Source organism: Olea europaea, chromosome 12, assembly GCF_002742605.1.
Source record: "Olea europaea var. sylvestris chromosome 12, O_europaea_v1, whole genome shotgun sequence".
Taxonomy (NCBI): domain Eukaryota; kingdom Viridiplantae; phylum Streptophyta; class Magnoliopsida; order Lamiales; family Oleaceae; genus Olea; species Olea europaea.
In genome coordinates this window covers 10,788,767-10,847,513 of record NC_036248.1, presented here as the reverse complement: position 1 = coordinate 10,847,513, position 58,747 = coordinate 10,788,767, and the positions used below count along the sequence as shown (strand labels likewise).

At 33.1% G+C, this 58,747-nt stretch overlaps 4 protein-coding genes and 1 non-coding gene across 29 annotated transcripts; 4 read left to right on the top strand and 1 right to left on the bottom strand.

The window, feature by feature from the left end:
- Positions 1-87: 87 nt before the first annotated feature.
- On the bottom strand, positions 88-11,849 carry LOC111405594. Of its 21 annotated transcripts, none has more exons than XR_002704830.1 (9): positions 11,693-11,847; positions 9,625-9,687; positions 7,156-7,266; positions 6,985-7,062; positions 3,658-6,848; positions 2,446-2,533; positions 1,468-2,316; positions 1,173-1,302; positions 713-1,000 (listed from the first exon to the last, which is right to left on the bottom strand). XR_002704830.1 is itself a non-coding variant. In XM_023034550.1 (8 exons), coding segments are annotated over exons 3-8 (327 nt in total). In that variant the 5' UTR covers positions 7,157-7,266; positions 9,625-9,687; positions 11,693-11,831; the 3' UTR covers positions 88-568. The 21 variants fall into 21 exon arrangements, 7 of the variants coding, with proteins under 7 accessions (XP_022890318.1, XP_022890317.1, XP_022890314.1 ...); XR_002704832.1 differs by having other exon boundaries at positions 1,468-1,543; XR_002704827.1 differs by lacking the exon at positions 713-1,000 and adding an exon at positions 88-577 and having other exon boundaries at positions 1,468-2,533.
- A 6,472-nt stretch (positions 11,850-18,321) lies between these two features.
- On the top strand, positions 18,322-24,629 carry LOC111406581. Its single transcript, XM_023035975.1, has 11 exons — positions 18,322-18,774; positions 19,102-19,364; positions 20,452-20,455; positions 20,569-20,619; positions 21,435-21,461; positions 23,088-23,243; positions 23,391-23,407; positions 23,903-23,946; positions 24,022-24,100; positions 24,193-24,328; positions 24,570-24,629. Exons 1-11 carry the CDS (start codon positions 18,322-18,324, stop codon positions 24,627-24,629), a joined length of 1,290 nt encoding a protein of 429 aa, XP_022891743.1.
- Positions 24,630-34,852: 10,223 nt separating this feature from the next.
- LOC111405592 (protein FAR1-RELATED SEQUENCE 5-like) lies at positions 34,853-40,002 on the top strand. 5 transcript variants are annotated; one of them, XR_002704824.1, is made up of 7 exons: positions 34,853-35,027; positions 36,156-38,519; positions 38,609-38,761; positions 38,863-38,922; positions 39,023-39,327; positions 39,519-39,643; positions 39,747-40,002. XR_002704824.1 is itself a non-coding variant. In XM_023034542.1 (5 exons), the coding sequence occupies exons 2-5, from the start codon at positions 36,165-36,167 to the stop codon at positions 39,101-39,103; spliced, it is 2,649 nt and encodes an 882-aa protein (XP_022890310.1). In that variant the 5' UTR covers positions 34,853-35,027; positions 36,156-36,164; the 3' UTR covers positions 39,104-40,002. The 5 variants fall into 5 exon arrangements, 1 of the variants encoding a protein (XP_022890310.1); XR_002704821.1 differs by having other exon boundaries at positions 39,519-40,002; XR_002704822.1 differs by having other exon boundaries at positions 39,414-40,002.
- Positions 40,003-41,251: 1,249 nt separating this feature from the next.
- LOC111405593 (protein IQ-DOMAIN 14-like) lies at positions 41,252-45,534 on the top strand. Its single transcript, XM_023034544.1, has 4 exons — positions 41,252-42,082; positions 43,717-43,917; positions 44,340-44,408; positions 44,530-45,534. The coding sequence occupies exons 1-4, from the start codon at positions 41,711-41,713 to the stop codon at positions 45,274-45,276; spliced, it is 1,389 nt and encodes a 462-aa protein (XP_022890312.1). The 5' UTR covers positions 41,252-41,710; the 3' UTR covers positions 45,277-45,534.
- A 3,074-nt stretch (positions 45,535-48,608) lies between these two features.
- TRNAV-AAC lies at positions 48,609-48,682 on the top strand. Its single transcript has one exon. It is a non-coding gene; the product is annotated as a tRNA-Val (tRNA).
- The last annotated feature ends 10,065 nt before the right edge of the window (positions 48,683-58,747 follow it).

Sequence of the window (58,747 nt, the reverse complement as noted above, 5' to 3'; positions counted from 1 at the left end):
CCGTGCAATACACGAGCTATGTTATTTTTAAGATAATGTTAACGTATCAAAATATTGCGTTGCATTTTTCATATTGATACACTTAAGTGTCCGAAAAAATTTGTAAGCAATTCAAACCTTCAAAGAAAGTTGAGATAGTTGATTTCATAAAAATGTTGTTCAAAAATGAAGAAATTGGCACCGTGGTCTCGATAATGAAATTTAAATAATCCTGCATGATGCATAGAGATCCACAGTGACATAGGCCATCCCCTCACAATTAAAGCCTATTACTATTTGCTTTTCAGGCGAAGGCTCCAGATATTCAGCAGGACGTCGACATGCACTGATTGGAATAGAGACAGTTGTTCTTCATTGTTGCATTTTTTTTTTTTTTTTTTTTACGTACGGGAATCCTGTAAACTAACGAAGGAAGTGCGAGGTAGAAGAGCCTTCCAAACAATCTTTTTGAACTATTTTTTGGTGCTTCACGCTCAGATATTGTTTTATTCAATGTCAAAAATCCCTCCTCAGCATCATTAAAGTCACATAAACATTTAATCTACATGAGCCACAACAATCAGCATATTTACATCATCTGTCAAAAGTTAAAAAATATGAAATTATAAGTTGAGGTCATGTACTAACCAATTGAAGAAATAACACACGTTATAGACAGAATGATGATGCTCTGTAGAGTTTAGATACACATATGTACACACACATGACATGGTGAAGTACAATTTTAGCTAATTGAGGCACTCGATTGCTAGTTTCAACAACGTTGTACAAAATACAAAAACGTACATCAATATCCTACTATTTTTTGCCACATGCACCTAACAGAGCAAACCCATATTATTGTACCAACGAAGCTGATATGTAGTAGTGTCAAAAAACTTCTGTTGGTCCTAATGATAAAAGACGATAACGAAAAAAAAAAAAAAAAAAAAAAAAAAAAAAAAAAGACGTGACATTAAAAAACAGGAGGAAGCATGGTGAAGTGATCACAATCATCCAACTGCACAAGTATTAACAAGAGCTTCTTGTAAGCATAGATAGTAAAATAATCTTTCAAAAAGTCACTGATACAAAATGAATAAACAAGATAATAGAAAGAGCAACTGAAGATACAAGTTACAACACTATGGAGGATATAATGAATATGTGTAAATTGTAAATATAATACTCACATAGTTCTCTTGAAAGCAATTGAGGTGCATTAGTTTAAGAAAGCTAGGCCCGTAAAGCTCTTTCAACCAACCAGAGAATAAGCACATGTGCCCCTAATAAGCATAATGGGAAAATGTCAGTATTTGCTCCCTGCATGATGAACATGTAAAGTCTTTAGATATATCAGAATTGATATGCTAAAATGATGGTAAGAGGAAAAAAAAATACTTCTATAGTGCGAATGATTTGTCACTGAAACATCATGACCTAAATTATGGAGAAAACATTTAATAGACAAAAATTGTACACACTTACATGTGAAAGAAGCAACTTTACAGTTTGGTCAAGGCCTCTTTTTGTATCATGATGCAAAGGAAGCCCATTATGGTAGCTTTTCAAAAAGGAGGAAAAAATAAAAGATAACTTATGAAGCAGGTTATAGCAGAAATGAAGAACATTTAGCGAACATTGATTAGGAAAATGCTTAAACTGATGATTAGATTTAACACATACGAAATGAGAGGGGATACAGCAAAAATTTGAATGTCTCAAGAAAGAAACGCTCTTAATAATCAAGAATTTTACTCAGAGGAGCAATCTAAAAAGAATTGGCTATATAAGGCATAGCGATGAATTCTATCTCTATAGTCTAATGAGTAAGAAGATTTTAGATAATAATAAGAAAATATTTTAATAGAATTCTCGTGTGAAGACAAGTATAATTAGGAAACAACAATAATAGAAAATTTTACCAAAATAATAAATCACAGTTGGCAAAACTGGTTGCCTATTTAAAATTAAAATAGAAAGATGCAGATTTATTTGCTGAGGATGTGCATCAACATATATAAAGTAAAAAAGAGCATATGAAACTAAGTTTGCAAATTGAAGTGATCGAAAGACCTAGTATTTTTTACCTAAGGCTCGTAGAGCTTTTAGTACGCAAAGGTTCATTATTCACTTCTGTTCAGTTTTATTTAATCACAAGAAATCATAAATAATCACAATGGTATCTCTACACCATTCGAAAAATTTTATTACAAGAAATCATAAATAATTATTCAGTTTTATTTGCAATTGTTCATTAGTCAATGGCAATTAGCACCATGCCGCTGCTTTAATAGCCAGAGCAGAAGGACCACAAGGTATCGTAAAACACTTCTCCTAGAATATTAGAATGCAAAGGGAAAAGGTCAGTACAACATCTTTTTTCTTCCATAAAAGGAAAATTTATTGAAATGGAGATTCTAAAGTAAAAGATACAGCTGATATGTATAAATCAAAACAACAAACCATTTTGCAAAACATGCCCTTGCATAGTATTGAGCAGATCTAGAAGCCAATCTATCTAGCCCTTAGCACCAAGATTCATTTTTGGACCCTGGTGATGAAACTAAACCGTGTAAATAATAATAATAATAAATAAACTAAGATATGATATGGAACATATTTTTCAAAAGAAATTCAAACAATCCAAATCGTGCATGAACACAATTAACCCAAAACTGAACGCTTTAGTTTGACTTGGTGATGAACAAAAAATGACAGAAGAAAGTATTCACAAAAAGTTGGCAACTTTATAAAATGATACAATTGAATCTGAAATATAACTCTTTGAACTAATGAACAACATATTTGATGACAAATCAACAAAGTCAAACCATAACATTAAATTCAATAAATGAAAAGGTAGATAAATATATAGGTGCATATAACACATGCATCTATGAAACAATATGTATTTGCTCCCCTTAAACGCTACTGGCTATTTCAGCTGTAGGCCATCAAATTGAGATGATAATAGTACATAGGCAAAGTAAAACTTTAAAAGCTGGCCCAAATTATTTTGTTTAGAAATAAGAAGATATTAGTTTGATGACAATGTATAAATATTACAAGCAAGTGTAAGTTGAATGTTGCAGGATGCACCTCGAAATACAATAACATATATAAGGAAAGTGTATTATCCAAAGACTCAAAATTATTCCAAATATCCCAATAGTAATTATAATACATGAATAAGAATAATTTGATATTTTAAGCAAAGAAATGAAAAATACTTCGTGAAACGAATATCTTATTCCACAATAAAACATTTCCAGTGTCATGCACCAAGAAATGATAAGAAAGAAGAATGGTAATAATTTTAGCATACTATAAAGTAATAAACACACTTCTACGCGGTCAATAGGACTTGTCTGTTGTAACAAACATCGTTAACTAGACTTTCTAGTATTTAACCTAAGTGAATGGAAGAAATTCATGAAATACAAAAAATACAAGTTTGCAAAATCAATCGGTGTGATGAAAACTTAAAGTTACAGTTGATATGAACATATATATTACAATAAAAGGTTATAAGAAAATATGAAAAATTGTTTAACAAAACAGGAAAATCATTTGTAGCAAAAACAAATATACCTAGTCTGAATGCTAAACATTAGATAAATCCAAATAAACATAAGGAAATCAGGAAAAAAAAAAAAGTGGGGAATTGATACAAACCTTTGATAAAGCCAAGATTTAGAAGGCCGTTGAAGTAAGACAAGAATTGTATGAAGTTCCACAAAGAAACCTAAAACGCATGTGGGGGTCAATGTCTTATTTTTCAGATCTTTCTGACATATTTATGAACGGAAAAATTTCTTTGTAGACAACATTTTTGGTACATGTTTTGTGAAAATTTTCTGCTTTTAATGGTTTAAGTAGAACTTTGATAGATGTGCTTGTTTTTGTCCTTGATAATGCTACATAAAGTTGATCATGACAGAAAATTGTCTCTGGAAGATACAAACCCACAAAATTAAGCGTTTGACCCTGTGCTTTGTTTATCGTCATTGCGAAGCACAGTCTGATTGGAAATTGAGTTCTTTTGAATTGAATTGAGTTTTGATCATTTTTTAGAGGTATAGAAGGGTTCTTGACAAGAAAACATATTTTCCACAAGACTCGTCAGTTGTGATTTTAGCAAGAATTACGTTCTTTTGAAACTTTCGACAAGTTAAGCGTGTCCCATTGTACAATCCTTCAGAAGGATTGATATTTCGCAATAACATGACACGACAATTTATCTTAAGTTCCAATTTATGTGGTGGAATACCATTTGGGGTTAGACTATTCAAAAAAATCTTCTTGCAAGTTTTGTTTTGATTTATCAATTGCTTCATTGAAACTGTAATATGCGAACATTTCACTTGGAATCTGTTCGAGCAAAATTTGGTTAATATGATCAACACCTTCATTTGAGGCGTAAGAATAACTTGATTTACCATCGCATAGAGATTATCAACATATGCTTCTATATCTGGAAAAACATGATGTATCAAATTTTTTAAAGATGTAATTTCATCTTCAAATGGCAAAACTATATTGTTTGGAAGTTTAATGCATTTACAACTATGTTCTTTCTCCGTTTCATCTCCAATTCTTATCAAGTAATCAAAAAATGTGGGATCCAACTTCGCCATCATATTCTCGATCAATGGTAGATGCAAATACGAAGGCCATAAGTTTGAGAAAATTAAGCTAACTTTCATTATGTCGGCACCTCTGGTAGAACTTGACGAAAATTTCCTCCAAGAACAACTACTTTTCCACCAAAAAGCAAGTTATAATCTGTAATATCCCTAAACATCTTATCTACAGCTTCAACAGCAAAACGATTTACCATCGGTGTTTCATCCCAAATGATCAACCTAGACATTTTCAACAAACTTCTTAAAGTTGATTGCCTGCTAACAGAACATTTTATTTCACCAACTGTTTTTAAAGGAATTTTAAATCTTGAATGAGCCGTTCGACCTCCAGATAAAAGAGATGCAGATACTCCAAATGATGCAGTTGCCAAAACAATTAAATTTTGTGACCTTACACCAGTTAGGAGTGCTTTATATAAAAATGTTTTTCCTGTCCCACCTAGACCCTCGATGAAGAAAGCACCACTCGATTCAGATTTTACTTTTTCCATAATTATATCATATGCAAACTCTTGTTCTTTATTTAATATTGCAGCACAAGCAAGACCCCCTTCAATATCAAAATTAGTTGTCTCCTCTTCAACCATTCTTCTCAACCTTTCAGTTTCATATATATTTACATTGAATGGCACCATGACATAATCATTTATGTTCTTACCTAATGATTCCAAAATAGAACTAATGTCTTCTAAAGCCCGTAGTTCCACAATCTCCTTAGGTATATTTTGACGTACATAGTCGTCAAACATATAAACCTTAAACTTGTCCCACAAGAACTTTGGATGGTTAGGATTGCAAAGTGTAAGAAGTATAGCAAAGAGACGTTTTAAAAAAGTAGGCATTTCATAAACAATAACTTCAAATATACATTCTTCAAAATGATTGTCTCCGCTTAATAAATCATATAAAAGTGTTGCTTCTCGATATGTAGCAACAGTTACCCCATTTAAAGTTCGTAAATCACGAAATGATACTGATCCTCTAATATGATTAAGAAGAATGCGAAGGAAATATCGTTCTCCTTCAGAAGAATTAGCTATTACAATTCGTCCTATAACAATTTGCTTCTTTCTAGGAGTCCAAATTTTGTTATTTGCATTCCAAACAAAATATTTTGGGAAATCTCGATACAACAATGTATGAACAAGTTCATTTTCTTCATTCATTAGAAAGAATTCAGTTAACATAGTTCTTCTCGTATTTTCTTTTTCAATAATAGTTGATAAATCATCATGATCAATATATGTTATTTATTGATGATCCTCAATATGAAAGTGTAAAGAATAAACATATGGATAAATATCTGACAAATTGAAAGAAAAAATTCTCCACATAACCTCGGGTGGAGATATCCATCTAGCAGATTGATAAGCAAAAATTTCATCGATTTCCTCATTTGTTTCATTTGTGTCAACGAAGAAATTAATACGATCATATTCTTTGTACACATATTTATACAAATATTTTACAGTTTTGATAGAAGAACATACTTCAACATTGATGTGGCAGTCAAATTTCGCACTTAAATAAGGATCGTATGGTGCGACCCAACGATTGTTAAACATTTGACCCATAACTTTAATAGAAATTCCATTATTACGTTGCCTATACAATGGATATGAGTTATCGCAAAATATAGTAGTATTACAATAATCCCTCAGATATTTATTTTTACAACCATTATTTGTTTCCATACATACATTTTTAGGATTTAAATTTCCACAAGGACCATGCATATTATGTTTAAAAATAATTGAATGAAGATGGGGTGTTTTGGTTTGTTAGGAATTTCACAAGATACTATCTTATCAACTTCTTCAGAACAACAAATTTTGTAGCCGCATTTAAAAATCAACAATAGATGTGTATGAGGAAGCCCTCTTTTTTGAAATTCAAAGCAGCAACGGGGCCTAATACATTTTCCTTACATAAATCGTTTTTCAACTCTTCTAATTTTGCTCTAAATATACGCGTGATTAGATCTGGTCGATTCAGAACCTCTTCATTGTGTCTTAGTTCTCGCTTGATTTCTGGCCAATTTATATTACATGTTATAGTAAAAAATACTTCTGATTTTCCATAACGTTGTACAATAGCCATCGCATCCATGTATCTCCTTAGCAGATCTCTAGAGCCACATGTAAAAGATTGTGGTAAAACAAGCTTCCTTCTAATTTTGCACCCTCTTGTCTTTCCATTTTGAACACTATCTACAATGCCCTGATAAAGTTCAGCACAATTTTTTTTTTTTTTTGGTTGTTACGGAAATAATCTAATCTAGTAATTTCAATCTTAACATACATATCTACAATATATAGTTGAAATAGCCTACCAGTGTGAAGTAACATGAACGTACCAAAAAGTCCAATTTGTAATTTGTACGAATAGTATTCTCGGCAAGAAACCTGAGACCGTTTTTTGGTTCCATTGAGCACTGCATGATGTAACAAAGAATCAATTTCAGTATTCATTTGCGACATTTACATTACGGAAGGTGTAAAATTTACTAAAAGGTGCATTCACTAACTTGTATCCTCTTTTTCGAGAATTTCAGCTGCAGAATTAATTGTGCTAGGAAAAGCAATAGAGTCGGGCAAATGTTGAGGCTAAAAGTATGTGCTTCTACATCTCTCAATACCTTCATGCCAACCAGATTCACCATATAGAAAAATCAAAGGATATTGCAAAGGATTATAACAACAATAGTAATAGTGAAACCTGTGTGAATCACCATAATGACCATATATAGTAATATCACGAATGTGAACATTTGCATTTTCATCTTCTTCAACCCAAACAATAGCTACTTGAAATGTTGTAGGAGTATTGAAGACTCTTTGATCAACTCTTGGATCACATCTTATATGTATTCGATGATCATGTAAATTAGTCATATCACTTAAAGACCTAAAAAATCTACTATATGAATTTACTTTAAGAATTTCAATTAAGGTAATTAAAGTAGATTCAATGAAATTCTCTGAAATTTTCATACGATTTTGAAGCTCATTATTTGTATCATAAAAATATAATTGCATGTAAGAAAGCGTATTATTCTAAGGCATAAGTTGATTTATATAATGATATACTTGTCCCTGAACCCTAAATATGTAAATAGCTCTATATGTTTTCAAAAGTTCTCTATCTGCTTTACATCGAACGATGTGAACGCAAAATGATTTTTATATCCTCTTGCATTTTTTTTTGAATTCCATATACATAGGATCTTTAGAAGTAAACAAGTCGTACAATTCAATTGGTGATTCTGGCATAAAGAGCTTAACTTTTCCATCAGAACAACAAAAACCTTTATTTTCTCTATAAAATTTTCGTGCACCACAATGCTTACAGTCAATGCATGTTGGTAATACATATGCAGTACTTGATATATTCAATATCTTAGAACTTTCTTCTACTTCAGAATTGGAAATATAAGTTGTTCCTTTATTTGAAGTAGAAGCTTTACAATGATCATTTATAGTAGATTCATGCATTTGGACAGTACTTGAATTATTATTTCCACATAACATAGGGTCAGTAATCCTTTTGTGACGATCAATGCATCCAATTTTAACTTGATTTCGCCAATCCCTTTCTCTTTGATTATGTTGTTGGCGAATGAAGGCACGGTATGACTCGTTTGTACTTTCAGAAATAATTTGAGGGTTAATTAAATCAGGCTCTCCATCAGCACGTGTTTCGAAAATATCCATTAGAACACTAAGATAAATTGTTGGACAATTGGAATCCAACTTGAGCAACAGGATCTAAAAATACTGAAAAAAATACCACATGTTAAATTATATATAAGCTAAATGTAAACTTTACAAAATAAAAAAATGATCTAAACCATGACTAAAAATTTACTTTACAAGGCTTCTAAACGTTTATTATAAATGTGAAATGTAATTTTGGCTATCTTTATACGAATGAAGGCACGGTATGACTCGTTTGTACTTTCAGAAATAATTTGAGGGTTAATTAAATCAGGCTCTCCATCAGCACATGTTTCGAAAATATCCATTAGATCACTAAGATAAATTGTTGGACAATTGGAATCCAACTTGAGCAACAGGATCTAAAAATACTGAAAAAAATACCACATGTTAAATTATATATAAGCTAAATGTAAACTTTACAAAATAAAAAAATGATCTAAACCATGACTAAAAATTTACTTTACAAGGCTTCTAAACGTTTATTATAAATGTGAAATGTAATTTTGGCTATCTTTATAATACTATGAATAAGATAAGCAATTACGCTCATTACATGAGGAGGACCATTCTTATTGACTAGAAATAAAATCTTCGATGAAATTAAAAAAAAATAAAAAATCTAATCATTATAATCTATGAAGAAATAAGATTGAAATTTTTCAACGGCGTAATAAATCATAAAATGCAAAGAAAAATAAGAATGTCATAATTGACTTTTCAATGGACCTCTTATATTAGGCTCTCATAAATTGCACAGAATCTTAGGAAAATTTATTAGAGTCTGCAAGCCTATTTTTCATCGTACAAAGAAACCAACTAAATGGAGGATTCATACAGTGCACAAACAAAGCATAACAACTAATAACCTTATTAGAAATTTAAAAATACAACTTACTATAACAAGTGATCAAAATAAACCTACTACACAAACCTATGAAGAATCAATTATAAGAAAAAAAATTATTTAGAAAAAAGTTACCTAACAAAGACCGTACTATTGCAATCGCGAATTCCACGATTAAAAAAAATACAATTGTTTGAAAGAAAAAAATTTAAAAAATTTAAAAAGTTACACGACAAAGACTATACTGCTGCAGTTGTAAATTTCACCAACTAAAAATACAATCAAATATCATACACATAATTACTCAAAGTACAATGATTAGTTCAAACATATAGAAGATTAGAAGCTCAAATTAAGAATAATCTACAGCTAAAACGAATTATTCTGAAAACATAAATGACCCTCAACCAAAGCAAATATAGAATCTACCTACCTAAAAATAATATTCTTCAATTTCAATGTTAATCTTCTGCTATATTCTGTAACTTTCACAAAGCTACAAACAAAGACAGTAGGAAAAATTAAAAGTTGAAAGTAGACATTAACAAAATCGAACAAAAAATGCATAAGAAAAAATACAAAGGAACATACTCAAGATTACCAAATAACACCCAACATGCCATTATTGTTCGACAAAAAGCAAATCCATGTTTTCAAATCTCGTCATTATAATTCCTAGCCACACCAAATCTCTTTTGCAAAGAAACCTTAAACCAAACTCCATACCAATACTGTATCAACCTTAAAGTTTTTCACACTGTTTCAAGTGCTCATTCAACTTTTATATTTGAGTAATTTATTTAAACCATACACCATTTAAAAAATTATTCTTAATCATATAAGAAAGCCTTTGGTTAATTCAACTTTCATGTATTCTGATATTACTCAACATAGTGTAATTAGGAAAATTACATCTCTGATCCAACATACAACACTTCTTGAACCAAAAGCTCTTATTCACGAAGCTATAAGATCTTCACTTACCAAAGTCCAACAACCCACTCAAACCCAACCACCACCATCTCATCAATACAAATCAAAACACCTGGAAAGGTTGAGCCAGCGATCTGAAAAATGACGAGTCCTTATAATCATAAAAAATGTAGGTCCACTTCAACTACATTTCTCATTTTTCCTGTCCCTAACAAATACAAATCCCACTTTATTCTTCCTATTTTGCAATACAATTTACTAATACACAGCGTCATTTTTCCAAAATTGCTTCAATTACACTTATACAAACAGTTGACCTGATTCTTCATTCATCACCTTCGTATGCTTAACTGTGAATATAAGTCAAGCCCACAAATTATTCTGCAATAATTTGCTGCCAAATTAAGTACTTATGGTTGATTTTTGAGGTGCGTTTTAAAATTGTGAACGAGATTATGAGTGGGTTTAGGAATTTGGAGTGGATGTGGATAATCGGTAAATTGACTCACAGGTTTTTCTTCTTTAATCATATTATGTTCTATTGATAAATTATATTTCATAGTGCTTAAACACCCCTTGACGTCTATCTAGGCCCGAATTCAATTTTCGTGTCAAAGCCCTAAAACATATATCATATTTATAAAGCTTGCTTCAAGCTTCATCATTAAAAAGACGATAATCCATAAACTATGCTACATATTTATTTCTTTAATCATATTCTATTCTATTGATAAACTTTGTTTGATATTGTTTAAACATCCTTGACGCTGTTCGGGCCATATTCAGTTTTTTTCTATGAAAACCTAAAACATACATGATTTTCAAAAGTTGATAAAGAGACAACACATGAACTTAAAATACTTGTATGCTCTAATATTGCCCCTATTTTGTGTAAATAAAATCAAAAATTTAATTAATGTCAAATAGGGACATGTCTAAACAATTAAACGTCTTGTTTAGAAACTTAAAAAGTTCAAAAAAAGTGATATATTTTTTTAACATAAATATGGCATGAAATGAAAACCAACATAATTTTCTTCCATTATTGCCTTGAAAGTAGAGGAATTCTGCTGGCAAGTGGAATCCAATACAAAGAAGACAATTTTCTTTTGTTTAAATTCTTCTCCATTATCCTTATCTCTCATCGCTTCTACTCTTCAATTATATCTTCCATTAGTACTATCTCCATTTCATCTTCAGGAGGATTTACTTCTCTTTTTCTTCAAACCCATCTTTCCTAATTCAAGAAAAACACTTGTAAATCATAACCCATCTCGATCCAATAATTTCGTTTGCATTCCTTTTATCAACAAACTATAAAAATTGAAATCAACTTCAGACCCACCCCATTTGTGCCAATCTATAAAAACCCAAATCAATTAAAAAACAAATAAAATCAAACACTTGATTTGTCAGTGTCACACATGGAGAAACCCACAAAATTAAATTGATGAGAACTCATGCTCATATATAAACCATTCAAATCAATCGATGATCGAAAATCAGTTTCAAGAGTGGAAAAATTTGGAGGAGACTAAAGTTTTGAGATGGGCTAAGAGACACGATACCTGGTGGTGGTAGGCGACGAAGGTGCGACGAAAAGATGGCTGCCAAATTTTGCAATGAAATTATGAAACGAAAGTGTTGGAGAGAGGAAATGTATAAGGTCAATCTTCTTTCTGGGTCCTTTTATTTAATTTATATACTAGGAGATATTTCTGGGTCCTTTTGCTTTATTTATATATTAGGAGATATTTATGAAAGGCTAATTAGCACAAAACATCCCTATCTTTTCATGTTTTTGTGGAAAACGTTCTTATCTTTCATTTTTTGGCGGATTACACCCTTACCTTTACCTTTTTTTGCGCAAAACATCATTCTGTTAACTCTCCGTTAAAATGCTCCGTTAAATCAAAAAGGTAATTAGCACAAAAGGTCCCTACCTTTCAAAATTATTGTGCAAAACGTCCCTACCTTTTATTTTTTAGCATAATTAGCAGAAAAGGTCCATACCTTTCAATATTATTGTGCAAAACGTCCCTACCTTTCATTTTTAGCATTTTTACCCCTACATTTCACATTTCATTTCGCAAAAGGTCCTTTTCATCCATTTTTTCAATAAAATGACGATTTTACCCTCCTATTGAAATAAAACAAAAAGAAAAGAAAAAAATAATTAATTAATTGCAATCATAATCTAAATCTTTCAAAATATTACAGATAAATCCTAAATTCTCCACTACCACCACTTTCACAACCCCACCAAGCCACCACCTATAAATCCATATAGCACCACTTTTCGACCACAACACTTATCGGACTCCACCACCACCAGCATCGCCTCACTCTCCCCAATATCCTCCTCCATAGTATTGGTCATCAATCTATCCGAAACAACCACATTTACGATGGTGGAGTCCGGTGAACATGGTGGCCGAAAGGTGGTATTATGTGGATTTGTAGTTGACAGCTTGATAGGTTATGAAAATGGTAGTGGTTGAGAATTTATGATTTTTTTGTAATTTTTTAAAAATTTAAGGACTATGGTTGCAGTTGATAATTCATCTTTTCTTTTTGTTTTATTTGAATAGGAGAGTAAAATCGTCATTTTATTGAAAAAATGGATGAAAAGGACCTTTTGCGCAATGAAATGTGAAATGTAGGGGTAAAAATGCTAAAAATGAAAAGTAGGGACGTTTTGTACAATAATATTGAAAAGTAGGGACCTTTTCTGCTAATTATGCTAAAAAATAAAAGGTAGGGACGTTTTGCACAATAACTTTAAAAGGTAGGGACCTTTTGTGCTAATTACCTTTTTTATTTAACGGTGCATTTTAACGGAGAGTTAACAGAAGGACGTTTTGCTCAAAAAAAGGTAAAAGTAAGGGTGTAATCCGCCAAAAAATGAAAGGTAGGGACGTTTTCCACAAAAACATCGAAAGGTAGGGACGTTTTGTGCTAATTACCCTTTATGAAATAACCAGTTCTTGAACGGTAGTATCCAGTTACACTGTGAAATGGAGCACCGTAGAAATGAATAGTGCAGAAGTGCAATGATATATATACACACACACTAAAAGATTCTGATTGCATTTCGATTTATAGAATTCAATGATAGCATTGCACATCAATCGTAGGAATAAAATTTGTTTTCTTTTCCATTTCCTAATAGGTTGCTAAGCAATAATTTGTAATGTAATAATAATAGATGATGATGCAGAGTGTGTATCATATATGAAGATTACATTTCCAATTATCATTTTAAACAATTAATCAAATTTGTAGATTTATTGAAAGAAATGAATAGATATTTATGACACGTTAATATTTCTTAAAAAATGATATAACCCATGCATTGCATACTTGGAAGTTGGAAAACTAGTTTTCCTCCTTTACATTAAAAGAGATGATGGCTGCATCACTATTCACCTTGAGGCAAAGGTTTCACACTAATCTCATTTTGTACTGTAGGTGAACATGTTATGCACTATTCATGCAAAAAAAATCCTTGGAGAGAATGATGAAATTTGATTACATTAATTGTTGCTGCCTTTGTTAAATATTCATGCAAAATAAAAAATTCATGGGGACAATGATGAAATTTGATTGCATTAATTGTTGCTACTTTTGTTGACTTTATTCAACCATCTAATGACGGTTACTGTAGCTTAGTTTCAAAAATATCTTCTGACTTCGTTGAATGATATACCTTCCAGAAATGAAATAATATAAATGTGAAAAATTCTTTTGTATTATTACTTTCTCGTAAATCTTCTTCCAACAAAGCTAAGCCACTATTTCGCTCTCTCAAACGGAAGGACAAGAAATCTGCAAGTAAATTAAATAGTTGGAACGTAAAGTATCGTAACGAGCTTTCTTAGGTTAGTTGTTATTGTTGTTGTTTTTCCGTGTTACGATATTATGTATTATTTCTTCTTTTTCTTCGAAAAAAGGGGATTCTTTATGCCGTTTTTGATTTTTTATTTCATAATAGAAGTTCTCCAAGCTGTAACTTGTTTTTGGATGTTATATTTTTGGACAGTTGTTGCAGCAAAAACTAATCATTCTTGTAGAATCATTGGCGTTGTTGTGGAGGTAATTTTTGGGTAAGTTTTATTGCAAAATTTATTATTTTAATTGATTTTTTATAAGTTGTTGTATATATTTTACACTCTCTTCATTAAATGCTATTTAAATAATTTTTTACTTCATGGTTATGTATTCTTTGGGCACAAATGCTTCTCTGTGTTTTTTTTTTTTTTTGTCTTCTTAGTCACTTCTTTATAATCAGTTTGGGTTTCACACATGTAATAGGTTATTTTTTCTTAATTGTGTTTATTCAGTATACTAACAATTTATCTTAGTTTTCTGATGTCACTTTAACAATATTTTGGCACGTACTAATGAGGCCGATATGCATGTCCTGAAGAAGAAAAATTATGAAATATCTACGATTAATCACAATTTCCTCAAAATAAATAATAGAGATATAAATTAAAAGGTTATATATCAAATTCATTATACATTGTTTGAATTTTAATTATATAAATTTATTTATTTTGTTCGAAAGTATTGGAAAGATTATTATATAATTTTGTTCTTGTATGTCGACACATAAATTTTTTTTATTCATTTATGTAATTGACTTTACTTATTTTTATAGTTATTTTTTTATATTATTTTTTATATTATTTTTCTCCATTGTTGAAAGCTTTTCCACATATGCTTCATTATCATTAATATTTAAATCTTTATGTAATTGATGTTATATAATTATTATATTGTTAGAAAATTTGAACAGTTTAATGTCTCTAAGAGTTTATTGTAACTAATTAATTTAGCTAATTAATTTAGTCATCGTTTGTGAATGGTTTAATACATTTGCTAATAATGTTCTTCAATTTTTTTACAACATGCTCTTTCCATTGCAGTTGAAATCTACAACAATTATTTTGCTATTATAATGAATATTTTGGAAACGTTTGTTGATGAAGACCGTGTTATTGTTAACTTTGACATTGCGTCCGAAAGTGGAAATGAGTCACATAGAGCGTTTATTCGTCAACAACAAGTTCAAAAAGAGAAAGAGAGTCGAAAAAAACTTAGAAATAATTGAAGTGATTATCATAAAAGGAGAAGTGATCATAGGTTATATGAAAAGAATGATTTTATCGATCGCCACTTAGATGAATCTATAATGCATTAACATCCTTAAGCTTCAACTTTAGATCAAGAAATGCACAATATTGTCAGTTTTGAATTAGGAGAAACTTTCAAATGATTGAACATACAATCTACTACATACGTATTACCAACATTCAGCTACTGTAAACATTGTAATGCACGCAAATCTTATAGAGAAAGTAAGGGTTTTTGTTGTTCTGATGGAAAAGTTAAACTCTTTATATGTGACTCACCGGTTGAATTATATAATTTATTTACTTCTAAAGAACTACATTGTACGAAATTTAAAAAAATTGTAAGGGGATATAATAATCATTTTGCTTTCACTTTATTTAGTGTGAAGTACGATAAGGAACTTTTTACAACATATAAAGGTATTTATACATTTAGAGTTCTAGAACAAGTACATCATTATGTTAGTGACCTTATGCCGAAAAATAATACACCTTCTTATATGCAATTATATTTTTACGATATAGAAAATGAAGTTCAAAATCGTATAAACATTTCATCAAACTTTGTTGAATCTACTTTAATTGCTTTAATTGAAATCTTAAAAACAAATCCATAAAGTAATTTTTTTAGTTCGTTAAGTGATGTCACTAACTTGCATGATCATCAAATACAAATACGATGCGATCCAGGACTTGATCAAAGAGTTTTCAATACTCCTACAATATCTCAAGTAGCTGCTATATGGGTCGAAGATAATGAAAATACTAATGTTCGTACTCGTGACATTTCTATATACGGCCATTCTGACGATTCACACAAAGTTCATTACTATTATGGATGTTATGATCCATTGCAATATCCATTACTGTTTCCGTATGTGGAATCTGGTTGACATGAAGGCATTGAGAGATGCAGAAATATATATTTTCAGCCTCAACATATGTTGACATCTGATGTTATTCTTAACACAGCTACTTCTACAACTGAAATTATCGAAAAAGAGAATGAAGGTTTGCAAATATATCTTCTATTACAGTTCTCTATATTTTTTTAGTATCTTATCTTATCAATAAATGTTGAATTTGGTTTGTATTTGGGCTCTGTAGTGCTCAGTGAAGTGAAGAAATGTACTCAGGTATTTTGTTGAGAATACTGTTCATATAAATTACAAATTAGGCCTTCTGGTAAGTCTGTGTTACTTCACACTGGTAGATTATTTCAACAATATGTTGTAGATATGTAGTTAAGATTGAAACTGCCAGGTTAGACTATTTTCGTAATAATTAGAAACAAATTCATGTTTAACTTTACCAAGGTATTGTAAATAGTGTAAAAAATGGGGAAACTAGAGGATGTAAAGATGGAAGAAAATTTGTTTTACCACAATCTTTTACATGTGGGCCTCGTGATATGTTAAGAAGATATATGGATAGAATGGCCATTGTACAACGTTATGAAAAATCGGATATATTTTTAACTATAACATGTAATCCAAATTGGCCAGAGATTAAGCAAGAACTAAAGAATAATGACGAAATTCAAAATCGACCTGATTTAATTGTACGTATATTTAGAGGAAAATTAGAAGAATTAAAACATGATTTATATAAAGCAAGTATTTTAGGGCCTGTTATTGCACATATATATGTGATTGAATTTCAAAAAAGATGACTTCCTCATGCTCATATGTTGTTAATATTTAACTCTAGAAATAAAATCACTTGTGCTGAAGAAGTTGATAGAATTGTGTCATGTGAAATTCCAGACAAAACGAAATACTCTCATCTTCATTCTATTATTGTTAGACACAATATGCATGGTCCTTGTGGAAACTTGAATTTGAAAAATACATGCATGGAGGGAAATAAAGGTTGTAAAAATAAATACCCTAGAGATTTTTGTAATATTACTGTATTTAGTCAGGATTCATATCCGTTGTATAAGCGCCGTGATACTAATATTTCTGTTCGAGTTAGAGGCAAAATGTTAGACAATCGATGGCTTGTACCATACAATCATTATTTAAGTGCAAAATTTGATTGTCATGTTAATGTCGAAGTATGTTCTTCTATCAAAACTGTCAAATATTTGTACAAGTATGTTTACAAAGGACATGATCGTATCAATTTTTTAGTTCACACAAATGAAATAGAGAAAGAAATAGATGAAATTTTTGCTTATCAATCTGATAGATGGATATTTCTACCAGAAACTATGTGGAGGATTTTCTCGTTCAATCTATCAGAAATTTGTCCGACAATCTATTCTTTACAGCTTCATATCGAAAATCATCAGCAAGTAATGTATGACAATGAAGATAATTTATAAACTGTTGTTCAAAATGAAAATACAAGAAAAACAATGCTAGCAGAATTCTTTCGAATGAATGAAGAAAATGAGTTCGCGTGTACACTTTTGTACCGAGATTTTCCAACACATTTCGTTTGGAATACGAACAAGAAAGTTTGGACTCGCAGAAAGAAACAGGTTGTTATAGGACGAATTGTTACAGTAAATCTATTTGAAAGAGAACGATATTATCTTCGTGTTCTTATGAATCATATTCGAGGTCCAACATCATTTTAAGATTTACGAACTTCAAATGGGATTACTGTTGTCACGTATTGAGAAGCAGCACTTCTACATGGTTTATTGAGTGGATATAACTATTGTGAAGAATGTCTATCCGAAGCTATTATTTATGAAATGCTTATTTGTTTAAGACGTCTTTTTGCTACTCTTCCTGTGCTCTGCAACCCTAATGATCCAAAGTTATTGTGGAAATAAATTCAAATCTTATATAATTGATGATTATGTACATAGAAATATAGCTTCACATGTTGCTAAACTACGAGCTCTAGAGGATATTAATTGTATTTTAGAATCCATAGGCAAAAATATAAACTACTATAAAATTGTATCATTCAATGTAGATATAAATGAGAATGAAAGATTAAAAAGAATGGTTGAAGATGAAACAACAAATTTGAATCTCGAAGGAGGCAACGTTTGTGCATCAAGCTTAAATGACAAACAACAATTTGCATAAGATACAATTATGAAAAAAATAACATCGGGATTAAGTGCTACCTTTTTCATTGATGGTCCAGGCGGCACAGGTAAAACCTTTTCATATAAAGCATTACTAACTGTTGTAAGGTCTCAAAATTCTATTTCTTTGGCAATTGCATCTTCTGGGGTATCAGCATCTCTTTTACCTAGAGGTCGAACTGCTCATTCAAGGTTTAAAATTCCTTTAGAAATAATTGGTGAAGTAAGGTTTTCAGTTAGTATGCAACCAGTTTTAGGAATTTTGTTGAAAATGTGTAAGTTAATAATTTGGTATGAAGCACATATGGTAAATCGATGTATTGTTGAAGCTGTAGATAAAATGCTAAGAGATATTAATGATTGCGACTTGCCTTTCGGTGGTAAAGTTATAGTTCTTGGAGGGGATTTTCGACAAATTCTACCAGTAGTACCAAGAGGAAAAAAAGAAGATATAATGAAAGTTGGCTTAGTTTTCTCTTACCTATGGCCCACATTCATACATCTGCCATTAGTTAAAAATATGAGGGCAAAGTTTGATCCTACTTTCTATGATTACTTGTTAAAAATTGGAAACGACAGAGCAACATCATACTTGTAATTGCATTCAGCTTCCAAATGATATTATCGTACCATTCGAAGACAAAATAAAATCTTTAAAAACTTTGATCCATCACTTTTTCCAAATATAGAAGCATATGCTGATAAGTTGCATATGATGGCAAATCGAGTTATTCTTATGTCTAGAAATGAATGTATTGATCATATTAACAAAATTTTATTGGAACAGATTCCTGGTCAAATTTTTATGTACTATAGCTTTGATGAAACAATCGATAAATCAGAACAGAGTTTTGAAGAAGATTTCTTGAATAGTTTGACTTCAAATGGTATTCCGCCATATGAATTGAACCTTAAAATAAACTGTCATGTCATGTTATTGCGAAATATCAATCCTTCCGAAGGTTTATGCAATGGAACACGACTTACTTGTAGAAATTTTGAGAAAAACGTAATTCTTGCTGAAATTAAATCTGGTGAATATTGTGGAAAGTATTTTTTTTTTTACCAAGAATCCCTTTTATTCCACTTCAAAGTGATCAGACTTCAATTCCATTTAAAAGAACTCAATTTTTTATTAGGCCATGCTTCGCAATGACGATAAACAAAGCTCAAGGACAAACACTTGATTTCGTTGGTTTATATCTTCCGAAGCCAGTTTTTTTGTCATGGTCAATTGTATGTAACATTGTCAAGAGCTAAAACAAGCAAATCTTTAAAGGTTCTGCTTAACTTATCAATTGCTCCAACTTCACACATCACATGTACTAAAAACGTAGTGTATAAGAAAATTCTTTCATTCATAAATCAATAAAAGATATCATTGAAGTAATGTAAGTATCTTATACTTTTAATAATACTTATACACTTAATTCTTAATACTGCTCTAAAGGTTATAATCGATATTTTTTTCTACATTTTCTATGAAGCTATTACTACTGATACACAAATTCGTTGAGCACAAGGACAAAGAAAGCTTCAATGGAGTACAAGCTTCTGTATAGTACTATATATACGTTCAAAGAAAGTGACCTTATAATTTCGAGCACTTCTATTTGTACATCGTAAGAAAAAATATGTTTTTATTTTGTTTTTCTTATACTTGTTTTCTACTGTAAGACTTAAGAATATTAAAAATTTCATTGTAGGAAATGAATGAATATAACAATGCAAAACATACCAAAACAAATAAATGATAGTTTCGATCAAGGTATGTGTATGTATTAACTACGATAAAATGTATACTACTTCTGTACGGTTACACTAAAATTAGCTATTACAACATACTTGAAATCTAATGTATAGGTGCAGTTGTCTAACTCACTATCCTTTGTATTTTTATATTGTAAGTGATCAAGCTAAATAAGCAAGGCCATTCAACTAATTGGAGAAATTGTATGTGCACTTCTTTCGAACAAAACTAATGTAAATAGTCTTGCTTGTTTCCTACTAATTATATATTCTTTAACTACTTTCTGTAATCCTTTTTAAATGAATAATTTGGATTTATGGGTAAAGTTTTTATTTCATTAAATTGTGGTATGCATTAAGCTACTTATATGTTTCACAACTGAAGCAGACAAGTAATTAATAGACTTTTAATTTATAGGTGAATTTCCCTCTTTTTCCTTTTCAGATTCAGATTTGCTTTTGTATGCTAAATTGTAATATTTCATTTGGTTTCAATTGTAAATAGTTCCATCTTAACATTATATCAACGACTCCTGTCCTCTTGAAGATGAAAAAGGTAGGTACTAATATAATTATGTAATTTTGAAATCTTTAATTATTTAATCGTTTCCCATTCAATTTCGATATCTTATAGCTGAAAACACTTTTTACTTTTATTTTTATAATAGTCATAAAAATTTATTAGAATAATTAACTTAAGATTACTAAAATAAATATATCAAAGACTTATATAGACCACCTAGATCAAAAATAAGTAAAGTATCCTCCTTCTTCCTTTTGTATTTTTATTTTATACATTTCATTTAGACTAATAATCTGTTTTAGGAACAGTACATGTGGCATACAACTCTCATTAGAAGTTTTGAGTTTGCTACTGAAGCTAAATGATAGTCGAATGTTCTGTAAAAAAATCATGTAAGTAGCTCTTTTCTTTCTTTTTTGGCATTTTAGAATTTTAGAAATTATAGTCATGTCATTAGTGACTTGATGGTTACTAAAATGTAAATGAGCTTTTAGTTGGTGTTTTTCAGTCCTATATGACATGGTATTCAATACTTTTTAATACACTAATCTTTTACTAAAAGATTTTTGGTACTGTTTAATTTGAAACGAATCATTTGTGGACATATTTCTATATTATTATTTCGTGGAGGCACACGATCTTTAAACACAGTACAGGCCTGAGCCTGAAGTTGGGAGAAAATTTTAAAACGGAGTATTTTATCTAACGAGGACATGTTAATAGTAATATCAATTTTGTAACAGTTATAAGTGTTGTAGAGCATCTATTCAATAATTAGGTTATAGATAATTTCTAAAATTTCATTATTAGAGTTGTTTGGTTATAAGTTTTTCTCCATTGTCTTGCAGGTAAATCTTCAAAAAATGGTGCATAAAGTATCTCTATTTTAACGCAGGATATGTTATTATATCGGAATTTTTTGCAAAGAAAATTCTCATTTGATTTCAACGAGCTAAGTACAATCAATTTGATGAGCTATTTTCACCAGTACAAAATATTGTATTAAACCTTCAAAACAAAATTCTTTTTTATGGGAAAGAAATGATAGATACATGACATGGGATTTTTGAAATTTGTATGTGGATCGTGAGGCTGTCTTTCAATATGTGAAATCTAAATAATTAATTGGAATAAAAATACCCCATTCTATCAATATGAGAATGTAATCATCTTACGAAACAGAAAATCGCTTGAATTTTCACAACCCCATGCTCATGCGAGGAGGAAAAAAAATGAATTTTTACATGCTGCTAAAATTTAAAATTCATAACATGTAAAATATTAGTTTTTTGTTATTTCTTTTCCGACAATTGAAAGAAATTTGTATTCTCATTGTTCTTTTTCGTTATATAATTATCTTATAAAATTTCTATCATTTTGTAAATACGCAGTATTTGTTTACCAAAAATCTTTATTATAAATATAGTTCAGAGATAGTTTATTTCACCGTTGACTAAATAGTAGTAACTGGATAACTTAATTAAGTAGTCAAAAGTAAAGTTCTAATGTTTAAGAATGATAATAATTATATTTTTACATATCCATTTACATAAAAATTTAAATTGCACTTTTCAAATGACATAAATAAAATTTTCAAACACTTCATACATTCAATTATATTTAATTACAATTTACAAATATTGATATTTAAAAATTTTATATTAATCAAATATAAAATATAAATAACTAAGAACAAAACAACTATCGTTCCTGTGTAAAAAAATTAACTAAGTTGACAATATTTTTATTTCATTAATATAATTCTTAATTTAAAAATTAGATATATTTTAATAGCGGAGTACACATTTAGGCTCCATTCATTTCCTATTTATGTAAAACTGAGAATGAAAAATATAGTTACTATGAACCCTACACAAAAAATAAAAATTTAAAAATATAGTCGCTTGATGTATTATTTTAATAAGAAAAGAATGAAAAACAAAAAAAGCTTAATTGCAAATATTTTGTATTAAATGAATATACAAGTACAATTATAACTTCCCTCCTCTATTAAACGATGAATAGACAAATATAATTATAATTCATCTTCTATTAAATGATGAATAGACAAGTATGATCATAACTTACGTGAGTATCATAACTTATCTGAACTTATCTTCCTAGCATGGATATTTTTCAAATTGCACGTAGCCACAATTATTTTTAAGTTTATCCTTCTAACAATATAATTAACCTTATATAATTACACACTCACATTACTACTTTTACTTTTATTTATATGTCTTCTGTGCCCAAAGTGTATATTAAAAAATTCAAAATATCCCTAAAATATCTTTCTATCTTGAAGTTCTGGATATTCTATAAATACCATATATACTTGAAGTTCATGTATGCATTTCATTTCTATATCTATCAACTCTTTAAAAGATATTTTTCCTGTTTATCACTGGTATTTTGTCCATTTCCCGAAAAAAAATTGTTTCTTCGTTTTGGTAGCTATATTTAGCCTAACTTCTTGTTCTTCTTCTTGCTATTAACAGATATCAAAGATGGCTGGACCGTATAAATTTATTCGACAGATTGCAATTTTAGAGGTTAATTGGTCTGCAAAAATGGTCATTATAGGGAAGCAATCACCTAAGACTACTCATAATTCGACTACTAGATATCAGAATATTGTCTTCATGGATTTAGAGGTACATAAATAGTAATATTTTTCATCATTTCAAACTTTTATTATGCCTTTATATTTTATAAACACTTCCAACTTCACTGATGTTAAATTGGGTAATCAAGTTACAGCAACACTGTACGACACAAATATTACTGCACTTAATGACCAGTTGAAACTGGGAAAGACGTATATCGTCTCCAATGCAACAGTGAAAGATAACAAAAATTAGTTTAAAAACTCAGCTGATGAAAAAATCTGGACGATCACAGGAAGAACAAAAATTGAAGAATTACACGAGATTAACTTGAATTTTATCTTCTCACGGTATCAACTTACTCCATTTGATAAATTAGAACAACACATGGATACAAATATCAACATTAGTAAGATTTGTACTGCATGGATTAATTATCACGAATTCTACAACCTTCTACATTTTTCTTATGACTCTGTTAAAATTAAATATATACGACATACATAAAATAATTATTTTTTTGTAGATGTTATAAGTGTAGCTGTGGACATTAGACAGAAACGAATTATCCAAACTCATTTTGGTACACAAGCTACTCTCCAGGATGTTATATTGATGGACAAACAGTGCCAGACCGTGATGTTAACCCTATGGGATAGTTTTGTTGAATGAGAATGTATTACAATTCTTGAAAATCTTTCGAAAAGACCCGTCATATGGGTTACTAATCTGAATGTGTCTTCATTCAATGGTATGTACGTATTAATTTAAAACATTTACATAATTACAATTATACATGAAATTATTATTTTTTTTCGTTTTGCAGGCATTATCCTTTCAACCAAAGTCAATAGCACCTTCTTTATCAATTCTGATCTATTAGCTATTGCAAACTATAGAAATTGGTACTCAAAATAATAACTATCTTTTCTTTAATAAATAAAAAAATTAATGAAGCAATTATTTTTATGACTATTTTTATATTTATTTCCTATAGGACGGAGGCTAACAAAGAAAAGCTTGACAACTTTATAGAAAATAAGTCATTTGTTGTTGTAAGTCGGCCGAAGTTATCACCTCCAACTGACGACAAATTCACACTAATTGCAGATTTACTTGGACTTTATCTCACGGTATTTTAATTTCATTCAGCATATGAGTAACATAAATACATTTTTTTTTTTCATATTTTGTATTAAAACATTACCAAACGCCATTGTCTCCTCTTACTATTTCAATCTAATTATAAAATTATTTCCTTTTTCTTTTGGTAGAAAAAAATTTACTGGGTCAAAGCACATTGGAAAATCATTTCCAAAAATAAAAAATTTTGGTACATGGCCTGCAACAACTGCAAGAAAACATCTAATGTAGATTTCAGAGAAGTTTATAAATGTTGATTCTACAAATGCGAACATGCAAAAGCTATTCTAAGGTAGTTTATAATATTAAAGATATTAAATTTTTACGTGATATTAGTGCTTTATTGAAAAGCTACATAATAGATGTTGAGCTTTACAAAAAATTCGTTTGCAAAGTAAATGCTTTCGTTCACCTCGAAGATAAATCTAGATAGTTGGATGTAAGTATTATCGGGAATGTGACAGAAACATTATTAGAAACTACTGCTAATGATATAATAAACCATTTCGAAAAGGTAAAACTAAAATTCTAGCATTGTTTCAAATTATTTGCTTCAGTACTTTAACATTTAGTATTCTAAAAGATTAATTCTATTACAAGAACCACATGCAGAAATGGACAGTATAATGAAAATGGAAAGTCAAAATGAAGCACAATTTTATCTGAAGGTCACACAGAAACGCTAAAACTCTCCAGAATACCACTTTGAAATCATCTTTGCATTGAACTCTTTAACAACAACGACTGCGAACGCCCATTTTGCTACAACAAATGAAACAAATGTTTCAACTATCACAGCAGATGAAAGCAATCCAGCTGAACTGCAAGAAAGTTTAGACAAGAAAAACACAAAAGGCAAAGAGAAGACATATACTGCTGAAGTCTCCCTAACTACAACAAATGTAAAAATGTCTCTTTTTCAAATAACAGACGAAGTTATTCAACCAATTTCAGAAGCGAAAAAGAAGTTTCTTCACAAAACCTATAAAACGAACGACGAACCAACTCCAGAAACTTGAAAATCACTGTATTACTTTTTGTACTTTTTTATCGGTTGACAGTAATAGTGTAAACAAAATCAACGTCGTCTGCTTTTGGAGTGCAATACTAAATAATAGGTTCCCAGCAAAAATACTGTCAACTAAAAATAGTTTGCTATTTTGAAATGAAGAAGTAAGTTGCTTGCAAACTCTTTTTATTCAGTGTAAATATTGTAATTTACCATCTTGTGTTAATATATAACAATCTTTGTAGTTTTATTTTGTTAAACAGCACTTCAACAACTTATTAAATTTTGCAACTTCTTTGTGTTTGAAGACCACACAGATGCTTATCAGTTTTGTTTATCAATTTTTTATTCAATCACTAAATTTATAAAACATTAAATAACCAACAAATATTCAACCATTAAATCGTAATCCACCACATTTTGCTAATCTATAATACTTTTGTATTTTTATCAAACAACACTTCAAATTTAAAAATTACACAGATGCTTTATAAATTTTCCTTAAGATTTTTTTATTCGATAACTAAATTTATACAACATTAAAAATACGTTAAGAATACTTAAGTCTAATGCATAAGTATAATAATAACTAAACTAATTAAAATAAATTATGTTCAAATTAAATTTACATTTACTTATATTACGTTTTTCGTGTGATAGCAAAAAATTCAAGTTAAAACCTAGCCATGTTAACTATAATTTTATTTTAGAGGTGTTCTTTCGTTTAACATTAAAAAATAATCAAACATATAGCAACTTCGCGTTACGCGGAGTGTTCATTGGGACACTCCGCGATGGAGTATTCCACAAAGACACTCCGCACAGATTGCTTCCCAGGGACACTCCGCGCTGGGCGCAGTGCTTTAACAGTGGAGCATTCCGCGCTGCCCAAAGTACCTCAAACAACAATCATTAAAAAAAAAATTTGATTAAATTTTTACAACATTTAAATACATTAAGAACACTTAATTCTTAGTACAATATTAATTATATAAATTCAAAAAAATTATATTAAAATTAAATTTGCATTTACATCCAAACAATCCGCGCTACCCGAAATGCTTCAGACAATAATATATTAAAAAAAAATTGATTAAATTTTTACAACATTAAATATATTAAGAACACTTAATTCTAAATACAATATTAATTATATCAATTTAAATAAAACTCTATTAAAATTAAATTTGCATTTACACGTTACAACTACCAACATTTACTCACCAACATCTATAAAGTATAAAAACTATCTATCCACATTTAACCATTTAACTATTCTCTTTTTAGCAAACACATTAAATACATTAAGACCACATAATTGCAACGTATAAATACAATATAATTTAAATTAATTAAAATGAACTGTATTAAAATTAAATTTACATTTACATTACATTTGTCTCAAATGCCTATTTACCAACATTTATCTACAAATGTCTATCTATCAATATTCAAAAGTATATCAAACTATGTATCTACGTTCAAAAAATTATATAAAATTTATCCATCACATTAAACCAATAATTTTTTTTTTCAATTAATCATATACAACGATACACATTTCAATTACTAACATTTACTCATCAATATTTATTCACTAATGTCCACCTACGAACATTAAAAATGCTATCTACACATTTACTCATTCAATTATTTAAGTATTCTTTTTTTGGCAACTACCACATACAACCACTTAAATACTGCACTACCAACATTTACTTACCAAATATTTATATACTCACGTCTATCCCTGGCATTTAAAATTGTATATAAAACTATCTACCCACGTTCAACCATTTAAGTATTCTGTTTTTCACAAGCATTTTATTTCTAGATTTGTTAAGCGTCCAAAACTGAAGTTCGCCACCGTAGCAGCCGCGTAATCAACAACTGAAAAAGGTAATCTTTACAAAAATGTCTGATGAAAATAAATTTAGAATTTATTTATCATATAAAAAATATGTGCTTTAGCCAATATATTACATTGAAGAAATTATGCAACACGAAAAATGATTTTTATAGAATACTGCTCAAATCTTTTCAAATTGAAACCTCACTAACAAAAAAATGCCTCGCAAAAGCTAAGAAACAAATGATAAGCCAACTTCACAAACTTTAAAAGCAGTGAATTAGTTTTCTACTTTTGAATTAGTTGATTGCTTTTGGAGTGCAATACTGAACAATAAATTTCCTAGCAAGAATATGTCAACTAATAATAGTTTGTTACTTTAGAAACTTAAGAAGTTTCAATGTATAATCTTTCATCTTGTGGGAACCATCTTTATATTTTTGTAAAATTATATTTTGCAGCTTTGACTATAAAAATACTTCTTCACTCAATGACTGAATTTATAAAACATTAAATAAAAAACAAAATAAATTTCAACCATTAAATACGTACTCTACTACTTTTGCTAATGTATAACAATTTATTCAATTTTACAGATTCTTTCTATCTTTATAAATTTTATTTACCAATTAGTAATTTTTTATGCGATGACTAAATATACACAATTTTAAAAACATTAAAAACACTTCGTTCTAATGCATAAATACTTAATTAAATGAATGGAAATAAACTATATTCAAATTCAATTTGCATTTACACATTCGAACTACTAACATTTACTCCTCCCACATTTGAACTACCAACATTTACTCACCCCACATTTCAAATACTAACATTTACTCACCAACATCTATCCTTTGTCCATTTATATAAACATTCGAACTACTACTCACCTTTAACCATTTTCGTTTTAGCAAGCATTTTGCAAACTTCCTGCCTAATCAAGCTTCCCACGTGACCATCTACAGCAAAAAGGTAACCTTCATGTCATAAAAATAAATTTAAAATCTATTTATGAATACTATTATGTTCTTCAAATTTTTTGCAATTCAAGCTTAAATCTGTAGTGTCGAGTTCTTCATGTCATAAAAATAAATTTAAAATCTATTTATGAATACTATTATGTTCTTCAAATTTTTTGCAATTCAAGCTTAAATCTGTAGTGTCGAGTTCTTCATGTCATAAAAATAAATTTAAAATCTATTTATGAATACTATTATGTGCTTCAAATTTTTTGCAATTCAAGCTTAAATCTGTAGTGTCGAGTTCTTCTATGATAGTTTAAGGTAGCACACTAAAATCATGTTTTACAGTAAGACGTGCCCATATTAATTTTTTTTTTTACGTCGAAGTGTAGCACTCTGCGCTGCGCAGAGTTTGTGCGGAGCCAACACTTCGCACAGCACTGAGTGTTGGGGCGAAACCCTCCGCGCTACGCGGAGTGCTAAAAGTTTAGTTTTTGTTTTTTTTGACGTATTTTTGATAATTTGGGCATAAATTTTTGCTACGGTTATCAGAATCCGTTATTTTCCCTTCTAAATCGCAAATTATAGTTATTCTCTTACTTTCTATCGTTCTAAATATTTATCCTACGTCAACGTCATACACTTTTTATAAAAAAAATGATTTAAACTGTATTGAGAAAATTATCTCGCGAAAATAATAAACATTAAGAAAATAATTAATTTTTTAAGAAAAAAGACGAGTTATACGATTTTTGAACATACACGTTTGATATACGTTTAACTATTTTCGATAGTCATTTAAATCATTCGATGTGTCTATGATATAATTTTTGAAATGAGTATTGAGGGAATATAAAACATTTATGGATTCGATTATCGAACAAGCGTCGATAAATTTTTAAAGTTAGCTTGTTATTGAAATTTTTAATTTTTTAAATGACGTCTCCTTTTACACTAAAAATAATTTAAAAGTTTATCAGGAAATTTTCTAAACCACGTAAAAAAAATTATTAGATTCTTTACAAAATTAATTTTGTAGTAGTAGTAATATATTAATTAAGTTGAAAAATTAATTTAGTCCCTTTTGGATATAAAATTTAGATTTTTCCAATTTATCACTTCAAAAAAATAAAAATTCAACAAAATTAACATGATGTATTTTCTGAGATCAACTAACACACCTAATGTGGAAAATTTCATTTGTCTATTAACACTAGAAAAACTTCTTGTTTAACTAATTAATTTTTTACTTAACATAATCCTCAATTACATTATACCATTGTTTTTGTCTGCATAATTCACGCAATTATTAGAAAGCTTTTGACAAGCATACGTATCTTCATTTTAATTTATTAAGATGATACATATTAATTAATGACCATTTTGTCTAAAAATGAAAATAATGAACTCAATCAAAATTCTCGTTTTTCTTTATTTTATACATGTTTATGGTTGAAACTATCATTACTCATCATTATTGACTTATTCCAATTTCATAAATTCTTGTATAATATTTTCTTCAAATATATTGAGTAATTATTAAAGTTCACAAATTTTATTTATTTTAATTGTATATTAATCATAATGCAAATTATATTGTTTCCATCTATATATTGTACTATTAAGTTTCAAATATGAAAATATGATAAATTTTCATAAAATTGTAACTAGTTATCCTTTCCATCACAATACATATACAGTTTCAGATCAACTACAAAAAATAATGCTTCAAGTAGTATAGATATAATCTTAAATTTATTTTTAATAAAGTTGTAGTATGTAAAATATCATTCATCATATTAAAAAAAAAATTGCCAGCTTCTAAAAAATTATGTTAGATTAGTATATGAATAAATTTGTTGACTAATGAATAATTTTTTTAATAATTTTTACAGATGTCGTTAGAATACATATTATCTCCAAATCAATGGTTCTCTGCTACGATTACTCAATTTGCAAATAATCAATATCTTAAAAATTTTGTAGAACTTATAGATGCAGACGATCAAGCTTCTTTATTGTGCAGTCAATTCCATGGATTCATTTGCGAAAATATGTATAAAAAGAAAAATGAAAAATTTAGTTGCAAATTAATACATGAGTTCATAATGAGACTTATAAATTGCGGTAAAAATAACAAAGCTTGGGTACAATTACACGATCATGTAGCCAGTTTTGGCCTGTAAGAATTTTGTCTAATAACTGGAATACCATGCCATGAAGTTACTGTTAATCTCCATTTTAGTGATACTCGACTTAGGGATGATACTTCAATAGTTCAAAGATAATTACAATGATAAGACTTTCTGAAGTATTTCATATGTGTCAAGATCAAGAAGATAAATTTAAGTTGGGATTAGTTATGTTCGTCGAATGCGTTTTACAACCAACTGGAAGACACATCGATTTCAGAACTCTTGGAATGGTCGAACAACTTAATGAGTTCCTTATGTATCCATGGGGACGTAAGGCATACTTTGTTTTATTAAATTCATTACAAGAATCACAGTTTGAAAGAGTACGAAAAATCCAACAAAATGACCAAAAGACTGTAAATATTCATTGCATGGTTATCCGCTTGCATTCCAGGTATTTTTCGTTCATTTTTTCCCCATTACATATAATTTAATCATATAAAAACTTTAATATTTCTTTTTACTTATATTTCAGTACTGGATATATGAAGCTTTTCCTCAAATTGGACGACAATTCGGTTATCGTATTCGTACAAGCTTAAAATGTCGACGAATGCATAAATGACAGCCTCAAATAGTATTAATGGAACATGTTATTAGACAATTTTTGGCGCTTAAGAGGTATGTTTATTTCAATATACAATTAAATATATATTTAATTCTTTATAAATAAATTTTAAAAAATACATCTGATATTTTATTACAATTATAGATTACAGTAATTACAACGCTAAATCCCAGTGAAGCAGAATTGTAAACATTCTGGTATACAAATATTTTGCTACCAATTGACAACCAACATCATACACTAGACAACATTGTTAATGGTGAATTGGACAATGTAACACAACAAATTACAGTAGATAACATACATACACAAGAAAGAACTATCCACACTTCAGATGGAATTGAATCTACTTTTTTTGGTAACTCAAACTATGTAACTAAACAAGATATGGAATAGATGTTCAATATACACAGACAAGATGTCTTTGGTTTCTACAATAGCTTAAAAACACAGATGATTCAAGAATCAATAAAGCAAGAAGCTCGGTATCATACAATTCTTGAAAAGCAAGAAGCTTTCTGTCAAACAATTATTGACAATTAGAAACAATTTTTTGAACATCAGCAAAAAGACCAACAAGACTACTTCAGGGCATACGATCACACATGGAAACAATTGTAGCCTTTGTAAAACGAGAAATGCCTCCTCATATGAGTCCAGTTGAATTCGAAATTCATTCAACATTTGAACATATAGAAAACGTTGAAAGATCGACGAAAGAAAAAAAAAAGGTAAGCAAAAATAGACATAATCTCCATCGACAATGCCAACTAATATTTTAGAAGACTATAACATCGACAGATACAAAAACATTAGAGAATGAATATCACAAAATCCATCAGAGTAAGATAACTTAAATATTCTAAGATAACTTAAATATTCTAATTTGTCTTTTACTTATTTGACGACAATTTAATTTTTTCTTGTACAGCATATACTGAAAAGATGAAATCAACAATCTATACGGAAGACAGTCACTGATAAATATAATAAATCAAACGAAAGATATAAATATTGTGGTAAGTCAACTTTAGTAATTATAATTAATTTTATTCCATTGTTAATATATCTAATTTACAATTTTTTTACTAGCATATTGATATAGAATTAAAGCTGTTTAGAAGACTTATTCACGATGGATCTCCCCTGCTTTCTAAAAAATATATAATCATGGATCTTAGATTCGAGAATGAATATGTTCATTGGTATACAATTATAAAAAGAGGAGAGGACTATTCTACAAGTAATTTCAATGCATTACAACAGTATATAAAAAGAGAATTACCTGTATTTGCTCGTCCGTGGATAACATACAACTATTTATTGATTCCATCCGCATATCCAAACAACATTTGGTTTCTTTTTCTCGTCGACTTTCAAAAGTGGAAATTTCATGTATATGATTGCAGCCACAACATTCATGCACCGGACACAATGAAATTACGTGCAGAATCAGTTTTGATTGTAGTACAATCATTATTGATATCTACAGACATTTTTTTGGGCAAACAAGTTTAAGAAAACATAGAAATAAACATATGAAATTGAAAATCATACCGTATCTACCTTGTCAAAATAATGGATAAGCACGTCAACAATTTACTGTAATATTTAATTTTCTATTTAATTTTATTTTACATTTACAATATTAACATAAACTAACTTCAAATTATTTTTTCTATAGGCCAAATTCTGGAGTTTTCCTTCTCAAATACATTGAATGCTTCGTTTTCGGATATCCATTAGAAGCAGTTTCACCAAAGAAGATACGTTTATACGGACGAAAGATTGTCATAGATATCTGTCACAATAAATATTTTTTACATCCATGTTTATCCTAACCATAACAAATTATGAAAATTCAGTAAGATTCCTTTATCAAAATTCAATCTATAATCTTATATTCATAGATTCAAAATTACTTATTTTACATGTTTTTATACATTGGAATAAATGTAGGTTCTTCGACGGCAAATATGAGACATTAAATTTGTTCCAATTTCAAGTTTTATGAAATGGGAAATGGAATGAGGAAAAGCCTCAATGTTGGTTCTTTCGAACATAGTCAATATCAAACTTGAAAATTCAGCCCCACCTAACTATTATTCTATTAGCTAGATGCATCTGGTATTAGAAGTTAAATGAACTCAGTAAGCTGATAATCCACGTATACTTTAACAGTAGTTGATGTATCTTCATTTATTAATTTTGTATTCTAAATGTTCAATTTCAATATCTATTATAGTGGTTTTGAATTTGAAGGAGTAAATACTTTTGTTGTTTAAGTCTGTAACATGGTGCTGAAGTTACTTTTATCTTGCTGAATGAAGTTTAATTCTTAAAACAAGGTTAGTGTTGTTTAATTTAACATTAACTGTGTTTTTGAATGTCACTACCCACTTCACCACTATTTTATGTATTTTTGTAATATAGACAAGCTAAAGATGTTGTAAAAGTTATAAAGAATACTTGGGAAGCAAAGATTCCAACACACAATTGTTTACAGTACTCGTAAGTACTTATAGGGTATATAATTTTTTTGCTTGTTTTGATGGATCTCTTTTAGTTGCGGTGGATTATATATGTCCCCCTGACCACTTGCTTTGAAGCATTGATAAGACTTTGTTTTTTGTCGGATTCATAGCTTCTTGAGATGTTGATGAATAATATTGGAAAACATGTTTATTATCAGGTTATAGGCACGGTCACGAATGGGTATTCTTCCTATATTTGTAATGGTAGTTAAGAAAAAGGTAGAAATTATTTTTCATGTCTTATTCTCAGTCATTTATTGATTAAATTTACAGAAGTAATTTTTTATCACTGTTCGTACAGCCTGATATTTGTGTAAAGAAAATGATATTTCTCTTCTTAGATGCAACTCAAACATCTATGGTGGGAATTCTTGGGAGGTTTCCTCAATATTATGTTTATTGTGAATTGGTGGTAAGTATAGAGCAAACTATATATTAATTGCAAGTTTTTAAAAATTTAAATCAAAGTCCATATTGAGCAAATGTTGTTTTAGGCTTTGAGCCATTTTTGTCCTACTCTTCTAGATATCGCTTGTCCATATAATTGAATTCTGTCAATCCTGTTTCTCTAGGCAGTGGTAATCATATAATTGGTTGATTCCTGGTGCTATTTATTACTGAAGTGATTAGGTCTTCCATCTTCGAATCTGATGAATGTGCAATCACAGTCTTTTCGTCAGTGTAGAATACTTTTCCTTGGCTGATGAAAGGGCTATTGGCATTGAACTTATTCTTTATTTATTGTTGCATCAGCTGATGGTTGTCTCCTTTAGTTCTGATATAAGTGGCATGTAAATATTTAACTTTCAACATTGTACCAATTATTATTTTCAAAAAATATTAGATGTAGTATATAAGTGCTAAATGGTGCCTCTTGTTTTTTCTCAATTTGTGCCTTACTTCTAGATCTCCATTTCCATCCAACTAAAACATACACTTTCAAAAGGATAACAGAAACAACAAAAAAGAACCCAATTTTTATGAATATAAAAACATATCTTTGTTCAATAGTTTCCTAATTAAAAACTTGTTCATTACTACTCCAGCGTTGAACATAATTTACTTTATACAATTATTAACATTCAAAATGCTAATATAACCCTTCATATAATACAATTCGTGCATTGCACGGAGCCTAAACTAGTATAATAAAAAGTATGCTACCGGTGTAAAAATACTGTTTTTAAATGAACAGTTGAAATATTAACTTAAGATGAAAAATCGGTAACTTCGAAAATTTATAGAAAGATGTGCTCGTTGAATAACCCCTGGTTGTCCAGGGGGTCGTGCTTTAGCCTAAATGGTAAGAATGTATGTTGTTCCTTTTTATTGCAATTACACCCCCAATCTTTTTAAAATTTTAGCAAGGCCCCAACTTCTCCATCCCATTAATTGTTAATCCAGAAACTGGACTTCCAAATCGATATTGCTTTTGTCGAAAAAATCAAAAGAAAAAACAGAAGCAACGCGCATACAATTCTTGAATAGAAGCAGAGCCGTGAAAAAGTGAAAGATAACCCAGCCCTTTCAGCCGATTGGAAACCCTATTTTTGGTCAAAATCTACTCAGGTATATTTATTTCTCTAAATTCTTCTGTTGCGTTCTAATTTAAAGTTACGGTAAAATTCTAGAACTAAGCAAGCTTAGTTTTTATCGATGGGCCGTAAAAATTCGGGGGTCAGAGCGTTAATCAGAGAAAAGGGACCCTTTTGCGGGTAATGATTGGCTGTTCTATGTGTTGTATGGATTAGTGAAGCTTTAATTGTAATTGATGAAGTGGAGGTTTCTCATCGATGCAAGTTTATCTAATTCGTTGAATAAGTAAGAGAGATTGTTATGTTGCTTAGAAGAAGAACATCTAATTGGTTTACGCATGGGAAAAGCCGACGGATCGAGTTTGTGGGTTCTATTTTGATGTTGGTCTAGGATACTTTAATGGATCTCAATCCTCCTTGGTGGGTAATTCAAGGAACCGTAGGCCTTCATTTTCGACAAACAAGCTGAAAGGATAATTCTTTGATACTTTTACTCTAAAAATGTAGGGATTAAATAGCATGTTGGCTTACAAAGTAAAATAAGAAACTTCTAAATTTTAAAGAACTGAATGGCTCCCATGTGAGAGTCTTATTTAGTTGATTGTGAAAGAAAATTAATGTTGAATGATAGCCTTCCCATTTCAAGCCCATATCCGAAATAATAGCACTTCCCAAGAAAAAGGTACTCCTGTCTTATGGAGTCCTAATTGGAATTACAGCCAAGAGAAATTCACCAATTAATCCTTGTCTTATAAAATCACTAACAACTTCTTCCCTCATAAGATCATACTTGTCGCCAAGGAAGAAATTTGGAAATTATGCCTTGAATTCTCCATATCTTCCCAAGTGGCATGTGATAGGGATAAATTCTTCCAATGCAACAAAATCTCTCCTTTACTACGTTGTCTCCTAGCATCCGATGTTGCTTAGGGTAGTGGGTGGATACTTTCTTCCTCCTAATTTGTGGCAAGAATGACTCTATTAATCCATATCTTCACCTATTTTATAAGCATGGATGTGAAAACGTGCCTGTAAGGCTCGTGAAGTTTTATTGAGAATGATTGTGCAATAGGAAACACATACTGCGATATCCAAGGGTTTTGATAATTGGAATATTGTGTAATCCATGATTTTTATTTGTTATTGTGTTTTCTTCTTGTAGGGAAAGTTTATGGATAGCGATGATTGTGAGCTTGTTATTACCCATGAAGGTCCTGGGGATATCAGGAATTCGAATAATTTGGACTTGAACGTGGAACATGATGCCCGTAGCCCAAAGTTGTTAGACGTTAATTCAGTTCAGTTGAGTAATTCAGCGGAACATGAATTGCTCAAACTTGGTGCAGAGTTTGAATCAGATGAGGAAGCATATAGTTTTTATACCAAGTATGCTGAGTTGGTAGGTTTTAGCGTTAGGAAGGACTGGGTTAATAGGAGTAAAGTACATGGTCGAGTGATGTCCAGAAAGTTCACCTGTTCAAGACAAGGTTATCGTAAGAAAGATAAGCGGGATGCTAATGTGAAGAAGCACCGGAAGGAAACAAGAACTGGTTGTTTGGCGCATATGGTGGTAACCCGTCAACCTAATGGTAAATATCAAGTTACACATTTTGAAGCAGAGCACAACCATGAGGATGTAAACCTAAGTGAAGCTCAGAAATTGCTGGAATTACAATTACCAGGAAAAGTGGAATCTACTGAAGTTTCTGAAACTGACTCAAAGAAGAATTCCGAGATACAATCAAAATTATATTTTCAACTGTTGGGTATACAATTTTGCACCCCAGAGAATCATGAATGCCTTCAAATAGGTGATGAAATTTATCTTAAATCTGGACGGACAAGAGATTTGAAGGAGGGAGAGGCAGGGCGTCTTTTGTATTATTTCCAGAGGCAACATTTTGAAAACCCCTCATTCTTTTATTCAGTACAACTTGATATCGAGGATAAGATAAGCAACATATTTTGGGCCGACGACAATATGATTCTAGAATATGGTCATTTTGGCGATGTGGTTTGTCTTGATACATCAGCCACAAGAAATGTAGATTCTCGTCCATTTGTGCAGTTCACTGGACTGAATCATCATAGACAGGTACTGATATTTGGTGCCGCCTTCTTATACGATGAAACTGTCGATTCTTTTAAGTGGCTGTTTCGAACTTTTGTTGAGGCAATGTCGGGTAAAAAACCAAGATTCATTCTCACAGATCAAGATGCTGCAATTGTCCAAGCTATTCATTCAGTTTTACAAGAAACAAGCCACTGTATATGTGCATGGCAGATGTATCGAATTGCACTTAAACATCTTCATCACGCCATAATGGAATATGACTCTTTTGCCAAAGATTTTAGAAGTTGCATATTTTGTCATGAGCACGAAGAAGATTTCATCAATGCCTGGGATTGCATGTTGGAGAAACATGGACTGCGCCAAAATGCGTGGTTGAGATGGATGTTCAGAGAGAAAGAAAAATGGGCTATAGCATATGGTAGAAATACCTTCTTCGTTGAAAAAAATGGCACACATCTAGTTGAGCAGATGTCTGATAACTTGAGAAACTACTTGGGCTCTGATGTTGACGTGCTTCAGTTTTTCAAGCATTTTGAGAGCATGGTAAATGAACAAAGGTATAAAGAACTAGAATCGACATTTGACATGGCAAGAAATGCTCCAATGTTGATGGCTAATGCAGTCTTGTTAAAGCATCCAAGCAATGTTTATACACCCAAGGCATTTGCTGTTTTTCAACGAGAATATGAGAAGTGTTTAAACGTCGTTGTTAACAAGTGCACTAACCGTGATTCAAGATTTGAGTATAAACTAAAAACTTATGGGAAGTCTAAAGAATGCTCAGTTGTATATAATTCTCTTGATCATACGGTTACTTGCAATTGTATGAAGTTTGAACATGTTGGTTTTCTTTGTAGCCATGCCCTCAAAGTGCTTGATCATCAAAATATAAAGGTGGTCCCATTCCACTACATCCTGAAGAGATGGACAAAAGATGCAAGAATTGAAAGCATCATAGAAAATTATGGTTTTCCTGAGGAAGACAACAAAAAGTTAATTGCCACTCGGTACAGAGATATTGGTCGCAAGATTCTTAAAATATCGGCAAGAGCTGCTGTATCTGACTCAGCATTTGAATTCGCTGCAAGACAACTCAATGAAGTAGTGCAAGGTGTTGAAAGAATCTTGAATTTTAAACCCTACGAGGAAGCTAAAGATACAACTACAAGCGGTGGAGGTGCTTGTGCTTCTGAAGATGAAATGGCCGACATGGGTCTTGATAAAAGTGAATTTGAGGTTCAGGATGTTGGTGTCCTGAGAGGGGCAGCTGAAACAGAAAGTATCGTCCCAGGTAGAGATCAATTAAATCATTGTGATGAAGCAATTCCCAGTAGAAGTGGGGGTCTAAGCATGCATCCATCTCCACCAGAGACTGTTTTATCAGTTGCATGTGTTCCTTCAATATACATTTCGTCCCCAAGTCCGAACCCGACAATGAATCCTCTTACACAGGTTAGACTTGTCGTATTAGTTTTTACCATCTTCAAGAAATGGTTGCTGCTATATTGAGAATTTGATCTTGTATTCTTTTTTATTTGTAGGGTTTATATCCTGTTGAAGCAAATCATATGGTACATAACATGTATCAAACACCAAATTTGACAATCAACCAGCAACCTAATTCTAATATGTATGAGCAGCATAACTTTTACTCTAGTCAGCAGCATTCTCCCGACCAAGTTCAATTTCTACAAGTAAGTTTTTCACCCTTAATGATCGTAAGAAACAATCACAATAAAGCATTTTAGGAATTCTTTAATTGATTATTTTTTTATGCATATATATCATTGTATAGGAATCATTGATTCGTAATCAATTCCAAGAGTCTATGTCCAATGGTACCCAGTTGAGGCAGGTAATGTGCAATATATATTTTCTAGGACCATAAATCTGCCGATACGTTAATTTCCAGAAGGAAAATTTAAAATTTGTTCCCTTTTATCATGGACTTGCAGGTTATGGATCATGACAACCAAAACCCACATTCATCTTCATTCATGGATTACAATCACAGATACAGAGCTACCGGTGTTTAATATATAAAGAGAGCAGTGGCTTTCTATCCCAACAATTTTTTTGATGAATGTATATGCTGTACAGAGTTTCTATTGCTTCCATTGTTGGATATTTTAAAAGAGTCCCTTGACAAGAGTGATTGAAGTGCAATTTTCCGTTCATGAGGTGCATTGGCACAGACTGCAATAGTAAACACATGAGGGAAATCAATTTATTCCACCAGCATGCCTGTGCGTAAAGAAAGGTATTGTTGTCTCTCTTTTCTTTTAATTGCCTCTCCTTTTTTTTATTTTTTTTGGGTTTTCTTCCCTTTTTTATTTCTTTTTGTAGTGTAGTTCATGATCTTGCAATTTGAATGTGTTTTCACTGATCTGAGCTGGAAAAAGCATCTGCTGTGGTTTTCGATCTGGTTTCTGTATGTTCTTGAAATTGCAGGGCCACAAAGTCTGCAATGATGACCAATATGTAAAGAGAATCAATGTTAGCAAATCCGTCTGAAGGCATTTTCCTCCGATCCAGAGTGCAACACGCAATTGTGCTGAAGTTGTTATGGAAACTAGGTTAGCAGGCTCAACTTGTCGTATTATGGCTTCTGCATCCGTTACTAATTTCTTATACTAGAGATGTTGTCTTCACTCATGCTCATGTGATGGTGCTCAAAAGCTGTCGATGGATCTCTCAATAGTGGCGAATGTCTTTCTAACCTTTTGAAATGTAAAAGGTTACAGGTATGAAAAAATACAAAGTAGTTTTTGGATATGTGCTTGAGGGAGTTACAGGGACACATTGGACGAAACATCGGATCCCTCAAGTTCCTTTTGAATTATGATTGGCAGTTTTTAACGAACGAGCTTGTCTAAAAGCTTAAATTAGAAAAGAACCAAGTCATATTTTGATCTATCTTCAACCCTTTCCCTGATGCGTAATTTTTGCACAATCTATATATAGGCAGATGATGGTGAGACTCAAATAATAACATTTGTTTACTTTATACTGCAGTGAATCATCTCATTTAAAAACTTAATCTATTATAAAGATGACGAAAATTACTTTTAACTGTTGGGAAATGCATGGATCCTGGAAAGCAAGATTTAAAACGTTTTGCATGTGTTATATGGCATGTTTGTGATCCCCTCTATACCTGCCCCTATATGTTATTTCGTCTCTTCGTCCTGAGTTTTTTAACCACCTAACCCCGAAAAAAAGAAAAGAAAAAAGAAACTAAAATGCCCACTTTATTGAACAGTTCTTTCTTTAATAATACGTACTATATATGCCCATGGGTTTTTGGGCCACCTAACCCTTGGCGTTGAATAAATATATAAATGGCTGAAAATGCACTTGATTTGGCTGACGGCGTGTGTGTCTGTGTGTGGCATTTTGGCTTTGAATGTGTAGACACGATCCCCTGGAAGAGATTCATGTCTAGTAATGATTATTGAAGCAAGCTATAGGGCCCAGCCACTTGGTGGGAGTGGGGGAGTTAAAGAGATAAATTTGGAAACATTTATGTAAAAAATAGCTGAAGGGAGAACATTATTTGTCAAATGCTTCAAATTCACATTAGGTAAAAATTTATACACGGAAAGATTTATAAAAGATTTCTTTGGAAGGACAAAATGAAAAATGATTTCTTTTAACCTTATAGTCAAAATAGCTTTCGTCTGGTAACTTCATTTTATCCTTATTAAAATAGTTTTCATGTCGAGGTCATTTCTTTGTTCGGCCTTCAACTTTGGTTAAAAGTTTCATTTTTTACCTCCTCTTTTATTTATTTATTTATTTATTATTATTATTTTTTAACATCATTATCATTATAATATGAATAAGTACGCTCATTGATGCATTTGGAAAGGGTAAAGAATTGAATTAGACCAAACATATGGTGAGAAATAATAAATACATATATAAAAAATAAAATTTTAATCGAATCAGTGATGTGTTAATAGTATGTAAATTCTTTCAATTGTCTAATTTTTTGTGGAAGTTAATAATTTTAAGTTTTTATAACATTGGTCATCATGGTGCTAAAAATTTGTCATCTTTGAATTTAGAGCATGTTTGGGAGTGATTTTGAGAATTGATTTTTTGATCGTTAGGAGAAAAATGGGGTCAACTTATGATAGAAGAAGTCAAATATGACGACTGAAATAATGAAATAACGGTCAAAAAATCAATTTTTTGAGGAAAAAAATCACTTCCAAGCAGGTTCTTAAAATGTCGATTATATAATAATGGCAATAGGAATAATTAGCTTTAGTAACGCGATTTTATATTACAAAAGTTGTTCTTAAAAGTAGGCAACGAAATAAAAATAAATTTATTCTTACATCATAAGTGTTGCTTTGAGGTCCCACAAACTAGAGAAATAGTACAAAATAAGATTTCTCAATACAAATTGGACCAATTTCTTACCTGTCAATTGTCGTCTCCCGGGGTCCCAACTTCCACACCTCACGACCACAACGGCGGCGCGTTCCTACCAAACTTCCCCTTCTCACGAGTCTTTTCTTTTTAAACACATATACTCTCTATAGTATTCACTCTGACACTCTCTTGCTCTGTATGTATCTGTCTATCTAAAAATGCTTTCTTCAAGAAAATGTACAAACTTGCTATCATGAGACATGGGTAGGACCACCAAATGGTTCCAGTCTCTTCTGGGATCCAAAAAATCTCCCACGGCATCTTCTTCGTCGGTGGCTCCGGAGAAGAAAAAGAGTAAATGGAGACTGTTAAAGTCATCAACTAGCATTGTATACGAAAATGAAGAAAACCAATTGACAAGTCCTTATGTTGAGACATTGGACGCAAAAAAGCATGCAATAGCAGTGGCAGCGGCCACGGCGGCGGTTGCCGAGGCTGCTCTAGCAGCCGCCAAGGCGGCGGCTGAGGTAGTCAGACTGACAGGCAGGAGTAAGAGTAGAAGTGCTGCGGTGTTTGTTCGCCACCGGGAATTGGCGGCCATAAAGATTCAATCGGCTTTTCGAGCTTACCTGGTTAGGACTACAGTTATTATTTAAAACTTCATTTTTCACAATTCTTCCACAAATTCCTCATATATCAGTTTACTTAATCTGGCAAACTTTGATGTATGTCTTTGTTTTTGTCAATGTTGCTTATGTCAAAACTGCCTTATCTAAAATTTCACTCAATCTAAAAGTTAACATTTATTTATTTAGGCTCCGTTTGGTACCCATTTTTTTCAAAATATATTTTTCTCTCTTCTTTTTAACCACAGATTCTTTATTAAAATAATATTACACATAAATCAAAATTTTTCTTTATTTTTCAACCATATATTTTTCATCAATTTACTATTCTAAAATACATTTTTACATAAAAATGTGTATTAAACACCCTCTTAAATTAATATTCAACATGTCTCCGGTGCTGGATAGGACCTATTATGTTAGCTTAATGCTATTAAGCACACTAGTGTCAACTATCGATCTTGGTGTCAACTGCTTAAATAATAAATTCACTTAAATGCAATATCGCATAATTCATTTAATTGAAAGTGGCCACCTAGCTGGTGCTAGATAACATTATTCGTTATGTCACAACAATGGGCAGGCTAGGCCTATGTGGCCGGTGGCTCCTTGGCTGTGACAATCCACAATCACGAGGAATTGATTCCTCCTTATCCTTATTTATTTTATTTTTTATTTGGCCTCTCATTGCAGCATCAGAGCAACTTATCTCAAGAAAATTGAACTTTTTCTTGATATGCATTTCATGTTTATTTTTTCTTTTCACATTTGTCACCTTGCTTTTTCATCAGAAAAAAGTACTCTGCTGACACGTTATAATGGTAAAGGTAATTTAAGATTCTTTATTCAGACACAAATTAGTACCTTCTTGAATTAGATAAGACTTAAAACTTAAAAGCTTGACACATACACAATTTTCTTCGGGAGGCGAAACGACTTGAAACCACCTCATCTAAAAATTTGGAGAAACACATTTAGTTATTTAAATTTAGTCGTTGACAATTGTGAAATAAAAATTACAACTTACACTCCGTGTCTCTTGTATAGTGCCAAGTTTGTATATGCAGACAAACCCACGAAACGAGACACTTAAATCCCCTTCTTTTGCTTTAAGCGACAATTCCTCTATTTGGCCTTCAGTTTTCGACTTCTCATGGTGGGGCTAGGTTAGTGACTGTCTAGTTTCTACTACCAGTAATGCGATCGTACCATGTTACAACTTTATGTTTCTTTATAGCCAAAAAAATGATTGATAGAACAGAATCTTACTCTTTAAGTTTAATAGATTAATATTGTCTGCTATGAAGCTTTTGAAGCTGCTTGTGGTTTTAATGATCACGCATGGGCCTCTTTCCATGTAACTGAACTTATAATACCTGTTTGTGCAATAATGCTCATTTGTATTAGACTGAGAGAATGTATGGCAAAGTTTAAAAAGGTAAGTTCTAAATAAACAATTTTTCATTAATCAAAAGTGAAAGTAAGTTACTTATCTTGATAATATTTGCCAAAATTTGTGAAAAGGAAGTTACTTTTTGCTTATTTTTAAGCACACGTTGAAGGGGGAATAGCAAAATTAGGATTCATGAAGAGACACTATAGCATTTGTCATGTTTGATTATTTATTGATTTCCTTGTAGGCTAGGAGGGCCTTAAGGGCACTTAAGGCACTTGTAAAGCTTCAAGCTCTAGTTAGAGGTCGTATAGTCAGAAAGCGAAGTGCAGATATGCTCCATCGTATGCAAGCAATGGCACGAATTCAGGCTCGAGCCTGTAAACATAGAGCTTATGCTTCAGAGTCGACTAATTTGGGGAACAAGTTCTCGAACCTGCATAAACCTGTAAGATAATTTCCTTACACTTGGGTTACGCCATGAATCTCCATATCTTAGCTAGAAGCATGCTGGTATCTAAATCGTCACTTACTTGTAATAATTGTAACTTTTAAGTTACGTTCCTTTTTTTTGGCAAAACATGTTTGAGCTCTTTTAGAATTTTTTCCCTGAAGTTTTTAGTTCGAAAACTTACTTTTTGTCAAAAGGTAAATCTTTCAAAAGTCAGAGAAAAACTAAAGATGAGTTAAATGTAAATAGAGATGCCTAATTACCTATCAAGAAGGCTCCTTGACACGGTCAGTCATTTTTGTTTCCTTTTCTTATTCCAGTACATGTAAAAATAGTAATCTGTACAAAAGGGCAAATCTCTGTACTAAAATTAATTTTCTTTTTAAATCTCTCTGTTAATCGTATGAGTTTACCTGCAGAGTATTTCCAATCTCAGAAAATGTGAACAGGGATCAAATTGTGCCCAACATGATGTACTAAACCAGAAGGTAATCTCTTGAGCCCTTCGTAGATTAATCATTAATCGATAGAACATATTTATCTTGGTCTTGCTAACGCTAATGGAAAATTCGTTTTTAATGTATATCACTTCTGTCTCCTGCGTATCAGAAATTTGGTTCGAGATCGAATAGGGCCAACGGTATTAACACTGAAAACATGTGGGTAGGCTCCAATTGGTTAGATCACTGGATGGAAGAATATGCATGTAACAACCAGAAGTATTCTTCCCTTGACACCGGACCCTGGGATGATGAGAAAAATGACAAGATACTTGAGATGGATACTTGTAAGCCTCACCGAACCCCAAAGCGAACTGGCAGAGCGTTTCAGACTCCACTATATTTTCCTGTTTGGAACGAGAATGGACAGGAATCCGCAACATTTGATTCATTGTCAAGACATTCGGCAAAATCTGAAAAACGAAATCCTTGCATATCGTATGGTGATGTCCCATCCTTAAGGTCGATAAAATTCCCTCCGGAAGTGGATCCAGTGTCTTCTAGACCTGGTAGTAGTCGAAGAAGCCCTTATAGTCCTACAAGGAGTGAGTGTTCTAAAAGCTTGTTTGGTGAGTACCTGGGTCACTGGAATTACATGGCAAATACGGAATCGTCTCTGGCTAAACATAGGTCACAAAGTGCCCCGAGGCAGAGAATGCAGTACGAGGAACTACGTATGGGTAAGAAGTTTGCTCGTGATCTTTTGAATATGGACACAAATTCAGAAAAGGGATCAAACTTGTTCGCTAACTATACAAGCAAAGGTTATCCATACTCCAGCCACTTAAATAAACTAGAAAAACCTATCAAAGATCCTGCTGTAAGTTTTAGTTCCACGTATGGCTACAGATATTAGTTATGCTCATGAATCGGAGGTTTAAATTCTATTAAATATGAACATAACGTAGTCGAGTTCTTAGAAATAGACTGTTCTGGACGTCATGATTGTGCTTGGACTTGTGTTAATGTTTCCAGGAGTGTGAAAATGACTCTTACCATGTTCTTATTTCATGGATTGTCTTGTAATTATTCAGTTTGTTTCAAACAACTGTGACTGTACCATATATTTGCCATATTTTTAAGCTGTGAATTGTAAACCATTGAATTAAAATTCTTCTATGTTCTGTAAAGAGAAGATTTTCAATACGTATTATCAGTTTTGAACGAATTAAGAATAGGATAAGATTTGCTATTCGCAGTCTGTGTTTGGATCAATGGTGAATCCAAGAGAAACTTGACAGAAACCAGTCAATGTAGCAATGGAAGTAGCATTTGGATTGTAAGATGTAATGAGATCCATCAACCACCGACAGTCCCTTGAGTCTTACTTAAGGAAAATGTTAAGAGTTCGAATTTTGGGGGACGCGATAGAAAGCTGTGAGGGGTGAGCGAGCGCAAGACTTACTCAAAATGGACAATACGTAAATTAACAGTTTGGGTACAGAAATTCGGGTCGTTATAGACACCACAATCGCCATGCCATTCAGGGTTGTACAGGCAAACTGTATGTAATGAAGTTGGAACAGGCAAAGATAAATGTAGTGATGGTGGTACAATCCACCATGGCCATCCCTGGGGCCATGGTAAAGAACATGAAACTAAAGTTATCACAACAATGGCTAATACTATGTTGTTAGTGTTATTCTCCATAGGATGGCTGAATTTTCTTTTGGGATAATTTCAGCAAAGACTCCAAACTTTTAAAACACAATTAGACTTTCTCCCAATCTTTAATTTGTTGCAAATATCTCCCCAAACTTTTTGAAATGTTGCAATGGAGGCCCTCTTTGAATGGTTTCCGTACATTTCTTCGTCAGTTGATCTTGAATTTGACCATATTTTAATCAATAAAGAAAGGAGCAAAATAGTAAATATCTATTAAAATAATTAAATAAAGGGATAATTGAATAAAAAACAAAAATTAAAAAAATTAAAAGAAAAGAAAACATCTTCTTTTACCCCACCCCCACTCTCTCCACCTCACGTAGCCAACCACAAAATCACCCCACTCGTCTGTTATAATTGGCGCCAACGGAAATCGTCGAAGCCAACACCCATCGGAGATCAATAAGTTTTTGGAGAAGGTAAGTGGTCGAAAAATTTGGAGAAGTGTAGTAGGGATTTTGGTTTCATCTATGATTTCTACAACACCCCCCAACCACAAAATCACCCCAAACCAAATATCACCCCAACCTTCTGTAGGCGCCAATGAAAATCATCGAACCCAACACATACCATCAGCACGCCCACCGATGATCAATAAATTTTTGGAGAAGGTAAGTGGTCAAAAATTTGGGAGAACTGAGAAGTGCAATAGGGATTTTGGCTTAATCTATGATTTTTATAGCAACGGATTGCCATATGACCTTTCTCGAAGGAGAAATCCTAGTTTGGATTACAGTTTCAAGGGGACTAAAATTACTATGGCTTCTTACCGTTCAGAACTCCAATTCTTGGAAAATTTGTCACAAACCTACCCATTGATGCGAAAACTTGGGCAAGTCCTTTTTGAGCATGCTTTTGAAAAATGGTGAAATTGAAAAGAGGAGTGTGGTAGCTGCAGTCGACAATGACAGGCGACAGAGATAGGTAGGTGGATGGATATTAGAGTGACGATGGGTGACAATGGCTGATGGCGATGGGTTGGCAAGTTGAAGATCTACAGTTTTTTTTTTAATTCTAATTTAATTTTTAACTTATTTTAATGTAACAAATGGAAAGTTACTATTTTACCTTTTTAAAAATATTACAAATATGGTTGAAGTCAAATTTTTTGGTCAACTAACAGACATTTGGATGAAAATTGTGTGATAAGGGCCTTCGTCGCAACGTTTTGAAAGATTTAGAGTGATAGTTACAACAAATTAAAATTTTGAGAAAAGTCTACTTGCATTTTAAAAGTTTGGAGCATCTGCTGCAATTATTCCTTTCCTGTTTTGCTTTTGGATTAATTGAGGTGTGTCCATTTTTGCAATGATAAGACAATTTAGGTGGTGTTTGAGCCTTATTATTTTTAAAGAATGTATTTTGAAATAGTAGATTGATAGAGAATATGTGGTTAAAAAAGAAGGAAAGATTTTGATTTGCGTGTAATATTATTTTAATGAAAAATGTGGTTGAAAAGTAGAGAGAGAAAAATGTATTTTAAGAAAAATGAAAATCAAACACCCTCTTAATGTGAAGTATGTTTGTCTGAGTTTGGCATATAGGGTGTGTTGAACGGGTCGAGCAAAGCCACTCGACACACAATGTCAGCTGACTCGCACCAACAAAGTTGGCTCAATTCACCTACAATCTTGTCCCTTGGTAGGGCAAGTGGAGCCATCTGGCAAGCTGTTCATGGACATTTCTTTATTTTTATCAAAAATTACACTTTAATAGTTGAGTCGGCAAGTAGCTTGTCTCACTTTCCACCCCCGGTGACAATATATGTTTTGTTTAGGTCAAAATAGTGTTTGTTCATTCTATATTTTTCTTCATTGTAATGTAGATAACGAATTGTTTTTTTAGCTCGAAGAGAGTTTTTCTTTCTTTTTGAAGAAATGGTAACAACTGAATAACTTGGTTTTCCAAATTATCCTTTTTATATAAAGGAAAGAAGAAAAGATTAATCAGAAGTTTATGACCTGAAAAAGGAAAAGAAAAATATTCCAAATTTTGAACTTTATTCGATGCTAAATCTATTATACTTTTGGTACTATGATAAGATAACATTAAATTTTTACATTTATATATGAGGATATTTAAAGGGGAAAAAAAATCAAAGAACATAAAAAAATGTATTTTATTTTTACAAATGAACCAATTTGGCTAATTTATAACATTTTTGAGAAACGAGAAAAAAAGAGTAAAAGGAACATAGTTTAAATAAGTTTTGATAACGACTTTAATAGAAAGACGAGTATAGAAGGATAAAATAAGGTCACATTTTAGTTCAAGTTTTAAAAGTGAAGTCTTATCAGACATGATCCGGGTTCAAGCTTCCTTTTAATAAGGGTGATACCGTTTAATCCTCTTATTAAAAAAAATTAAAAAGCATAGAATGATAAAGTAAAAATCATTTGATGTCGAGCAACTATTGGGGTTGATGCTAGGCACGGAGCACCCCTTAGAAAAATCATGGTGCTTTTGGAAATCAGAGATTCTTAGAGACTATATAAAATTTGGACGAGAATTATTAACACATCTGGTGTCGTGGTGTAGTTGGTTATCACGTCAGTCTAACACACTGAAGGTCTCCGGTTCGAGTCCGGGCGACGCCATTGTCATTTTTATTTGCCTTTTTGTTTGTAGACTTTCAATTTTTGTTGAAACGAAAATGAAGGACCAACAGAAAAAAAAAATAAAAAAATCAATCAAATCATATCAATCAGCAAGAGAAAGGTCAAAGGCCCCAGTTGAAATAATTAACCGTCGAAGAAAGTTAAATGTCAAGATATATGCCATTAATTAAGTGGGATTAAGTTTGAATCAAAGTTGTAATTAGACCAAGTTCTGGCCCTTGTTTGATTTTGATATTTTGAAAATCACTTTTTTTAAAATTTATTTTTATCAAAAGAGAATATAATTTTACCTGTAAATTCATATACTTTCCTTCATTTTTAATTAGACATTAAAAAAGAAAATCACTTCTGAAAAATAGGAAATACTGCATGTACAGGTCACACACATTATAGGGGTGGGTGATCACCCACTCCCCATCCCCTCACTGAGCATGTGAGGGGTCCTGAAACAGGACCGTACATCATGCATTTTCCAAAATTTAAATTCAAACAGGGGAGAATTTCAAAGTTTTGCCCATCTTGTCAGATGACAATTCAATTTTCAAAACACTGGTTAAAAAGATCAGACGATTGGCCCGACAACCAGATTTTTATTTTCCTTTATTTTCAATACAATCCACCTTTAAAGGAGTATTTATCGATATTGAAATAAAAATGCAATTGCAAAACTTGTGAAGCCCCTGTTTGACAGTAGACAAATAGGGACGTAGGGATGGCAGTGAGGCGGGGCCCTGCCCCGTTTTAAAGGGGGAGGGGCGGGGGTCTGCCCCATTTCTTGCCCCGTATAATTTTTTTTTATTTTAATAAAGGTAATGTCTAAAATAAACATTCGAAAGTCGAAACAAACACTGTCCCAAAAAAAAGAACAATTGCAATTAAAATTACATTGTCATTGTACTAAAATTCATTTTTTGATTCAAAATTTGTCATTTTTCAGATTTCATGACTTCTTTCATCAACAGAAGTAGAGATCACACAAGATGGATCCTGAAAAACAAAAGAATATTGTAATCAATATCATTATAATAACTACGATTAAAATTTACATTATCTAAAAATATTCAAATTCAGCATGTAGTTTGTCTGATGAAATGTCTAGCTCGTAATTTTCTATTTTTGCATTATCAACTTCTGATGGTTTAGAGGGTTTGATTTGCACATTATCTAAAGGATGTTTTTAAAATTCAATCTCCATCACTTTGCACAACTGTAGGAGCAGGAAATATAGTAGCTATTGGAGCATTTGTTGGAGGCTTCTTCAATGAATAACTGGAACCACAACTTCATTATATATTGACCCTAATATTGATAATTCACTTCATGATTTATCAGTTGTCATCTTAATAAGGTAGTATCCTCATCCTTAGGGGGGAGGATAAAATTCTAGACAAAGGAACCAAAAATTCGAATAATAACTTAATTACAAGATTTATTTATTAACCAAATCTCACCTATAAATACTCCAAATCATGTTGACGTTATTAATGAATCAGTAAATTTATAGCATGCATAGAATGTGATAAAAATTCTCAAAAGAAAAAAGGACCAAATATTAAAGAGGTCCAATGCCATGCCTGATCTTCATCTGTACACAAAATTAAGTGATAGAATTTTATATTCATTTCCCCATGCGAATTTTAATAAATTTACATGTAAAGGGGGAGTTATGAGTATCAAAGAACAATCATACCAACACATCTGGACCTTTTATGGTTCAAGCTTTGTCTATTGATCCTCTCCTATTAGCTTTTTTAAGTTCGCATTTTCATCATTGTCAATTTTGCTCCTTTAAACTATATCGACTTGAACTTGTGATCCTTTAAATTCATTTACGAGAGGGTGTTTAATTATTTATAAATTTGCAAGTCAAGTCTTAATTTAAAGACGTTAAATACAATGAGAATTGTTTCATTTCAATCCTTATTTTGGACACTCCCACAACGACCATAACAACCACTTAGGTAAGGTAGCCTCATCCTTACAAGGAGAAGGGGCCAAGTGATCATTATAAATGAAGAAACCTAAACCTTAGGTTAGCAACACAATTAGAATTATTACATTTTATCCATGCTTTAACAACCAAAGTCTATGGTGACCCATATTTCTGACTAGATAATTTTACAGAATAAGTCCTTACTGAAAGTATTCATTCCCAGATTTTCAACTCCACAATTAGTTGGGCAAATTGAAATTCATATTTCACACCATTCATACAAAACAACTATAGTATTTTAATAGCTATAACTATAACTATACCACTAAACAAAACAAGTTTTATTTGAGATGATTTTGTCTGCCACCTGGTTTTATTTTCATGGCCGTCAAGACCTTTAATGGGGTACAGAACAAACAGACAAAGTATTCTGGTCAGAACTCTGATTTTTATATTTTGTTCGAGGAATTGTGTGCTTGGTTATTCTTGTATGATCGGTGACTTTCAACGGGGTTTTATCATGACTCTTTTGTCCTCGTGCCAAATGAAGGAGCTTCTTTTAGACAAACCAAACTCAGACATCAAAAATCACCAAACTCAGACATCAAAAACCAAATCATTTACCAAACAGTACCCTCATAAAAATCACCAAACTCAACCACAAGATCAAAATACAAAAGATCCAAATATCAAAAACCAAATCATTTACCAATAATCTTTTAGAGGCTGGAGGCGGAGAGCTAGCTGGGCTGCTGGATCGGGACCGCTGGTGCTGGAGATGGAGACGGACGGGGCTGCTGGTGCTGGAGCTGGACTGGAGACAGACGGGGCTGCTGGTGCTGGAGCTGGAGGCGAAGAGCTACTCTACCAAAAATCTTTTAGAGACTGGAGGCGGAGAGCTAGCTGGGCTGCTGGATCGGGACCGCTGGTGCTGGAGATGGAGACGGACGGGGCTGCTGGTGCTGGAGCTGGAGGCGAAGAGCTACTCTACCAAAAATCTTTTAGAGACTGGAGGCGGACTGGCGGAGAGCTACTTTGGATGGAGAAATGAGAAGAATGTTACGTTAGGTTAGGGTTGCAAAACTTGTAATTAGGATTTTTTTTTTTTAAACTTGACAGGGCGGGTTCGGGGCGGGGCAAGACCGCCCCTGTCCCGTCCCACCCCATCAACCCATCGGGGCAGTGCGGGGCGGGGCGGGAAAAATTGCCATCCCTATAGGGACGAGGATGTACAAAAGCACTTCCGGTCAATAAAATATAAAAAAATGATATAAACTTAATTAATATAATAATATATTAAACCTTTGTTTGATTTCCATTATTTGAAAAAAAAATACATTTTTAAATAATATTTTGATATCATTTCAACTACACATTCTTGAATAAAATAATATTATATGTAAATTCAAATTTTTTCTTATTTTTTAATCATACATTTTTCATCTATATATTATTCAAAAATTCATTCTTATTAAAAGAATGAGGTTCAAACAATGGCTAAATACGATCAAATTGCATTAAAATTGTGTAACGTGAGCAAAATAGATGATATTTTGAGAATTCAACTTCAATGCAAGATAAGTCGGACCAACAACCTGATGTGTTAGAGAAAGAAAAAATAAATAATATTTAAAAGTCTTTATAGATATAGAGGTTCCGTTAAACAGGATTAGTTAGCAGAATTTAAATTTTTTCTCATTTTTTTCCTCTCATGTTTTTCTCTTGTGAAGTGTGGCACAATGGTGATTGGGCTGGTTTATTATTGATGCTGGGTTTGTGAGTCGGGTTTGCAAATTGGATAAATAGTGCTATTCAATTCTTGCCAAAAACGTGTTCCAGAAATATGTTTTCTCTTACAAAAGAACATATGCTCCAAATTTACCATGTGTCAATTTGTGCATCATTGGATTGAAACCTTCTAGTGGCTTCGATATTTATCTGGCTCTAGGGTTTCTGGCTGCGAGACTTTTCACTCTCTCAGCGTCTCGAACTCTCTGTGTGGCTCTTCCTGTTCTCTCCTCTACATTCAAAAAATTTTGTCCGGTTATGATGAAAAATTACTAGCCTTGTATAGATCTTGAGTGATTGATGTATAAACTTTTGATCCTTCATTCTTGAATGAATGTTGTAATGATTTGTGAGGATTATTTTGGGAGATCTTGCGTGATTTCTACCGAGTGCCATGGAGTCTGTACTAAAACGTTCATTTTGATGATTTTATTAATATAGTGATTTCCTTCCGGCGATGGAAGCTTAAAAGGGAATTAGAAACCTTGGTTCCGAACCTCTTATCTTAGGGCGAAAATCTCGTATTTCTTTTTTTTTTTTGTGTGTTTTATGATTCTTTCAATTTCATGTTTTATTATTTCATATTTTTTGTTGATTTAAGTTGGCTAATATTGTGTGTTACGTGTTCGCACACTTGGGCAACCCACCGGGGCCACAGCCAACTCATGCCGAATCACGTGGCACTCAATCCGAGGTGATTTGCATAGTCGAGGCCTACAAACCGAGGTCCACAGATGCTTGGGCCCATATACATCGAGGCCCATTTATTATTGCCTCATGAAGAGCTTTCGAAGTCCATATGTTGAGGCCCTTTGAAGGTGGACGAGGCCCTGTTTGTCGAAACTCAGTAGCCGAGGTGACAGCCTCCGAAGCACAAAGCAACATCTTCCATAGACACCTCTCCCAAGAGATCTTCTGCACAAAGATCTTACTTGAATGATTGATATAACGTTTGTCATGAGTGTAAATGTTAAGTCTTGTCACTTGTAGAGGCGGCTCTGCCAATCAATAAATGTTTAACAGGCTAGGTGCGGCTGATGCCTACAATTTGACATGTAACTCAACAGGATGAGGCCACGTGTACCCCGAACCAAAGGTCACGATCTAACTAGTGACACTATAAATACTTCCCCATGTACCCCATACAAAGGCTAATGCAAGAATCAATACAATAAACCATAATTTACTCAACTCTCTCTTTCTTATTATCTTGCAACATAAACGAGTTCATACATATTTAGATACACATTAGCAAACATCGATTGGTAATTATTGTACAATCGATATACGATCATCTTGCCGGATTCCGAACGTTCTCGTCCCACGTCGTTGAGTTACTTCCACACCCTTGATCTGTCCTTTTTAGACCGTTCACGTGTCTTTGCGTGTTGGACTTTCGCTTACGTGAGGGCGGGTGGGTCTGGTATCTATTGACAACATTTATTGGGGTCAACAGATTGGCGCAGTCTGTGGGAAGCCATACTATAACCACGAACAATCTTGTGGTGAAAGCTTGTTAAAGAGGAACGTTTGGGCATCCCCCTTGAAAAATGACTTGTTCTTAAAAAAGAACAAAAGGAAGCCCCACGACTTAGCAAAAATCTGAAGGGTAAGACACACGGAAAATGAGTTCAAACGAAAATACACCTCCAGGAGGGTAAGAGAAAATGCTAATGTGCCCCCTCAAGCAGCTGTCCCAGCAGCTCGGCATAGACCCCACCCCAAATGCAGGGCCAGGGAGGCTTCCCTATTCCTCCATACGCCCCTCAAGGGCACTACCAGCAAGAAGATGAAGTTTAAAGCTATAAGGCTACCTCGCCGGACTATAGCCGAGGTAGAAGCCCATTTGAAAGGGAAATAGAAGTTGACATTTTCTCTAACTACGCTTCTGGCCGACCCACCGAGATCCCTTTGAACCATGATAACTTCCCACCTCCGTATGAGCAAGAGCAATAACATAGAAGGTCAGACATTGTATTTGACAGAATTAGCCCCGCTGAACCGAGGCTCAGACAACAATAGCATCACGAGCCTTGGACAAGGCCATAGCCTCCATCTCCAATGCCTTAACAGCCGGAGGAAAGGCATGAAAATGTTCCCCGTGTTGCTCCGCCTAGAAATAAGCGCCAAAGGAGGGAGGAAGTGGCTAGGAACCATCCCGGAACCTCTCACCAACAACCAAGGTATGAGGCTGAAGAAAACGATTCAGATGAGCAGCAGAGGTCCTGTGACTTGGACGATGATGATGAAAACTTGCCATTCTCAAGGGAACTAAGGAGCGCCTAGGTCCCAGACCACTATGTTATGCCAAAGATACCAAAGTATGACGGAAAAGGCGACCCAGAGAAGCACCTGAATGCTTACAAAACTCACATGAACCTAAGGGGGTGCCACCCCAGCTGTGAAATGTAGAGCTTTCCACTTAACACTTAGCGGAGCAACTAAAATTTGGTATAGCAGGTTACCACCTAGAAGCATAAGAAGTTAGCCCGAATTCAAGACGATCTTCTTGAAGAGGTTTGCTGTGAGCAAAGAGGGAGAGGCCCCCATCCAACGTCTCCAAGACATGAGACAGGCACATGGGGAGTCCCTAAAGAGCTTACTATCACGTTTCACCGATGAGATGACATATTGTGTACAAGTCACCGATCGTGAGGCGTTATCTGCATTGAGAGGAGGTCTGAACATGAACACCCTGTTTTGGAGGGACGTGCAAAATCAAGACCTCACCACCTTTGATGCCCTACTCGAGATGATGAGACGGGAAATCATCAACGAAGAATTGATTGAGCATAGGAATAGGGCGAATAGAGGCCTCCCACCTCCTCAAAGACAGCGTGCTAGAGGGCCGACCTCCTACTTGATGGACTACCAAATGAATCAAGCTGGTAATGAGAGTTCTAGGCAAGCACTGGCCACCATCACTCTTAACGTCGTCCCAACACTGGCATATGAGGATATCAACCCAGTCACCGACACCCAGCAGATGGAACTCCATAAGGATCCCGTAGGGATAGAGGCCAAGGCTGGGGTTCAGGAGCTAGAAATAGGTCGAATCAAAACCCATCTGGATACTGTGTATACCACCGGTCCTATGGACACGACACAACAGATTGTCGAGACTACGCTCACCGCTCCCGACAGGAACCCTCTAGGGACAAAAATGAATCGCCCCAGGCGAACAGGGCCCCGCCAAGGTACGATAACATACCTGGGCATGAAGAGGCCGCTCCACATTAAAGGGATGTCTCTCCGTGACGAAGGGAGCGTGATGCAGAAAGGCCCAGGGAAGGGCGCAGATATCAAAGAAATCGACAAACTCAGGATGAGGCCCCTATCCACGAGGTGGATAACATTTTTGAAGGCCCTTATGTAGGCGGTAAAATGCGGAACGCCAAAAGGAATTATGCCCGTGAGGCCAATCGCCCCCCGCTTACCAGCTATATTGTGGGCCACAGTTCTCCGAGGAATCAAGTTCCACTTATTGTCTTCACCCAAGAGGACACTGAAGGGGTTCACTACCCCCACTGAAATGCAATTGTAGTAAGAGCAGTCATAACCTGGAATGGGCTCAAATGAATGTTAGTTGACAATGGTAGCTCTGTTAACATTCTATTCGGATCCACCTTTGACAAGATGATACTGGACTATGAGTTAACATCCACCACCACTCCTTTGTACGAATTTATCGGAGATAGCATTACTCCGAGAGGAAAAATTACACTCGCGATAAAGATGGGGGAGTCTCCCCAAACCACAATGATCTTCATGGAATTCTTTGTTGTCGATAGTCGATCGGCCTACCAAGGAGTATTGGGTAGGCCAGCCCCAAAAAAATTGAGAGCCGTCACCCCCATCCACCACCTATGCATGAAGTTCCAGACTGAGAATGGGGTGGCAACGGTGAGAGGCGACCAAAGAGGCTCAAGAGAATGTTATTTAAGCTCCATCAGAAAGGTAGAGCNGATTGATCCCCGCATAATTGAACATGAACCTCAAGCATCCCCAGTTGAGGAACTTGAGAGCTTCTCGGTGGACCCCCGAGACCCATCCAAATTGTTGAATGTGGGCAAGGGCTTATCCAGCATTGCGAAAGAAAAGTTCAAGGATTTCCTAAGTAGGAACTTCAATATCTTTGCTTGGAGGCATGAGGATATGGTAGGCATAGACCCCAAAGTCAGTTGCCACCATATAAAAATTGATCACAAGGTTGCCCCGCATAAACAAAAAAGGAGAGCCCTCAATCCTGAGAGGTACGAGGCCCTGAAGGAAGAAGTTCAGAAACTCATCCAGAATGGCTTCATCAGGGAGGTCACCTATCCGAGGTGGGTCTCCAATCCAGTTTTGGTGAAGAAACACAACGGCAAGTGGAGGGTGTGCATCGATATCACTAACTTCAATAGAGCTTGCCCGAAGGACGACTTTCCACTTCCAAGGATTGACCAACTGGTAGACTCCACGGCTGGCCACGAGTTATTGAGCTCATGGACGCATACTCCGGCTACAATCAAATCCCCATGTACCCGGCCGATGAGGAACACATATCTTTCATCATAGACCGAGGCCTTTACTGCTCCAAGATGATGCCCTTCAGGTTAAAAAATGCCGGAGCAACATATCAAAGACTCGTTAACAAAATATTTGTGGACCTTATCTGCAAGATAAAGGAAGTCTACGTAGACGACATGCTGGTAAAGAGTTTAGAAGCTGGGGACCACATAACGTACCTTAACAGTACCTTCCTAATCTTAAAAAGATATAGGATAAGGCTCAACCCCCTCAAGTACACATTCAGAGTGGCCTCCGGCAAATTCTTAGAATACATGATCAACCAACAAATGCCTATGCAAGATGAGGTCCCCCCAAAAGCCAAAGAAGGTGTAAGGCTTGACTGGACGAGTAGTCAGCTTAGCCGCTTCGTCTCCAAAGCTACAGACAAATGCCTCCCATTTTTCAAAGTGCTAAAAGCTAGGAAGAAGTTCCAGTGGAATGAGGAATGTGAAGCGGCCTTCCAGGGCCTGAAAATGCACCTAGGGCAGGCCCCCCTCCTTTCCAAACCGAAGTCTGGCGAAATCCTACAGCTATTTCTAGCCGTCTCCAATGAGGCCATCAGTGCAGTTCTAATCCGAGAAGAGGGAACCACCCAATTCCCCGTTTACTACACAAGTAAAGCACTTCTATCGTCGAAAATCCGCTACCCCGATATGGAGAACCTCGCTTTGGCCTTGATCACGACCTCCAGGAAGTTGAGGCCCTACTTCCAAACCCACACCATCCATGTGCTGACAAACTTTTCCATAAGGTAGGTACTCCAGAAGTCCGATGCCTCAGGGAGATTATTGAAATGGGCGGTGGAGCTAAGTGAATTTGACCTTATGTTCAAGGCTAGGGCAGCCATCAATGGCTAAGCCTTAGCTGACTTTATGGTAGAATTCGCCAACTTACCCGAGGTAGATAAAATCATGGAACAATTCGAGCCCCCTACGTGGAAGCTATTCGTCGATGGGTCGGCTGGGGACATCGGTTCTGGTGCCGGAGTTGTCCTTATCAGCCCGGAAGGTCACAAGCTGAACTCGACGGCGAGGTTTGGGTTCAAGGCCACCAACAATGTAGCAGAATACGAGGCACTTCTTGCAGGCCTCAGGCTAGCCAAAGAAATGCAAGTAATGAGGCTACTCATCAGTAGTGACTCCCAGCTGGTCGTTAGCCAGGTCAACGATAACTTCTCAGCCAGGGACAAAACAATGGCCTCCTACTTGAAAATGGTGATGAACCTCATCTCATCCTTTGAAAAGTTTAAGTTGATTTATATCCCTCGCACCGAAAATGCACATGCGAATGCACTCTCCAAACTTGCAAGTAGCAAGGATTCCGAACTACTCACAGTAGTTCCTATAGAGCACCTCCTCATGCCGTTAACCGAGGCCTCCAATGTAATGTGGGTCGCTAGGAATCCTACCTAGATGCAGCCCATCGTGGCATACCTCAAGGACTAGCTACTTCCCAATGACAAGCATGAGGCCTACAAGTTAAGAAGGAGATAAGCTCATTTCCTCTTCGTTGATGATGTACTCTATAAGAGGAGTTTCTCCTCTCCACTCTTACGATGCGTTGGAGGAGAAGAAGCTACCTACATCTTAAGAGAAGTCCAGGAGGGTGTGTGCGGCAATCACTCTAGAGGTCTATCTTTGGCACAAAAAATACTGAGGTAGGGGTACTACTGGCCTACCTTGAAAAGGGACGCCCTCGAGTTTGTACCAAAATGTGACAAATGCCAATGATTCTCTCCTGTCCAAAGACAAGATTTGATCGCGGTCTCCAGC

Bases quoted from the DNA above. Each gene is read 5' to 3' on its own strand.
- LOC111405594 (XM_023034545.1), bottom strand. The intron at 3,728-6,984 runs GTACGTTCATGT...CATGCGTTTTAG, and splicing joins ATTACAAATTGGACTTTTTG to GTTTCTTTGTGGAACTTCAT. The intron at 1,266-1,467 runs GTAAGTGTGTAC...TATGCTTATTAG, and splicing joins TAAAGTTGCTTCTTTCACAT to GGGCACATGTGCTTATTCTC.
- LOC111406581 (XM_023035975.1), top strand. From the start codon at position 18,322: ATGAAAAAAATAACATCGGGATTAAGTGCTACCTTTTTCATTGATGGT. The intron at 20,620-21,434 runs GTAGGTACTAAT...ATTGTCTTGCAG, and splicing joins TCCTCTTGAAGATGAAAAAG to GTAAATCTTCAAAAAATGGT. The intron at 21,462-23,087 runs GTATCTCTATTT...TGCTATTAACAG, and splicing joins TTCAAAAAATGGTGCATAAA to ATATCAAAGATGGCTGGACC.
- LOC111405592 (XM_023034542.1), top strand. From the start codon at position 36,165: ATGGATAGCGATGATTGTGAGCTTGTTATTACCCATGAAGGTCCTGGG. The intron at 38,762-38,862 runs GTAAGTTTTTCA...ATCATTGTATAG, and splicing joins ACCAAGTTCAATTTCTACAA to GAATCATTGATTCGTAATCA. The intron at 38,923-39,022 runs GTAATGTGCAAT...ATGGACTTGCAG, and splicing joins ATGGTACCCAGTTGAGGCAG to GTTATGGATCATGACAACCA.
- LOC111405593 (XM_023034544.1), top strand. From the start codon at position 41,711: ATGGGTAGGACCACCAAATGGTTCCAGTCTCTTCTGGGATCCAAAAAA. The intron at 42,083-43,716 runs GTTAGGACTACA...ATTTCCTTGTAG, and splicing joins CGGCTTTTCGAGCTTACCTG to GCTAGGAGGGCCTTAAGGGC. The intron at 44,409-44,529 runs GTAATCTCTTGA...CCTGCGTATCAG, and splicing joins ATGATGTACTAAACCAGAAG to AAATTTGGTTCGAGATCGAA.